The 72,089-nt window shown below is 42.5% G+C and overlaps 1 protein-coding gene and 1 pseudogene across 2 annotated transcripts; both read right to left on the bottom strand.

Annotated features, from left to right (window-relative positions):
- Positions 1-41,921: 41,921 nt before the first annotated feature.
- LOC136549600 (DEAD-box ATP-dependent RNA helicase 5-like) lies at positions 41,922-51,657 on the bottom strand. 2 transcript variants are annotated; one of them, XR_010781960.1, is made up of 12 exons: positions 51,101-51,657; positions 50,869-50,993; positions 50,204-50,311; positions 49,845-49,925; positions 47,742-47,820; positions 47,166-47,251; positions 46,956-47,080; positions 45,606-45,674; positions 45,430-45,523; positions 44,550-44,616; positions 44,382-44,474; positions 41,922-42,440 (listed from the first exon to the last, which is right to left on the bottom strand). XR_010781960.1 is itself a non-coding variant. In XM_066540935.1 (12 exons), exons 1-12 carry the CDS (start codon positions 51,516-51,518, stop codon positions 42,348-42,350), a joined length of 1,536 nt encoding a protein of 511 aa, XP_066397032.1. In that variant the 5' UTR covers positions 51,519-51,653; the 3' UTR covers positions 41,922-42,347. The 2 variants fall into 2 exon arrangements, 1 of the variants encoding a protein (XP_066397032.1); XM_066540935.1 differs by having other exon boundaries at positions 44,550-44,714; positions 51,101-51,653.
- A 1,940-nt stretch (positions 51,658-53,597) lies between these two features.
- On the bottom strand, positions 53,598-59,227 carry LOC136549599 (putative E3 ubiquitin-protein ligase RF4; annotated as a pseudogene).
- Between the last annotated feature and the right edge of the window lie 12,862 nt (positions 59,228-72,089).

Genomic DNA, 72,089 nt, shown 5'->3' with positions numbered 1-72,089 from the left:
GACATAGCTATAGTATGGCTAACCAAGCTATTCAACAATATTTTTCGATCGAACAAGATGGTTGACGAGTGGAGAAGTATATTGGTACCAATCTACAAGAATAAAGGGGATATTCAAAGTTGTACTAATTACCGGAGAATTAAGTTGATGAGCCATACTATGAAGCTATAGGAGAGAGTTATCAAGCATGGCTTGAGAGCAATAATGTGGGTGTCTATGAACCAATTTGGTTTCATGCCCGGAAGGTCAACCATGGAAGCCATTTTCTTAATAAGACAAGTTATGGAGCGGTATAGGGAGAAGAAGGACCTACACATGGTTTTTATTGACTTGGAGAAGGCTTATGATAAAATACCAAGGAATATTATGTGGTGGGCTTTGGACAAACATAAAGTCCCAACGAAGTACATTGGGCTCATTAAGGACATGTACAACAATGTTGTGACTAGTGTTCAAACAAGTGATGGAGACACGGATGACTTCCCGATTAGGATAGGACTACATCAAGGGTCAGCTTTGAGCCCTTATCTATTTGCCTTAATGATGGATGAAGTTAGAAGGGACATACAATGGGACATCTCTTGGTGTATGCTTTTTGCAGACGATGTAGTGCTAGCTGATGAAAGACGGACATGAGTGAATCGGAAACTAGAGTTATGATGGGAGACTTTAGAGTCTAAAGGTTTTAGACTCAGTAGAACTAAAACTGCGTACATGAGATGTGACTTCGGCACTACTACTTGGGAGGAGGAAGATATTAGTTTGGAAGGTCAAGTAATGCCTAGTGAAAGGACCTAGGATGCCGCCTAGAGGGGGGGTGAATAGGCGTTTCTAAAAATTAACACCTTTAAATGCGGAAACAATTAGAAAAGGGAATTTCCAAAATGGAAACTCCAAATTAAGAGTAATACCATCCCTCACAAGTTAGCCACAGAGTAAACAATGTATAAATAATATATCTGGAAGCTACAACCCTGCAACATAAAGTTAGAACAGAGAATAAATATTTTCAACATAGGTAGGAAATACCGGACGTGTCCGGTATACACGATTTCTGCAGAGCAGCCCCAAACTTGCTCCTTTCGATTTCTATCTTCAAGCCAAACTGTAGGTACCTACTAGAGATGACAATATACATAGAGAATCTGCACAAGAGCTAGAGCAACACAAATATCAAATGAAATGCGAATTGAGACACGATATTTGTTTTACCGAAGTTCGGACTCGTTCGAGTCCTACTCTCCATTGAGGGGGCTGCGGGCGACCCAGCGAAGGTTAGCCCTAGAGGGTACCATAAAGGTCACTCTAGCCAGAGTCTTTTTCAACTCATTTTCCTCCTTCCACTAGTTGATTCCGAGGCAGCGGAATCGACCATTACAAACTTTCCGAGGCACACCACAATATCTTGGGTGCTCTTCGGCGACGCCTAACCATCTAGGACCGAAGAGTCTAAGAGTAACAAATGCAAATCATGAAATAGACAATATGCACAGGTGCTCAAGTGGTTGGATTGCTCTCTTTTTTATTTTCTCTCAACCCACTAATTGATTTGGCAATTTGGATCACACACTCACTAAGAGAGGGTTTGGGAGAGTTGGCAAGGCTCAAAAACGTGTATAGCAACCAGCAGAATCAGCAGCCTCCAAAGGTGGAGGCTTGGAGGTATTTATAGTCTCCTTGGAAAAACTAGCCATTTTATAGCTGTTGCCATACCTGCATACCGGACACGTCCGGTATGACTTACACTGCGCCAACGGTAACAGAGTTACAGTGACGTTGTGAGGCATCGAAACTCCCAATGAATGCCAAAACTTCTAACCATCGGAACTCCTGACTCACGTTGGAACTCCCAACCCTTAGCATAATTGAAAACTACGGTAACTGAGTTAAAGTATGTGAGGTGTCGAAACTCCTGACTCATGCCAGAACTTCTGACCGTCTGAACTCCCGACCCTTAAGGCATTTGAAAACTAGCCATTGGCCTCTGGCCGTCCATACCGAACACGTCCGGTATGAATACCAGACACGTCCTATTTGACCACCACAGTGAACTCTCCAAGTTAGTTAAGCGCGAGACATCGGAACTCCCGACCATTGCCGGAACTCCTAACGAACCAACCCGAGATCAATAATATTACCATTGCTGGGCAAATACCGGACATGTCCGGTATTGCTAGACCAGCAAAAATAGGTTAGCTCTTTTGCCTCTCAAACACTCAAAACTCACATGGGTTGGCTTGAACACTTATGAAACATTATATATCAACATGATGCATCCCTCTTAATAGTATGACATTCCTATTAACTCAAAGTTAAAAGTATAACGAATTTAAACCTTTTGAGTTGATCTCTTTCAACCGAAGTCGTGTATTCCACTCTTCATCAAGTGAGGGTGCCAACATGTTGATATTGATCTTTTCACTTGAGCATAGTCATATTGAGCACGTGACTTGATTCCATTCATCAAATTTGAATAATCCCAAATGTATCAAGTCACTTCCATCAAACACTCCAATAGTGATTTGATCCTCTACATTGATATGACCATCATAGCTTGATTAGTACCTCAACTAAATGCAAGTACTTCCTTCTTCACCCTAGCTAGGTTCTTCGGCTGCCAAGCCATCGCTTGCCCTTCACCCTTGCTTAGTACTTCGAAGCCTTTCCTTGCTATCTTCACCATCTCAAGCCATCAAGTCACATCTTGTGTTGAATCATCCATTCATTTGTATTGTTATCTTTTTCATTTCAATTTAGCAAGCTTGAAATATGAAACCATTCCATATGCAATCCCTCATGTCTCATTAATTAATTCTTATGAGCTTGCTTTCACATAGTACATGGAAATCCCATAATAAATAAGTCTTTGCATGAATTCCATTTGCATTGTTATCTTGTGCTTAAACTAGATTGTTTATACAACAACACATCATTTTGGCTTTTATTGAGTACCTGTGAGATAACCTATTACCTGTCCACACTTAGCAAATGGGTTAGACCTTTAATCATGTTGTCATTCAATCATCCAAAACCCACTAAAGGGCTAGATGCACTTTCAATCTCCCCCTTTTTGGTGATTGATGACAACTTGATTAAAACTTACAAAAGAATATAAACATTTAAGCTTTTGGGTTCAATGATTTATGAGAGGCTCCCCTTAATATGTGCTTATGATTAGAATTCACAAAATGACCTTAAATGTCAATTTCATATACTAAAACAAATAGCAGACTCCCCCTAAATCATTACATCCATGGGGTGCATATGTGTGTGACAAAGTAAAACCATGATGCATATGACAAGATATATCACACAAGAATAAATATAAAGGCATCACATCAAATATTTTCATTCTAGCATGCATAGTCCTTATGAAAATAAATACAACACATGTATGTCACACATAGCACTCATTACACATTTTCTCAAGTCCACAAGCCACTAATATAATATAAATAAAGATCATGTCTCAAGAGATACATAGATAAAGCATAAGTAAGTCTCATCTCAAACTCAAGATACATCAATGAAGCTCATAAACTAAAAAGAAGCTCAAGAAACTATAGCCTGTAGTACATATCTTCAGGTACAAAGATAAGCAAATGAAACTATCCTGAAGCTTTAATCAGTCTCTCTCCCCCTTTGTCATATATCACCACAAAGATCCAACAATGACATACTAAGGACAAAGGGGCTACAAGCTATCTCTGAAAGCTGAGATCACTCATCATCATCTTCATCTCTACCAACATCCTCATCATCTGAGCATGGAGCACCGGCTGGACAAGAACCACCTGCACCAGATGGGTCATAGCCATTGGACCCATAGTAGCCAAAACTACCCATGAGGTCAGTCCACCAGTCTAAAGCATACTCGTCTGCAGCACTAGAACGTGGCTGAGAGTGAGTAGGCACCTAAGCCTATAGTGGTAAAGTGTTAGGGTGCTCTAGGTGCCTACTGCTGCTGCTGCTCCTGTCACTGAAGGAACTCAGCAAACTCTATGTCATACCTGCCCTACTGCTACTCCTCAGTCTCAGGACTCACTAGCTGCCTCATCTGATAGTGGAGATCTAGGAGGATCAAGCTCAAGTCTAGCAGCAATCTACTTTAGAGTTCGAGTGTCCTTCCTCCTAGCCTCCCTCTCCTTCTGCTGACAAGTTTGTATGTCCTTGCGAATCCCAAAGATAGCACTGAACATCTTGTGAATAAGGAGAAAGAGGACTGCGGTGACGTGAAGAACATGAAGGAGCATGTGGTAGAGGGGTACCTCTGATGTAGACTAGGCCTGATCTTCTGAAAGGTATGATAGCATCAATTGGTGGAGACTCAACGTTCATGATCTAGGCTTTGAACCAAGACTGATTTGGACCCCCACAACTATTACACCACTGCTCCGTTGGTTATCAACCACGCGAATGCGATTGACCTCGCCGAGAAGGCTTTCCTACAAGCGAATCAAGAATACAAGCAAGAACAGGATGAACGCAATCTAAAATTGCAAATAAATATGTGGCTTATGATAACGAGGAGTTCAAGTCTTTATTCGAAAGGACTAATCGCCACAGGCGAACAAGATCAAGAACTGGGGCCCTAGTTCACAGCAAGCGGCCTTGGCAGCGATAGTTGCAGCAAAATGACATCTGTTTCACGAGGAAATCAAGAACTAAACAAAACCCAAACCCTAAGGAGAGCGATGGCTACTATTTATAGAGTCTTGGGCGTCACCCCCCTGGACGCATCCCCTAATGGGCCCAAACACGATACACGGTCCAACGGACCAAAAGACAGTGTCACAGCACCCTGACAGATTCTGAATGCTGACTTGTTTTGATGATTCCTGTTGATTCTGAAGGTCTTTTAATGTGAAACCACTTGGATTAGCTTCCTTATCAAATTAGCTTTCCAACCATATGTGGATCGTCAAAAACGAAGTCCGGATGCATCCTAGGTGACCAGTTTAAGGCAGACTGGTCCTAAAGACCAAGGCAAACTCGAACTTGAGTTGCTTTGGGCCTCCACCTCGGGGACTCGAACCGAATTATCCTCGGACCTCCTTCTTGACTTGGACACCCTTGATGGCCTCCTACCCCTTCATACCATGTGCCAAACATGGTCATATGCATAGGTGTCATGTCCTCATCATCCTTCCCTTTCTTGACTGAAAAGCCGTCCTCGGCGTTGATTTTGTTTGAAGTCGATCCTACACAACATGAGGACAAATGAGGTTTCCAAAATAATGGAAATGGACAATGTTGTGAGAAAGAATATGACCACATATACAGGTTTGTAGCATGTCTTGTCCTACATACATGTAGTCTAGCTCGATTGAAATACACACGATCTTTGCCAATACTATCCTGCAAAAGATTAGTACTAACAAGAAATATATGCTCCCTTTCTTTGGAATTCCACTTGTGTTCGAAAAGCAAAACTAGAGGAATATGGCATAACAACAGTGTTGATTTTACTGTCCTCTAGTTGATCATTAATTTGCACAATAAAAGGAGAATTCGGATTTGTACAAATGTAAACTCATTGTATCAAATATTGCCCTTGGTTGTTATATTTACCAAAAACATGATATGTATGTCTAGAGAACCATGGCAAATCAGCATATGCATAAAGTTTCTCCTCTAAAGAACTAAGATTACACAGAACATCAAATTCAATGTAACCCAAAGTATTTAAAGAAGACAACAATTTTCGCTCATCAACTTCACTAGCATTATGAATAACAAGTCTATTTCAGCACAAGTTCTCATTTTCAGCACACATATGGCGTGATCATTCTTCAATGATTGCATGGGTATAACATAAATATCATCATGCAAGTCATCTTAGTCACAAGAAACATCAAGCAAATCATCTTGTGACAAAGGTAAATCAAACGAATGCTCCACTAAAATTTGCTCTATCATAGCATGATTGGTGGAAAAATTCAGCACATCAAGAGAACTCTCATCTGCTGTGAGTTTAGCATCATGGGCATTATCTTTGCTCTCATGTACAATAGGGGTAATAGTTGATGGTTCTGAATTTTCACATGAGGCTGTGAGCTTCTCATTTTTTGTCACATCATCCTCGCTCTTTTCTACATTGTCCTGCAAAAGGTTAGGCATAGCAGGAGGAATAACAACAGACTCTTCTTCTAAATGGTGCACCTCATCATATGAAGTCAAAATAGGAGGTGGATTAACAAAGGTTTCTCGCATAAGAAGTTTCATATCATTCTAAGTTTGAGGCTTATCAGAAGGATCTAAAGACTCCCACCAAGATAAAGCAAAATGTCGCAAAACACTAACTACATTTTTTACCTTCCTCCTTGGACACATAAAGCGAGTAGCAAATATGTTATAGATGATAATTTCCCACTCCATGTACTCATCAGCACCTATACCATCATAAGTCGGTGGATATGAACAACCTATCATTGTTAGAATCAAATAAGAAAACACACAAGTATGTATTTTCCTATGAACTACTATAGGATGTGGTCAAGGAGTAAAGTCACACACTCTCAAGCGTCTTACCACGGTCTTACAAGTGTTCTTACCAAAGCAACAGGCGGTGCAATCGGTCGGTGACTGTGATACCATTGTAGCTTGAGTGTAACAGTTGCAAGGTGAACCTGTACTTGGTTAGAAGAAAGTGGAGCTTGGATAGGCACAATATAGTAGCAAGTAATAGCAAAATTCACAATTGAATAGCAAAGCTGAATAAGTATCCAAGTACTTGTCTTAGTTGCTAGCCTACTCACGTTCCAAGTACCAGATGTATCAAGTGATGTGAACAGAAAGAATATGATTAGGAACAAGATAGAAATCAGCACACGCAAACACAATTCAAATGGCGCTCTCTATGTGCTCCTCTAGATATTGTTCCTCTTTTGCCCCTCTCTTTTTTCTATTTTTTAGGCTGTCGTTGTTTTTTTTTGACAAATTTTGACTTTTTCTTTTTATTTTTTTGATATTTTTTTGTCACTTATGAGCACAAAATAAGTAACCACAGAAAATATGAGCTTAAACAAGTGAAAGACATGGCCTGTGGAATTTTTAGAAGACATGCTTGAAATTGACAAAAACCTTATGACCACGAAAAGAGGATCTTGTGACCACTTTTTGACTAAAATAAAAATCTCCAACCTTGACAACATGGGGATGGATGGATCCAAATTTTTTTTTGATCGATTTTGATATATGGAACGTCAAAATCCGAGTTCGTATGCGAAAACTAGACCAGTTTTAAGAATAGACTCCGAATTAGAGGACAAAACGGGAACAATACGCGCAAAATTGGTCATGGCAGCAAGGATTTGATGGAAATAGTGAAGACAAGTGTAACAAATAAAATGGCATGGACTAGGGTTTGATGAATACAAAGGAAACTCAACAAGACTTGGAGATGTTCATGGATTATGATGAAAAACAAAGGGGAAAACACAAACTGGACTAAAAATGATCTAAAACTAGCAACCAGAACTTGACCTAGGGCACAAACTCAACAACGCGAAACAGAGACGAAATTGCATGGCACAATGAGGCTATAGGACAGGGAATATGTAACTATGTATATTTTTTGGCTTTTTGTGGACTATAGGTAATGCAAAAACAGTAACAATCTAAAGGGGAAAACAAAGTTATACCTAACCGGCAACAAGGTCTCTGATACCACTTGATGTAGACTAGGCCCGATCTTTCGAAAGATATGATAGCGTCGATTAGTGGAGACTCGACATCCATGATCTAGGCTTCGAACCAAGACTAATTTGGACCCTCGCAACCGTTACACCACTGCTCCGTTGGTTATCAACCACGCGAACGCGATTGACCTCTCCGAGAAGGCTTTCCTGCAAGCGAATCGAGAACACAAGCAAGAACGGGATGAACGCAATCTGAAATTGCAAACAAATATGAGGCTTATGATAATGAGAAGGAGTTCAAGTTTTTATTCGAAAGGACTAATCGCCATAGGCGAACAAGATCAAGAACTGGGGCCCTGGTTCACAGCAAGTGGCCTTGGCGGCGACAGTTACAGCAAAACGACGTCTATTTCACAAGAAAATCAAGAACTAAACAAAACCCAAACCCTAAGGAGAGTGATGGCTACAATTTATAGAGTCTTGGGCATCACCCCCCTAGATGCGCCCCCTAATGGGGTCAAACACGATACACGGTCCAACGGACCAAAAGACGGTGTCACAGCACCTTGACAGATTCTGGATTCTGACTTGTTTCGATGATTTATGTTGATTCTGAAGGTCTTTTGATGTGAAACCACTGGGATTGGCTTCCTTATGAAATTAGCTTTCCAACCATATGTGGATCGTCGAAAATGGAGTCCGGATGCGTCCTGGGTGACCAGTTTAAGGCAGACTGGTCTTAGAGGCCAAGGTAGACTCAAACTTGAGTTGCTTTGGGCCTCCAACTCGGGGACTCGAACCGAATTAGCCTCGGACCTCCTTCTTGACTTGGACACCCTTGCTAGCCACCTACCCCTCCATACCATGTGCCAAACATGTTCATATGCATGGGTGTCATGTCCTCATCAACCTCCTCCTGCTGCTACATGACCTGCAGGTGCATCTGCCTCTGGTGCTGTTGTTGCTCCTCCTGGAGGTACCCCAATCTCAGGTAAGTCTGCAACAATCTTTAGGGCCTTATGTACCTTGTCATACTTCAAAAGTGTACCTTGTCATACTCAAAGGTGTGCCTTGTAACCTGCTCAATCATGTGCATGATGTAGGGAGCAAAACCACAACCCTTGAGGGGCCTCTCACCAATGCTCCTGATCTCACACCTATGAAGTCAAAGACACTAAAGGGTCATGCATCAGGTGCCATCCTATGGAGCAGGTTCCTAGAATAATCTGCAATGTTTCCCTTATCTCCACCCTTGCAATCAATGGTCTTTCTAAACATCCTGTCCAAGTATCTATAAGTAGGGTGAAGACCTAGAACCTTCCCCATTGCTCCTCTCTCACCCCTGGTGGGTACATGTAGGCAAGCTGCTCTAGAGGCAACACCTGCTCTGTGTGGATCCTATCTTTCTGAAGATCATCATCTGAGAAGCCAAGTAGAGCTGCAAAAGCATCATAATCAACACTATACCACTGACCCTCAAGCATCCAGTGCATATGCCTCTCATCCTCCTCAACATACAGGGTGGCATAGAACTGAGCTACCACCTCTGTGTTCCAGTCATGATGGAACTCCATAATCTCATAAACCTCTGTGTGCTCACAAATGACAATAGCATGATCAATGGAGGCCTTCTACAAATCTCTAGCGTACTATCAGTCAATCCACTAAGACCTAGCAATCACTGGGTTCTTGGTGAGGATCACACTAGTGTAGAAGTCCATATGAATGGCTGTCTAAAATCGATGATCAAACTAAATCCTAGACAAGCCCCTTGGATCAATTCTCCTCTCACTCTGGCTGTTCTGGTCATGCCTTTCCCTTGATAGTCAACTTTGGAAACATACGAGGGTACACTAGGTGGATGTGTCTCAAGTAAACCATAGTGCATACCCTGACCTAGCTGGTGCTGAGCTAGAGGTACTTCCTGCTCCTCCTCAATCTCTTACTCATCATCTGAGCTACCACCATCTGAACCTCTATCAGTGCACTTCCTCTTTCTGGTACTGGGCTCCACTCTATATTCCTCTGTATCTGTGTTAGAGGAAGAACTATTATCTCCCTCTTTGTACTATGGACCACCCCTAGTAGCCCTAGAGAGTCCCCTGCTGCTACCCTGCTCCTGCTGACTGTATCTGGGATGCATTTCCTATCTTGCCTTCTTGTATTTCTCTAGTGCTAGATCATGCCTATGCTTGGACCTAGGCTCCAATCTTCCACTCAAGGTTGTTGTCCTATATCCAAAGATTTGTAAGGAATTTTAGATACATGCCCAAAACTTAATCTCAAATTGCAATTAGACGTAGAATCTTTTATCCATGGTTTTACAATCACCTTGACATGCCATTGTCATTAGGTTTGCAAAACGTGGATACAAAAGAAGCTAAGCCTAATAAACAAATCTCAAATTGGATTAAACAATCACCTTGACAATTCTCTACTGGGTCATATCAGATGTGTTCGATAGGCATATCGGACAGGTTCGGTGTGCACGCCCAGCAACCCTAACCAGGGTCCCTAGATTCAAACCTTCACGGATCAATTCCAAACTTTGGGCATTGCTTCTAGACAGGTAATGTAGCATCTCTACCGAAGGGATTCCAAAATTATGCCATAACTGCTTAGATCGGAAGAGGTCTAGGATTAGGGTACCTTGAGAGAGTGAATGAAGATGCGATTGGAAATCCAAGTCTCAGAGCCTTCAATCTTGATGAAATCTCCTCCGATCCAATCTCCCTCTCTTCTTTTTCTTAGTGGAATCACTCGATCACCAATGCGGTGGAACAGCGGTAGCGGCATCGGTTTAAAGGAGAGAAAAGAGAGATAGAGGACCAGGGCCAAAGGGGTACTAGCTATTTTATAACCCCGCTCGCATACTAGGACACGTCCGGTATTTGCAGGCTGGCTGTTTTTGTTCCAAATTTCATTCACTTAATTCGAATCCCCTTCTCTATCATTTCTTGATCCAAAACATGTATGTCCTTGATCCAAATAAGGTGTAATTACTTTTCTTATCCAAATGCCATGAGTATCACTTCTCTTTTCCAAATATTTGGCATATATAGATTATGATTACTTGAGAGAGATATTGTGAGACATAGTAGATTGTGGACTTAAGAAAGCCATGTCATGTGTAATTAGTCAATCAAACAATCAAGATGAGTTATAATTATCACATGACAAGGCTAGGTCACAAAGACCAAGATTCAAATAGTTTTTCAAATTCACACCACCTACACATGCTAGTTATGGGTTTTGAAAAACATCTCTCCTATGTCACACAAATGCACATTCTAACATATAAAGGGCCTTAGATGCACTTACAATGCATGTATGTAAAAACATACATTTGCCTTGAGCCCACAAGAATACCACTAAGAAGATACATAGCCATGATAATCTTTATGTTGACCTTAATTGCCATATAATCATGCTAGATTTGAAATCAATTTTTCATCCAAAGGACTACAAAGAATGCTAGATAAATTTGTTAGTCCACAAGGTGCAAAATAGAAATCGAGCTCCCCCAAAATAAGTGCTTTAAGTAATTTAAATGACTTTCAACTAGCACTTTATTCTATTAAGAATTTGGGAGTCAATTTTCTATTTTGAACCGCAACCATATAATTTGCCATATTTAAATTTGAGTTCAAGAGATGCTCACAATTCACTTAGATTTGGTAAATCACAAGCTTCTGAGTAAATTGAGGATATATGAAAATATATGGATCAAAGACTTAGTTGCAATCCTATTAGTGTTCTGGTTCCTGTAATACTGGACATGTCCGGTAGGTATGTCGGACATGTCCGGAATACATAGAATAGAAACATTTTCTCTCTGTCCCTGGCCATACCAGACACATTCGGTAGTAATACCGGACACGTCCGATAGGTGCAGGACAGAAACAAATAATCTGTTGCTTGTGATTCTTTGTTTTAGCTATAGTATTTATTTTATGCCCTGCATCTCAACAAATAAATTGCTCTACTAGAGAGCCATTAAAAGCATCATATGGTAAAATAAAATACTTTTCAATTGAATCTAATTAGCCACTTTCAATATTTCACAAATATACGTATTTATGAACTATTGAACACAAAACGAACAAAGTGGCTATCCTATAAGGTTTAGGTACTTGTTACCAATGGTGAAGATGAAGTAAATGATATATTCACTAAATTATCTTCGAGGTCAACCATATAAGAGATTATGATAAGAATTAGTTGATTGATTGAGTGAATATTTTCAATTTATTTTCTGAAATACCCCGAAGCCTTCATCTCATCACCAAGTACCTACATCATTAATCTAAGCACACTTTGGTACCCAACTCTTGTTGGGTCCTTTTGGGTTAGTCAACAAGTGCTTAGGCACCCAAATGGCTTTAGCACTAGTTTATGGTGAACACATCACCTTGCTAGTGCTAACTCCATTTGTGGTCTTCCTAAGCATATCATTATAAACAAATGTGTTCGGCTTAGGAGCGTTACCATTTGGGCATTCATAGCTTAGATGCCCCTTTCTTCTACAAGCATAGCGTATACGGCCTTTGTTTGCTCTATGCTTGTTTTGCTTGTATGGACATCTATCAACCTTGTGGCCCATCTCAATGCATCCATAGCATCTTCTTGTTGCAACTTGGGCTTCCTTTCTTGCCTCTTTGTACATTGGGCATTTGTTGGTAGGATGCCCCAATTTCTTGCTCAGTGAGACAAGCGCTTTGTCCATCACTTTTCTTTTGGTTGGCCAACTTGTTTGAGGCCTTTTGTTTGGCCGCTTCACACTTGTCGGACCAACTCTTGTGTGGACACATAGCCCACTCATGTCCTATACAATCCACAACCATAGCACATCCTTTTTTTCATGTTTCTTGCTCTTGGTTGTGTTGGCCTTGCTGGAAATGTGATTCTTTTGTTGGGCTTTGGAGGAAGCAAGGTTTGAATCCTTCTCAAGCTTCTTCACCATGTTATCACTGGTTATCTTGAGAATGTTGTGCTTTCTCCTTACCCTTCAACCGAATCACATCTTTCTTTAATCTTTTCACCTCTTCTTTGAGCTCTATGTTTTCTATGAAATTTAGCTCAATCGAAGATTGGCTTGCTTGAGGAGCACATTCATTAGTACAAGAAATATTTAATTGAGATGGTGTACTAGTGAGTGAATGTGTGAGAGGCTGAGAAAATTTTACCGATGTGATCACAACCTCAAGAGCCACCTCAAGCATGATGCTTGATTCTACTACTTCATCATGAGAGCACTTTAGATGAACATAGTTTGCTTGTAGCAAATTATACTTGCTTGATAGTTCATCTAGCCTTGCCTTGAGCTCCAAGTTTTCTTTCTCTAGTTGTGAAACACTAGAAGAGGAGTTAGTAACTAAAGCATGCTCAATTGACAATTTTTCATACCTTTCACTTAGAGCCTTTAGTTCTTCTATCTTAGAGATGAGAAATAATTCTTGCTTTTGAAGTGATTGCTCTTGCTTCTCAATCTCTTCTTCAAGCTCATCATTCTTTTCAACTATCTTCATGATGATGAATTTGTCTTTGCGGTTGAGATGATCAAGGTTGTAGTTGTCTTCAACTTCAACATCATTCTCATCTTGATCATCTACTTATGCTTTCTTCTTTTCTTGATCTTTCTTGTTACTCTTCTTCTTGCTTATCTTGGCCATGAGACACAAGTGATGAGTATCATGAGATACTGAGGTTGACTCATCACTTGGTCGCCACCGGGCTTGAGTATCGTTGCAAATAGCTGCTTGCTGCTCTGCTGCCTCGGCCATATCGGACACGTCTGGTAGGCATGTTCGGTATGTGTAGGCAGACAGCAGATCATGCGCTGCTTGCACTTCTTGCTCTGGACTCAGCGCTCTTGAGGTCTTGTGAGGCTTCTTCGCTGAATGAAGACACAATGGACATACTTTCCATTGACTCAATCTCAAGTGCATCATCACATTTGGATTTTCCATATAAATCAAAAAGTCTAGTCCAAATGAGATGAGCACTCTCCGGAGGTGGTTGTCCATTGAAGATTGCCTCATCTTGAACCTCTGCACTCAATGTACTCAATATGACATTAATAGCTTGAGCATTGAGTTGCACGCATATCTCTTCCTCTTTTGATAGATTTTTGTAGTTGCTCCAATCAACTATAGGAAGAGGTATGCTTGCATCCACAATATGCTCAATAAGAGGACTAATATCCCTAAAAGCATTGAGTACATGAATTGACCCAAGGTAGAAAGTTTGAACCATCATTTTGTTGAAGCATCGGCTCCAACTCAATAGGCGTCGACATCCTTTTCTCATGGCGGTGAAGCTTTAGGTGAGAACCTATCTCTGATACCAATTGAAAGGACCTAGGATGCAGCCTAGAGGGGGTGAATAGGCGTTTATGAAAATTAACAGCTTTAAATACGGAAACAATTAGAAAATGGAGTTTCTAAAATGAAAACTCTAAATTAAGAGTAATACCACCCCTCACAAGTTAGCCACAGAGTAAACAAGGTATAAAGAATATATCTAGAAGCTATAACCCTGCAACACAAAGTTAGAACAGAGAATAAATATTTTCAGCACAGGTAGGAAATACCGAACGTGTTCGGTATACATGATTTCTGTAGAGCAGCCCCAAACTTGTTCCTTTTGATTTCTATCTTCAAGCCAAACTACAGGTACCTACTAGACATGACAATATATATAGAGAACCTGCACAAGAGTTGGAAGAACACAAATATCAAATGAAATGTGAATTGAGACACTGATATTTGTTTTACTGAAGTTCGGACTCGTTTGAGTCCTACTCTCCATTGAGGGGGCTATGGCCGACCCAGCGAAGGTCAGCCCTAGAGGGTACCATGAAGGTCACTCTAGCTGGAGTCTTTTCCAACTCCTTTTCCTCCTTCCACTAGTTGATTCTGAGGCAGTGGAATCGACCGTTACAAACTTTCTGAGGCACACCATAATCTCTCGGGTGCTCTCCAACGATGCCTAACCGTCTAGGACCTAAGAGTCCAAGAGTAACAAATGCAAATCATGAAATAGACAATATGCACAAGTGCTCAAGTGGTTGGATTGCTCTCTTTTTGAATTTCTCTCAACCCACTAATTGATTTGGCAATTTGGATCACACACTCACTAAGAGAGGGCTTGGGAGAGTTGGCAAGGCTCAAAAACATGTATAGCAACCAGCAGAATCAGTAGCCTCCAAAGGTGGAGGCTTGGGGTATTTATAGCCTCCTTGGAAAAACTAGTCGTTTTATAGCTGTTGTCATACCTTCATACTGGACACGTCCGATATGACTTACACTGCGCCAATGGTAACAGAGTTATAGTGACATTGTGAGGCGTTGGAACTCTCGATAAATGCCAGAACTTCTAACCATTCGAAACTCCCAACTCATGTCAGAACTCCTGACCCTTAGCACATTTGAAAACTACAGTAACTGAGTTAAAGTATATGAGGTGTCGAAACTCCCGACTCATGTCGGAACTCCTGACCCTCAAGGCATTTGAAAACTAGCCATTGGCCTTTGGCCATCCATACTGGACACGTCCGGTATGACCACCATAGTGAACTCTCTAAGTCAGTTAAGTGTGAGACGTCAAAACTCCAGACGAACCAACCCGAGATCAACAATATTACCATTGCTGGGCAAATACCGGACACGTCCAGTATTGCTAGACCAGCAAAAATAGGTTAGCTCTTTTATCTCTCAAACACTCAAAACTCACATGGGTAGGCTTGAGCACTTATGAAACATTATCTATCAACATGATGCATCCCTCTTAATAGTACGGTATTCCTATTAACTCAAAGTTAAAAGTATAACGAATTTAAACCTTTTGAGTTGATCTCTTTCAACCTGAAGCCGTGTATTCCACTCTTCATCAAGTGAGGGTGCCAACATGTTGATATTGATCTTTTCACTTGAGCATAGCCATCTTGAGCACGTGACTTGATTCCATTCATCAAATTTAATAATCCCAAATGTATCAAGTCACTTCCATCAAACACTCCAATAGTGATTTGATCCTCCACATTGACATGACCATCATAGCTTGATTAGTACCTCAACTAAATGCAAGTACTTCTTCACCCTAGCTAGGTTCTTCAGCCGCCAAGCCAGTCGCTTGCCCTTCACCCTTGCCTAGTACCTCAAAGCCTTTCCTTGCTATCTTCACCATCTCAAGCCATCAAGTCACATCTTGTGTTGAATCATCCATTCATTTGTATTGTTATCCTTTTCATTTCAATTTAGCAAGCTTCAAATATGAGACCATTCCATATGCAATCCCTTATGTCTCATTAATTAATTCTTATGAGCTTGCTTTCACATAGTACATGGAAATCCCACAATAGATAAGCCTTTGAATGAATTCCATTTGCATTATTGTCTTGTGCTTGAACTAGATTGTTTATACAACAACACATCATTTTGGCTTTCATTAAGTACCTGTGAGATAAGCATCTAGGCCCCTAGTTGTGTTTCGGTGATTAATAACAATACGAGATTACTATGACTAATGTGTGTCTTACAGAGGTAATTAAGTTAGGTCATGGTAATGGAAAATTGATTGGGCAATCATGGTTGTCATGCCCCTACTGATCCAAATCATTTTGGTTTTCAAAGGATGGATGACAAGGTTAAGGATGGACTAGTTCTAAGTGTCGTTTGGTGTTAAAGAGACACTTAGAGTAGTTTAGGACTTTGTTTTTCCTTTGGTCCGTACTATTAAGGGGGGTATGGACGGGTAGCTTGACCTAGGTGAGTCTAGTGGGTTAGGTGTGGTGCACTACTTGTCAAATCTAGCACTAGGTAGCTCCTAAATAGCCCTTAGATCAATTGGAGCAAACTTCATTCACATAAGATTTCGAGTTGGAAGTGAATGGATGGTCAAATATTGACCAGATGCTGGCGCAGAGCGCAGAGTCCGATTAGTTCATTTGATCAAGGTGAAGTCATCTGGATACGATCCGGACGCTGAGTGAAATGTGACCTGAACGCTGGGTGCCAGAGTCTGGTCAACTCCTAGTAAGGTCCTAGAGAGAGAGAATCATGATCGGATGCGTCTTGGTTAGTGCTGACCGGACGCTGGTCAGGTTCCAGCTACTGATCGGACGCTGAGCAGCAAAGTGATCAGACACTAGGTTCCAGAGTCTGGTCAACATCAGTAAGGTTCTAGAGGGTAGTTTTTGTGACTGGACGTGTCTGGTTAGTGCTAACTAGACGCTGGTTAGTGTCTGGTCACAACTTAACTGCTCGGTGGCAGGGAGAACTGACCAGAGTGTCTGGTCACCTTGACCGGAGCATCCGGTCACCGTGACCGGAGCATCCGGTCACCCCACAGTGGCACATAATGGTTCATTTTGAATAAGGATGTATAAATACTTCCTCTATCCACTTGAGGGATTACTTTTGCTCATTTGAACAGCTGAGAAACATCCTTAAGAGTGCCAAGAAGAGCAAGGTCCTAGTGAGGAGATTGAGATTTGAGAATCCAAGAGAGAGACCTCATTAGTGAAAGCAAGAGTAGCAAAGTGTGCATCCACCCTTCTCATTAGGCTTGTTGTGGTCAAGTGAGAGTTCATGCTTGTTACTCTTGGTGATCGCCATCACCTAGGTGGCTTGGTGGTGATTGGGAGTTTGGTGATCAGTCGGCGAAGCTTGTGGATGACCCAACTCCAGTTGTGAGTGGTTGTGGGTGATTCACCATGACGGAGCATCGACGAATCAACCCATAAAAGCTTAATTCTTTTGAGATGCTTCCTAAGGAGAGTGCTAATGAAATATACTCATGCTTGAATGTTCTTATAGAGGAAGTCAATGGGCTTGGACTTACTCAAATGCAACCATCCGATGTTGTTAGAAAAATCTTGAGTGTCCTCCCCATTGATAAATATGGGCATATTGTAACCATGCTTCATCAAGGTGATCTTTCCACCGCTACACCGACTCAAATCTTAGGAAAGATCAATGCTCATGAGATGTACATACACATCACCCCACAAGATGGCTCATCCTCTACCAAGAAGAAAGACAAAGACTTAGCATTCAAGGCTAGCCAAGAGAAGGGCAAAGCAAGAATTGAGTATGAGAGCTCAAGTGATGATGAAGTTGATGATGCAAGTCTTGCTCTCATGGTGAGAAAAACTGCCAAGATGCTAAAGAAGCTTAACAAGAATGGCGTCAAGTTTGATGGCAAGAAAAAGAAGTTCTTCACTAGCACAAGAAGGAACCCAATCTCCAAGATGGATTGCAAAAATTGTGGAGAACTTGGTCCATCTAGCTCATCAATGCACCAAGCCCAAGAAAGACAAGTACAAGAAAAAGTACAAGGGCAAGAAAGATGACTCAAGTGATGAAGATAATGATGAGAAGAAGAAAAACAAGCCATACAAGAAGAAAGATGGCAAGAAGAAGGACTTCCACAAGAAGAAGAAAAATAGGAAGGCATACATTGTCAGTGATTGGCTCACGGACATTGATTCATCTAGTTGCTCATCCGATGATGATAGTGACAACAAGAAGGTGGCCGCCATTGTAATTGACTCTTCATCATCTTCACCGACACCACCGCCATCATCCTCTACACACCTATGCCTTATGGCTAAGGGTGAACGAAAGGTATTAAATGATGATAGTAGTGGTGATGATCATGCCAACAATGATGATAGTGATAGTGATAGTGATGATGATGAATATGAATCACCTTCATATGATGATCTTGTTAAATTGCTAAATCAATATACTAGGATCATTAGAAAGTCTAGAGCTAAGAATGAAAAGCTAGAAGCTAAGAATGATTCTCTTTTAGCTAAATGTGATATAGCGGAAAATGCTAGTGTTGAGCTTAGAGAAGCAAATGATGCTATGTCGTCCAAACTCAAGGAGCTCAAATCTTCTAAGAAAGAGCTTAAAGATAAACATGATAAACTTGAGGGGATGCATAAAGAGCTCATCACTAGCTATAAATGCTAAAAGAAGAATATACAACTCTCAAGATCAATCATGATAATCTTATTATTGCTCAAGAATTTTTATCCAATGAGCCATATGATGCTACTAACGATGTTGTTAAGATTGATATAGCTACATCATGTGATGATTCAATTGTTGAGAGCATTGAGCAAGGATCTAGTAGCAAAGGCAAGCAAGTGGTTGAAACCGACAACTATGATGAGTATGTCAAGCTCAAGCATGATAATGAAAAGCTCAAGAAAGATCTTGAAGAGCTCAAAACCACTAACTACTATAGTGTTAGAAACTCTTGATCATGATGATTCTTGAAAATGAGAACCTCATAGAAGAGAACAAGAGACTCAAGGAAGAGAAAAATGATGATGCACTCAAAGAAGAGGACAAGAAGCTCAAGTTAGAGAAAGAGCATCTCAAGATTGGATTGAGCATGTTCACAAGAGGCAAGCATCTTCAAAGTGAGTTACTAATGAACACGGTCATGAAGATGGATAGAAGTGGCATTGGGTACTTGGCAAACCAAGAGAAGAAGGCTCAAGCTCAATGACAACAACACAAGTCAAAGCCAAAGCCAAAGAGGTGTTTTGAGTGTGGACAAGAAGGTCACTTTGCCCATGAGTGTCAAACTCCACCACCACAACCCTTGCCCAAGCATGCTAGACCCTCTGCTTTCAATGCTCATTACATGCTTAGAAAGGACTCTAGTGGAAAGATGAAAGTTATGTTCTTAGGACCTCCCAACAAGAATAGGCCTAAGAAAATTTGGGTAGCAAAGTCACTTGTTGAGAAAGTGAAGGGCCCTCCACAAGTTTGGGTTCCTAAACAAGCTTGATCTCTTGTGTGTAGGTGAACTACAAGACCGGTGAAAGTCATTAGGTAATTGATAGTGGTTGCACACAACATATGACCGGTGATCCTCATATGTTCATCTCACTAGATGAAGAAGTAGATGGACAAGAAAGAATCACATTTGGAGATAATTCAAAGGGCAAAGTTAAGGGATTGGGCAAAGTGGTAATATTAAATGATCATTCTATCTCAAATGTGCTATATGTTGCTTCCTTGAGCTTCAACTTGCTATCCGTTGGACAATTGTGTGATCTTGGCTTCCAATGCTTGTTTACCGAGAAGAAAGTTGTTGTATCTAAGAAGGATGATGATCAAGTGATATTTAAAGGATTTAGATACAACAACCTATATCTAGTGGATTTCACCCCCAAAGCTCTATGGGTGGAAGCTATCAACACCACATGTTATGCATCCAACCGCCTATTCCTTCAAAAGTTTCTTGGCAAGATACTTTATGAGTTGCTCAATGGGAAAAAGTTGGACATGTCATTCTTTAGGGTGTTTGGTTGCAAATGCTACATCTACAAGAAGCGGCAACACCTAGGGAAGTTTCAAATACGTTGTGATATTGGTTTTCTTATTGGTTACTCATCAAAGTCCAAAGCATATAGAGTATTTAATCATGCCACCGGCTTGGTTGAAGAAACATATGATGTGGAATTTGATGAATCTAACGGCTCTCAAGGAGCACATGAGAATCTTGATGATGTAGGTGATGAACCATTGAGGGAGGCCATGAAGAATATTCTAGTTGGAGACATCAAGCCTCAAGATGATGAAGATGATGTACAAGTGATCAATCCACCTTCTTCATCAAATGTGCCACAAGATGGTGATAAAGATGGGAGAGTTGAAAATGAAGACACTCATGTCTCCCATGATCAAATGGTGGCACAAGCATAAGATGTTGATGCTCCACAACCTTCCCCTCAAGTGGTTGACAGAAGAAATCCACCTCTACTACAACCTCATCCACAAGATCTCATCATAGGGAGTCCATCAAAGGGTGTAATGACTCGATCTCAAAAACTTGCTTTATTTATTAAACATCACTCTTTTGTCTCTTGTTTTGAGCCTACTAAGGTAGAATAAGCTCTTCAAGATCTGGATTGGATAAATGCCATGCATGAAGAGTTGAACAACTTCACCTGAAATGAAGTTTAGACTCTTGAAGAGCGACCACAAGGTGCAAGAGTCATTGGAACAAAGTGGGTGTTTCGCAACAAGCAAGATGATCAAGGCATTGTTGTAAGGAACAAGATAAGACTAGTTACAAAGGGGTTCTCTCAAGTTGAAGGATTGGATTTTGGAGAGACCTTTGTACCGGTTGCAAGACTAGAAGCCATTCGTATCCTCCTTGCATATGCATCACATCATAAAATAAAACTATATCAAATAGATGTGAAAAGTGCATTTTTAAATGGCTTTATAAATGAACTAGTCTATGTTGATCAACCTCCTAGGTTTGAAGACTCTAGATATCCTAATCATGTTTATAGGTTGTCCAAGGCGCTATATGGGCTTAAGCAAGCCCCAAGAGCTTGGCATGAGCATCTTTGGGATTTCCTCATTGAGAAGGGCTTCACCATTGGGAAGGTCGACACCACACTATTTACCAAGAAGCTTGATGGATATATCTTCATTTGTCAAGTGTATGTTGATGATATCATATTTGGATCATCAAATGAAGATTTTTGCAAAGAATTTGGTGAATTGATGTCGAAGGAGTTTGAGATGTCAACGATTGGAGAGCTTACATTCTTTCTTGGTTTTCAAGTCAAGCAAATGAGAGAAGGGATTTTCATCTCTCAAGAAAAGTATACCAAGGATCTTCTCAAGAGGTTCAATATGGATGAATGTAAGCCAATCAAGACACCAATGTCATCTAATGGACATCTCAACCTAGATGAGGGAGGTAAAATGGTTGCTCAAACTCTCTACCACTCTATGATTGGTAGCTTATTATATTTAACCGCATCTATGCCCGACATCATATTTAGTGTGTGTGTATGTGTGCTAGATTTCAAGCTAATCCTATGGAAGCTCATTTGATTGCCGTTAAAAGAATCCTTAGGTATCTTAAGCACACACCAAACATTGGCCTTTGGTATCCCAAAGTAGCTAGATTTGAATTAGTTGGCTATTCCGATTCGGATTATGCCGGTTGCAAAGTTGATAGAAAAAGCACATCTGGAGGGTGTCATTTGCTTGGTAGATCACTTGTGTCTTGGTCCTCCAAGAAGCAAAATAGTGTGGCTTTGTCCACCGCTGAAGCGGAATAATTGTCATGGGTGCTTATTGTGCACAAATACTTTACATGAAACAAACTTTGCTAGACTATGGTGTAGTTCTAGAAAAAGTACCTCTTTTGTGTAACAATGAGAGTGTAGTAAAACTTGCTAATAATCCAGTTCAACACTCTCGTACCAAGCACATAGATATCCACTATCACTTTCTTAGAGATCATGTTGCTAAGAATGATATTTCACTAGAAGGTGTAAGGACCGAGGATCAATTGGCGGATATCTTCACTAAACCGCTAGATGAGGCGATTTTTTGTCGATTGAGGAATGAGCTAAATGTGCTTGATTTTAACAACTTCACTAGAAAATGAGCTTGTGTTCTCCCTTGCATTGCATGGTAAAATACAACATGTTTAACTTTTGGTAATGCATTTAGGGCTTGTCTAACATGGTTAACATAACCACCGAAAAGCGTGTGAAGAAGCTTAACCTTGGATCAAACTTGACAAACAACTAGAATTACTTTCAAGTATTGCATTGCATATGCATCAATGTTGTTTTGTCGTTTCTCTTCAATCATTTTTATTGCCTATTTTCTTAAAAAGAATTATAGCCTAAGGCAAAATATTTTGAAAATTTGAGGGTTTGAGAGAGGTCACTCACATCAGTCCCAATTGGTGTTTATTTAGGTCTTATTGAAGTTGGGACTTGATTGGGAATAGGCAGCAGTGAAGGAACTTTGAAGATCTATTGAAAAAGAGTGACCAAACGCTACACCAGACTCTGATGTCCAGCATCCGGTCAGTTCATAGGAGGTGAACCAGTTGCTATGAAGAAGTGACTGGACACTGAAACAATTCTTACCATGTGTCCAACTAGATGGCGTTCCTGTGTCCAGTCAAGCGAAGACAATGAAGACAGGATCGATCGGACTCTGGCTGCGTCCGGTTAATGGTGATCGGACACGTTCGGTCATGACTCGAGGGGATTTGGACCTCTCTAGAGTCGACCGGACTTTATGTGGCAGCGTCTGGTTAGTAGAAATCATGCGAGATTCTAACTCTTCTCTGTTTCCTTTTCTATCATGTTGGGGCCACCATAAAATCCTATCGTACCATGACCTAGTCCCCATCCCGTACCGACCCACACCGACATTGCCGCGTAGAAGCCCTAGCCACTGTCTGCAGTGCCCTCCTAGCCGCACTACGCCTCCCTACGCCCGCACCGCTGCATAGTCGTGCCTCCCCGCGCCCATCGTGCCACCGTGCCCTGCTCGCACTGTGCCCAGCTGCCTCCCACATAGCCGCCCTAGCGCCGCCACACCACAATAGCTCGCATGCTCAGCGCCCTAGCTCCACCAGTAGCAGAGCCACCACCTGAGTCTCACCTGTGCCCTAGCTACAATCCACCATGCCCCTTCACCGCATTGCTCAAGCCGCCACACCATCTTGCATCGAACCCTAACCCTAGCCTCACATTATTGGCCCTGGTGGTTCCCTGTTTCATTCCTCTGCTCTTTCGGTTCACCAGTTTTTTAGGTAGCAAGCCCTCGTTTCCAATTTCATATCTATTGCTTGCTTCTTAGGGTTTCGTATCTCTAGATGTATATTGAAATTATTCATATATCCGATCTATTCTAACATGCAACGAGTCGGTGTTGTTGAGGTCACTTTGGCAGTTGTCAGTCAACTCGGGGCCAAGCTCACTGAGTACTGGATCGAGGCCAAGCCTCGAGAGTGTCAGTGACAGTTGTTTCTTGTCTGAGGCAGCAGATCAGTTCCAGATGGCACTGTGTCAAGAACACCGAAGGTGGCTTGTCGATGTTTTACCACCGATAGCCTACCACGGGGGTACCCAGGACAGTTGTTCGGGCTTCGGTGAATAGCGGAATTCAGCGGTTATGCAAAGAGACTCATGATTTATACTAGTTCAGGCCCTCGACTTGGTCGAGTAATAACCTTACGTCTAGTTTTGGCATTAGCCTATTTGCGTTGTATTGCTCTGAGTATCGGGTATCCATTCTCCTCCTACAATGGGAACCCTCGCCAGCCCTTTATAGTCCAGGCACTGAGAGGTGTTGTTTGTGTCCTATTCGGATACAAGGTCAGAGTCCTAAGCTATGCTTCGGATGCCTTTCCTTGTATAGTTTGAGTTGGAGTTTCGGTTTTGCATGTTGCTTTGCTTCGCGTTCTTCTTGGAGATTGGGTTGTAGGCCTTGTTACCAAGGCCTACCTCCCTATAGTATGGTCTATGGGGGGGCCATAGGGTTCCCCATCGACAAGCCCCTGAGCATTTCATGATTGAGCTTCAAGGGCCGAGTTGTTGTAGTCTTGATCCGGGTCCTTCTTGAAGTGAAATCTTGAGATGGTCTTCTTTGATTCTTCTTTTGGCTGATGTGCACTTTTGCTTGATGTCCTCCGGGTTTTTTTCCTTTGAGTGCAGCGAGTGCAATTTTGCAAAAATTGCACTCATTGAGTGTAGCCCCCGAGCCTCTTGTTTTTTTTGGTACAAAAAGCTAGAGGGTCAAAAAATTTGAAAATATGTTTTTCTATGGTAGGTACTTGCAGCCCCCGAGCCTTCTCTGGGTTGTTTTCTGTTGAAAAGAAGCTGAAAGAAGGGTCTTGATTTGTACTCCTTTGATCTTTGTCTTTTGCTGGTCACGGATGGGTCTTGTATAGCCATGAGTGAGCGTCTTCTTTTACTTTTTGTCAGGAATTTTGCTTTTGGGTACTATTCACCTTTGTTGCTTTGCTCTTTTGTTCTTTTCCTCTTTCTTTCTTGTGATCTTTAGCCTTGTTTACCTCTGATTTGCTATAAATACCTTCTTTGTTGGTTGTGGTTCTTCCTTGAGTAGGAAATTTCTTCTTCAATTCTTTCTTCATTCGTAGATATGCTGGTGTGTGAGGTTGAGCAGCCCCTGGGCTTATGCTTGCTTGGTAATGAACTTGCTGCTCTATCTGTTCTTCTACGTCCGGGCTGCCACTGCTGCCGCCACTGGGTTCCTTGTTACAATATTTAAGAATCTTGTCTCTATCTTATGTCTGAGTTTATCCGGTCCTGTTTGGCCGTCTGTAACCTTTGTATTTGTCTTCGATCAATGAGATGTATAATTTTTCTCTGTTCGAGTTCTTTTTCGACTATAATCCTTTGACATAATTTTTTATGTGATCCTTCATACGTCTCCGAGTTGTTTGTTCGGTTACTTATTGTTGTTGTCATTCTGGTTGTTGGAGAATTCAATGCATGTCTTCATGGGTTGTATTGTTGCTTGTGGAATATTCTCTTGGATATGCTTGTCCTTGAGTGTCGTTCTTTCACGCTAGAGTCTTCTTTCATTGAATTCTATCTTTTCATTGTGTCCTTTGTTAGATTTCTTCTAGTTGGTGCTCCTAGTCCATGTGCACCTGCTTCTTTTGCCTATAAATGCCCTTCTGGAGTGCTGTTTTGATTCATCGAGCCTTTTGTTGCCTGTTCTGAAGTCTCTATAGTTATGAATATGATAGTGTGTGAAGTAGAGCAGCCCCCGGGCGTATTTTGTAGTTCTTGTACATTTTGTTGTAGCTAGAGGAAGTCTTGTGATAGGGATTAGAGGTAGACTAATCCCTGCAGCTGGCATTGTACTTGGAAGTACGTGGTGGTAGTTGGAGGAAGTCTTGATGTGGGCTTCGTTCCTTCATCCGACAGTTCTGGGTTGATCCTCGCCGTCTGTCTTGAGACTGTCCGGTGCAGATCAACACCTGATCCTGCATCACGTCGGGCTTGGGTAGACAGATGCCTGCCGACTTCCCCTGGTCTATGTTGTCCCACCGTGCTGCTGATTTCTGCCTTGGATGCACTACGCCCGTTCTTTGAAGAAAACAGTGTAGCCGAGCGCGGTTTGTTCTACCGAGTAGCAAATTGGAGCACGTAGTCATTCTAGAGCCTAGTTGTGTCCGGGCTCCTTTTTGCTACCTTGCTTGTTGTAGTGCCGAGTTCATTGGGTCTTGTAAGATGTGTAATCTTTTATTTTTGAAGCAATTTGTAATGGAAAGAATCTTGTCTTCAGAGTTGTCATTCATTTTTCTGCTGTAATCCTGGTTATTCATGAGGCTTCCGAGTTCTTTCTTTAATAACTAGGTTCTTTTGTTCCTTGCGAGGTGGCCCTTCGTTTCTTCATGGTTGACGGGTTGTTCTTATAGTAATCTAAAAACTCTGTCGTGTTGCTGGATGGATAAGTCTAAAATCTGCCCGTTGGATCGTACCATTGTGTAGATTTGTGCCTTCCATCATTTTAGCTATGTCAGTAAATGGATCGCCGCATGGTTGACGGTAGAAGCTGAATCGCCATATTGGTTTTGATGAAGGAATTAACTCCACCCTTAGCCTTTTATGAAGAAAGTTTTAACTCCATCCTTATCTCGAGGAGGCTGTTGAACTGCCTGGGATGGTGATTTGGTCTCTATTTAACTGGCCACTCCGCAATTGTTTTGCCATAGCCACAATGATGAAGAAGAAGTTCATCCATAGGCAGAGTGTCCGTAAGGTGTCGCGTTCTTCGCTTGTTCGCTCTCCGAGGACAGCCATGGCAGAGTCATCGAGCAGAAGGTCTTAGTCGTTGCCTTCATTGCTAGCCCCTCCGGTGGTGGGGAAGGCTCCCCTTGTTGGGACATCAGCGCTGGTTGTCCCTCTATAGAAGGAGGATCCCTTAGCTGCTCCTATGGTCACTCTTGTCCCCCTCTCTGTAGCTGACGCTACTTCGACAAGGGCGGATTTGATCGTCCTTAGTAGTGACAGTGAAGATGAGGTTGATTGGGAGGCGCTCACCGCCGAAGACAAAGTTGACTGGGGCACCCTTGCTGTCGAAGATGATGATGATGTCGAATCTATGGGTAGCGGGTCTCCAGCGAGGAACTGATGATGGCTGGATGCATTGTCATTAGCCCTCACTTTGATGTTGGCGTAAAGGATATCGAAGGGCAGATTGTCTGGTCATAGATTTATCTTGGTGATTTGATGTATGTAGTAGTCGTGTTCTTCTATGATCATCATAAACTTTGTTTCCCCAATTTCTCTTTTCCTTTTCTTTTGATGTGGCTTCTTTTGTTTCTCTGTGTGGATGTCTCTACTTTACTTATTCGTCAGACGAATTATGTGAGTGATCAGGATTTCTTCTGAGCAGTTGCTTCGTGGTACGTATCCATAGCTTTGAGTAGATGAGTTGTTTCCATTTGTCATGAAATGACTCTTTGGTAGGTGGAGTGCTTTGTCTGGCTTTTGTTTGCGCCATGTAAACAACTCGGTATGTGTAGAACATCGTCTTGAGAGACTGTCTTCGAGTGCTTTGTCTGGCTCTTGTGCAAACAACTCGGTATAAATTGTTGTTTTGTCAGACTTCATGTTCTTGCTAGTACTGAAAAGACTAGGATCGGTGATCTTGAGATTGATAAGCCTCTGAGTACTTCATGGTGGAGTTCTAGCAATTTCTTCTTGTTCCTTCAGGTCTTTGCCAAGCAGGGATTACCGGTGCTTTTTTCCTAGTTTTATGATTTTGTGAAGGGTGGCTTTTATCCGGTGCATCAACAATGTGGTTTCGTATGTCCGGGTTGTTGCCCCTAATGCTCCTTTTGAGCGGATTACTGAAGCTTCTGTAATGGCTAAATTTTCAAGACACTGGGAGGAGGCCAAAGTATAGCTTAGTGGTCTATCAGACCAAATTCTTGATCAAATGAATGTACTTCCTCCTTCTCTTCTATCTTCTTGAACATATGTGAAAAGTCAACCTTCTTTTGATGTCCTTGTAATATACTTTGTCTCTAAATTTTTAAGATGTGAGCAGGCTTCGTCCTGTCCTCCTTTTCTTCTTAGATGTCTTTGAATAATATGGACAAGTTTTGCCCTATCTTTCCTTATGGCTTTTTTCTACTTTGCCATAGCTTGTTTTGCTCTTTGGGTCAACGACCGAGTTGTTTGGAGTGTTTGTGCCGCTCTTTGGTCGAAGTAGTCGATTATACCACTCTTGGGGTAGACGATCAAGTTGTTGGAGTGTTTGTGCCCCTCCTTGGGCAACGTAGTCGATCGTGCCGCTCTTGGGGTAGGCGACCAAGTTGTTGGAGTGGTTGTGTCCCTTTCTGGGTGAAGTAGTTGATCGTACCACTCTTGGGGTAGGCGACCGAGCTGTTGGAGTGCTTGTGCTGCTTCTTGGGTGAAGTAGTTGATCGTACCACTCTTGGGGTAGGCAACCAAGTTGTTGGAGTGCTTGTGCCACTTCTTGGGCAAAGTAGTCGATCGTACCACTCTTAGGGTAGGCGATCAAGTTGTTGGAGTGTTTGTGCTCCTCCTTGGGCAACGTAGTCGATCATGCCGCTCTTGGGGTAGGCGACCGAGTTGTTGGAGTGCTTGTGTTCCTCTCTGGGTGAAGTAGTCAATCGTACTACTCTTGGGGTAGGCGACCGAGTTGTTGGAGTGCTTGTGCCACTTCTTGGGCGAAGTAGTCGATTGTACCACTCTCCGCTTCTTGGGCAAAGTAGTCGATCATACCACTCTTGGGGTAGGCGATCGAGTTGTTGGAGTACTTGTGCCGCTTCTTGGGCGAAGTAGTCAATTGTACCACTCTTGGGGTAAGCGACCGGACCCGTATAGCACAACTGTTTCCGGGTTGGCTATTTGTAGGGTAAGTAAGCAATCGTACCAGCTCTTGGGGTAAGCGATTGCGCCCGTATAGCAACAACTGTTTTCGGGTTGAGCTGTTTGCAGGGCTGCCCCTTTTTCCCCAACCTGATTATAGGTTGGTTCTGTCCGTTGGACAGGGCTATCAGTCGTACCATCTCTTTATGGTAAAGTGACAAATGCTAGCTTGGGTCTCCTTACCCAAGAAGCAATTTGGCCGTTGGCCGTCAGTCAGACCATCTCCATATGGTTGAGTGACAAGATTGCCCATGTAGCGCAACTGCTTTCTGGGTTGGCTATTAACTAGGGAAGCCCCTTTTTCCCCAACCTGACTACGGGTTGGTTCTGTCCGTTGGACAGGGCTCATATTTGAAGCTGTTCTTCTTGAATAATCTCTGTTTTATTTCTCTTGAAACTTGAGTACAATCTGCTGTACTTAATTGTAGAATCTTTTGAGCTAGGCTGATATGCCAAGTGTTCTTTACAGGTATTTCATCTGGAGTCATCAACTCGTATGTGCCGGGTCCTATTGCTGTCTTCACGATGAAGGGTCCTTCCCATGGACTGAGTAGTTTGTGTCATCCATCTTTCTTCTGGATTAGTCATAGTACTGAGTCCCCTGGCTTTAGTGATTGGGGTTGAGTACTTTTGTCATAATGTCTTCGTAACCCTTGCTGATATCTTGCATTTTGTATGATTGCACTGTCTCTTATTTCTTCTATTGAATCAATTTCTAACCACCTTGTTTCTTCTGCTTCACCTTCTTCATATTGTTCTATTCTTGGAGATAGCCATATTAAGTCGGCTGGTAGTACTGCCTCTGATCCGTAGACCAGAAAGAATGGTGAGTATCCAGTTGCTCTGCTGATCTAGGTTCTTAGACCCCATACTACTTTTGGTAATTCGTCGATCCATTTTCCACCATAATCTTTCAAATCTTCATATAATCTTGGTTTTAAACCTTGTAATATGAGTCCATTTGCTCTTTCAACTTGTCCATTGGCCTGTGGGTGTGCTACTGATGAAAAGTCGATTTCTATCCCACAATCTCTTGCCCAGTATTGGAATTCTCTTGCTGTAAATGGTGAACCAAGATCTGTGATTATTCTGTTGGGCAAGCCGAACCTATGCATGATGTCTTGTATGAATTCCACTGCCTTTTCTGCACTGTATTTGACCAAAGGTTTGTATTCAATCCACTTTGTAAATTTGTCGATTGCCACAAATAAGTATTTGAAGCCTCCTTTTGCTTTTTTTAGTGGTCCGACTTGATCCAGCCCCCAGCATGAGAACGGCCAAGCCAGCGGTATGCATATTAAGTTGTGAGCTGGCACATGTGATTGCCTAGCAAACATTTGGTAATTCTTGCATGTTCTGACGAGCTCTTCTGCATCTTTGAGTGCTGTTGGCCAATAGAAACCGGTTCTGAATGCTTTGCCGACTAGTGTCCTAGAAGCTACATGATTTCCACAGCATCCTAAGTGGATTTCATCCAAGATTTCCTTTCCTTTATCTGTCGGAACACATTTAAGTAGTACTCCTGATGATGCTGCTCTTTTGTATAGTTTATCCCCCACCAGAACATAGTTTTTGCTTCTTCGTACAACCCGAGTTGCTTCTGCTGTCTTCGGGTAGTTTCTTCTCTTTGATAAAATCAATGTATGTTTGTCTCCAATCACTTTGTATGACCATGATTTGTCTTGACTGGTCTAGTTCTTCTGCTTGATCTATTTCCATTGGATCTGTTGTCTCCTTCTCTTTTTCTGTGTTTCCGAGTTGTTTGATGGATGGGGCTGTGAGTTCTTCCACAAATATACCGGGTGGTACTTTTGCTTTATCTGATCCTAATTTGGCTAGCACATCTGCTGCAACATTGGAATCTCTTAGTACATGATGGATTTCGAGCCCTTGGAAAATTTTCTCCAATTTTCTGACTTCTGCACAGTACGCATCCATATTATCTTTTGTACAATCTCAATCCTTGTTGACTTGATTGATTACTACAGTTGAATCACCGTAGACAAGTAGTCTTTTGATCCCAAGCGAGCTTGCAACTCTTAGACCGTGTATTAATGCTTCATATTCTACCTCATTGTTAGTTGCCTGCCAAAGTATTTGTAGCACATATTTTAACTGTCTCCCTTCTGGTGATATGAATAGTACTCATGCTCCAGCTCCTCCTAAGTTTAGGGAACCGTCAAAATACATTTTCCAATGATCAAGTATTGGTTTGGGTTCTTTTTGACTGATTTCTGTCCATTCAGCAATGAAGTCGGATAATGCTTGAGATTTGATTGTTGTTCTTGGTTTGAAGTCTAGGTTGAGAGCACCGAGTTCTACTACCCATTTTGATATCCGACCTGTTGCATCTTTGTTGTGTAGAATGTCTTGAAGTGGAAAATTGGTTACCACTGTAATCTTGTGTTCATGGAAATAATGTCTCAGCTTTCTTGATGATATCAACACTGCATAAAGTAGTTTTTGCACGTGTGGGTGTCTCACTTTTGATTCTGTTAGTACTTCGCTTATGTAATAGACTGGTCTTTGCATTTTGTATGCGTGTCTAGGTTCTTCTCTCTCAACCACAATTGCTGTGCTGACAACGTTCTTGGTTGCTGTAATGTATAGCATCATGTCCTCTTTGTCTTTTGGTGGTGTCATTACTGGTGATGATGCCAAGTATTCTTTTAACATTTGGAATGCTTCTTCTGCCTCTTCTGTCCATTTAAAATTTTCTGCCTTTTTCAATAATTTGAAGAAAGGTAGCCCTTTTTCTCCTAGTCGAGAGATGAATCTGTTGAGTGCTGCCATGCATCCTATAAGCTTCTGTATGTCTTTAACTTTCTTTGGAGGTTTCATATTCATGATGGCTTTAACCTGCTTTGTACTTGCTTCAATTCCTCGGTTACTGACTAGAAACTCGAGTAGTTGTCCTGATGGTACCCCAAAAACACACTTTGTGGGGTTTAGCTTCCACTGCCATGCTTTTAGATTCTTGAAAGTCTCCTTGAGGTCTTCTATCAATGATCTAGGTTCTTTTATCTTGATTACTACATCATCAATGTATGCTTCTGCATTTCTTCCAACTTGACTCCCCAAGCAAGTTTGAATTACTCTTTGATATGTTGCCCCTGCATTTTTTAGCCCAAAAGGCATTGATTTATAGCAATATGCCCCAAAGGGTGTAATGAACGAAGTCTTGCTTTGGTCTTCTTCTCTTAAGGATATTTGATGATAGCCTGAATAGCAATCTAGAAAGGATAACAGAGCTGATCCTGCTGTTGAGTCGATGATTTGATCAATCCTTGGTGGGACATATGGATCTTTTGAGCAATGTTTATTGAGGTCTGTGTAGTCAATGCACATGCACCATTATTTTGAATTCTTCTTCTCTACTAGGACTGGGTTGGCAAGCCAATCTGGGTTGATTATTTCTCTAATGAATCCTGCTGCCATGAGCTTGGTGATCTCTTTTTTGATTGCTGCTTTTCTGTCTAGAGCGAATCTTCGTAACTTCTACTTAACGGATTTGGACCCTTTGTTCACATCAATTATGTGCTCAGCCAACTCCCTTGGGAGCCCTGGCATGTCTGCTGGCTTCCAAGCGAAAATATCTTTGTTGTCCTGAAGAAAGTTGGTGAGCGCGAGTTCCTATTTGGGGTCGAGATTTGCACTGATGATTGCCGTCTTCTCTGGATCACTAGTCAGTAGGTCAATACTCTTGGTAGCGGCTTCTTTTGGTGGTGCGAAGTTGCTTGGCTTCTTAGCCAGTATCTTAATCTCATCTGGGTTCATTTCATTGGCCAGCATTGCAATCTCCTTTCCTTCCTTTATATCTTGTAATCTTTCGGATATTTGTACTGCTTGTACGTCGCAATCATGTGCTTTCTTTAGATCTCCTTTCAATGATAATACGCCCTTTGTTGTTGGCATCTTGAGCAGTAGGTATGGATAATGTGGTACTGCCATGTATTTTGTTAAAGCTAGTCTCCCAAGTATTGCGTGGTAACATGATTCACAGTCTGCAACTTCAAATTTGATGAATTCCATCCGATATTTATCTGGTGTGCCAAAGGTGACGGGTAGGGTTATCTGTCCAAGGGGCATAGCTGCTCTGTAGGGTACTATTCTGTAGAATGGTGTGCTTGTGGGTGTCATTAGACCTTCACAATCTAGATTCATCCTTTTGAGAGTATCTGCGAAAATTATGTTAGGCCCGGCTCCTCCATCGATGAGTACTTTAGTTACTGCTACTCCTATGATAGTTGGACCCAGTACCAGCGGGTAGCATCCTATGTTTGCTGTACTGGTCCATTGGTCTTCTCTTGTGAAGTGGATGGGGTACTCTGACCAATCTAGATATCTTGGGATGGCTGGTTCAGCTGCCATGATGGCTCGGTGAGCTAGTTTCTCTTGTCTTTTGCTTCGTGTGTTAGGAACACCTGAAAATATCACCGCTAATTGGCGTTGGGGTTCTTGATAATCTCCTTCAGCTCTCTTTTCCTCCTTCTTGGATTCTTCTTGCTTTGGCTCCGAGTTGTTTTGATTATTGTTTTCTCTCTTCATGAATTGCCGCTGAAAAGTGCTGCATTAACTAACTTGTGTCTGGCCCCTGGGTGTATGTGACACGGCATATTTTCTATATTTTTTGGCGCTCTTCCTCGGTAGTTGTTATTCTGATAGTTGCTATTACTGTTGTAACCGCTGTCGTTATGGTTGTTGCTATTGTTGTAGTTGCCATTGTGATTGCTACCATTGCTATCATTGCCATTGCCATTGTATCTTCTTTTGTTGTCTGTGGTTGCCACCATATTGTCCTGCCTTGGTCTTTTGTCTTGCTGTCTATAATCGGGTCTTCTATTCTCTGGGTTGTCCCTAGCAAATCTGTGCCAAGTTCTTTCTTTTGACAAAATTAGCTTCTCAACAACCCTCTTGAAGTCTTCATTTGTTCTTAGGTTCTCATTGAAATAGTCCTTGTATTGCCAGTTTGCCCAGATTCCTTCTGCAAAGGCCTCTATCACCTCCCTATCAGTAATGTCATGGACTTGAGCCCTGAATTCTCCAAATCTTCTATAGTATTCCCTTAGATTTTCTCCTCTCCTTTGCTTTACTCCTTTCAATTCGGCTGCAGTCATTGGATGGGTAATAATGTCTGCGAAGTTGTTGCAGAAAGCTTCTTGCAAGTCTTCCCAATACCTGATTGATCTTGGCCTCAATTTGTCAAACTATTGTAGCGGCATTGCTTCGAGGGCCATTGGGAAGAATAGAGCCTTGATGTCGTTGTCTCCTCCAGCTAATTCAATAGATTGGGAGTAAACCCTTAGCCATTGTCTTGGTTCGACTTTGCCATCATACTTGGAATGATTTGCTAGGTTTAAACTTGTGCGGTAGCTTTAAAGTTTGTAGTCTTCCTACGAAACAAGGGAATCTGTCGTATGGTTCCGTTCTTCCGTAATCTGGCGATCTTGCCCTTCTGTAATAAGACATGTCTTCTTTTAACTCAGACTCTCCGTAGTCATCTTCTTTGTCAAATCTTCTTGATATTTCTTGGTAGCGTTGGCTCAATTCTGGTTTGTCTCTTTCTTGTTGCTTTGAGTAGTGTTCCTTCCTTCCATTGATATCAGCACTTTCTACTGGTCCTATCCTTCGAAAATTCGATTTTTTGGGTGGCTGCTCCCTTTGTGGCTCCTGTGGAATTTCTTTGCCAGGTTGTTTTTCTAATCCCTCGACTCCTTTCTTCTGGTCTTCCTTTGTTTTCCTGTTATTCGTGAGGGTGTACAACTCCTTTGTTAATTCTTCAATTCTTTCCTTTTTTGTATTTTTTGTGGCTTCTTTTTCCGCCTTCTTTCTGTTGTATTCCGTTAGCTCCGCTTTGTATTTATTCCAGACTTGCTTCCTTTGTTTAGCCTGGTTCCTCCTTCTAGCTTTCAATTTGTTCTTCTTTAGCCTTGCTAGTCTTTGCTCATCATTTTCGTTGTTGTCGCTTTTCTCATCTGGTGAGATGTTGCCTTTTGATTCATCTAAAGATTTTATATCTGGTATCTGTGGTGGTTCCAAAGGTTGTTCTAACTGCTCCGCCATGTATACAGTATACCTCTTCCGAGCTCTTCTTGTATGGTATTCCATCCTTTGTTTGGTTGAGTTGTCTGTAGCTTCTGAACTGGATCCAAGTTCTTTTCCCTCTTGATAAGGTAGTTCTTCAATGCGCGTGCCAGTCTGGACTTTGCTTGAGGTGAAAGAACCTGGCCAATGCACCACACAATATTGTGGGGTCACTGTCATGATCATCCCTTCTTGTGCTCCCTCCAGGAGTATTCTTCCTGCTGAGTTCATCTTGTTTTGGGTAAAGTGTTGATAGACTGATGCCGCGTTGCGCAGTCCATAAGTTCCCAAATTCTTCTTTGAGTTGTACGGGTCGTATCCCTTCGCGATCGTTGTTGTGTCTTCGAGTCCAATTAGGCTTGGCTCTTGTGCCATGAAGATTGTCTTGGAATCAGGTTGTATCTCTTTTTTAGAGTTGGTTTTGTATCCGCTTTCTTCCTTATTCCGAGTTGTATCCGAAGTTGAGAGTTTCATCATCTTCTTGGCGAGTTTGGAATGATCCGAAGACAAAGGTTGTTCCCGCTGAAAAGGTCATCTTGAGGTTGAGGTCCGCCGAACTCTCGAGAAAAAATTCGTCGAAAGCCCCTACCTGGCGCGCCAGCTGTCGATGTTTTACCACCGATAGCCTGCCACGGGGGTACCCAGGACAGTTGTTCAGGCTTCGGCGAATAGCGAAATTCGGTGGTTATGCAAAGAGACTCGCGATTTATACTGGTTCAGGTCCCTTCGACTTGGTCGAGTAATAACCTTACGTCTAGTTTTGGTGTAGCCTGTTTGCGTTGTATTGCTCTGAGTATCGGGTATTCGTTCTCCTCCTACAATGGGAACCCTCGCTAGCCCTTTATAGTCCAGGCGCTGAGAGGCGTTGTTTGTGTCCTATTCGGATACAAGGTCAGAGTCCTAAGCTACGCTTCGGGCGCCTTTCCTTGTATAGTTTGAGTCGGAGTTTCGGTTTTGCACATTGCTTTGCTCTGCGTTCTTCTTGGTGATTGGGCTATAGGCCTTGTTATCAAGGCCTACCTCCCTGCAGTATGGTCTATGGGGGGCTCGTAGGGTTCCCCATCGACAGTGGTCCAAGTGATGAGGATCCGAGGCCTCCTGCCTCGCTTGCCTACTAATGTGAAAGGCAAGGAGACGAAGAAGCTTGCGACAAAGAAGAGGAAGTATGCCGATGCTGACATAGAGAGCAGTAGTAGTTGCAGCCACCGTAGAGTGTGTAGAGAGAGGAGGTGCTAGGAGTGGAGTCCAGCTTTCACCAGCACAGAGGGCAGCTATTGAGCAGGTTGAGCGCCGTCATGGTAGTCCAGCTGGGATGGTCATGCTTGAGAGATGGCATATTGCTTTGGAGGAGACTCAGCCTCAGGGGGAGCCATAGCAGCAGACAGAGCAGGCTCAGGAGGGAGAGCATGCAGAGGAGACAAAGTAGGCACCACAGCTTTATCGCTCTAGTCGCACCCATACTCAGGTGACACCAAGGCTAGAGACACAGCGGAGGGGTTCTTGTCCGCCTCCTAGACCATAGGGTTTGCCTCCAGTGACTCATCTAGATTTGAGGGCCGCCACAGCCAAGCAGGTGCAGCAGCTCAGATTTGTGCAGTTTGAGGAGTGGTTCCCGCCTAGGAGGGATGAGCGTGCTTCTGAGGGGTTCTATACAACACTGTAGGAAGATTTTTATAATACATATCTTAATAGTGGGGTGACATTCAGGTCTCACAGGGTCTGTTCCATTGAGGCTATCATAGCAGCAGTAGGACAGCAGATTCGCCCTTACCTATCTTATCTACCAGGGCTGATAGATTTACTTGGGTGGATAGGCAGATATGTACCATCATGGGTCCGTGAGTTCTATGCTACACTCTGGATTGACCCATAGCACAAATTCATTCACTTTGCATTCAGAGGTCATGACTACAGGCTGATGAGCTTTAGGGTCAGAGAGATTCTTAGGCTTCATGAGCAACCCATCTGGCTACATGAGGCATGCTATGGTTAGACAGAGCCTCCCAGACGCCCCCACGGCGGTCTTGTGATCTGGTCCACCACTTCTTCACAGAGCCTTTTGTCGAGGGGTCGAGCAGGACACCCTAGAGATCTTACTCCTACAGCGAGACTGCTAGATGCTATCATGAGGAGGACCCTACTTCTGAGGATAGGATATCGCGAGGGCTTGACTCGCATTCAGTTATGGCTACTAAACTCTCTAATGCAGCAGACTATGTTTGATATTTAGGGATCTTATTCTATCAGAGATGGAGGATACTCTTGTAGAGGGGTTCAGAGGTCACAGGTAGCTGTCATATGCTCACTAGATTATATTCTTGATTCACAGGGCAGTTACAGTGAGGCCACCTGAGATTGCTGGCAGAGTACAGTGGTGCTACTATAGAATTTCCTGTTTATAACATGATTCAGATGCTATGTCACAGCAGGCTGAGTGCACTTAGTCAGCCATGCCATCGTCTAGAGGTGTCAGAGACTGCTAGCCCTAGCAGGATGAGACTATCAGGGGCATTGTAGCTACAGAGGAGAAGCAGTTAGATGCTCAACAAGAGGGTATGGTAGAGAGCGACCCCAGCGATAGTTCAAATGATGACTACCAGGATATCCCTTAGATGCCTCCTCGACTGACATGACCATGAGGCCGGTAGCGCCTAGTTCAGCTCTACCTGCACCGCAGATAAACCCCACTCTACTTGCTATACTTGAGCGGATGAGGCAAGATCAGGCTCGCCAGGCCTAGGAGACCATAGCTATATTTGCATCAGTTTCAGGCCAGACAGGACGAGTTCCAGCGACTAGCAGCAGGCTATACAGCAGCAGCAGCAGGCCATGCAGCAGCAGTTACTTGGATTTATGCAGCATGTAGTTACTGCTATTGGGGCTCCACCGCCACAGCCTTCACCCTAGATCTGGTCAACTTGCTACCACTTCTATGACTCCAGCTTTATAGCCTAGTGGGCTTCAAAGTCAGGGACAGCCAGCGACAAAGTTTCCTTCACCTATAGAGCAGGTGTCCTAGTGGTTTGCCTCGCCAGCGCTAGCCCCGCAGTTCACACCTCTTCATACAGGCTTCACACCGGCTCAGACTCCATCGTTGCTTGTGCCAGATACCCCTAGTCTCTAGGAGTCATGGTGCAACATTCAGTGAGTTGACAGGGCAGCCTACTCAGCCAGATCTACATGTCCCTAATCCTTCCACAGTTGCTCCTATTACTGGGACTACAGAGATGCTCCCTTCTTCAGTTGCATCATCAGAGCTGCCTTGCTTTAGTGATATCTGTAGAGTCCCAGGCCGCACCAGTCCTTGATCCGACCAAGACCGCTTTAGCATCACTCCCAGCGATAGAGGGTCATACAGCTCAGAGCTCAAGATCAAATGATGATGACACACAGTTCCTAGATCGCTCATCGCACCTCAGCTGCCCGACTCGTCCACTGTAGCCCCACCGATAGACCCTTAGGTTTTGGTGTTTGACACCAAAGGGGGAGAGGGATCGAGTATGATTGACTTAGAGGGAGCGATATATCTAGGTGGAGCTTATCTACATTTGGCTTTTTATGTGTGATACATTTTTATGCATTTATGTTTACTATTATGCATTGAACTACATAAGTGTGATCGTAATTGTGATATTAATGTGATCGTGATATTTATGTGATATGCTCTAACTTGAATTATTTATATGTCATGTCACTTGTTTATGCTCATTTGTTTTGTTTCCGCGTTTTACTCCTAATGCAAATGAGCTTTATTTATTATACTCATGTTTATTTCATATCTATTGAGTACATCATATTGGCTTAGGTCATATAAGCTTGCCTAACTATTTTGTTTTTATTGTCAAGTGCTTATATGAACCAAGCATGTTGAAAACATTATCTCTTTTACATACTCGAGGTTGTATTGTCATCAATCACCAAAAAAGGGAGATTAAAAGCATCTAGGCCCCTAGTTGGGTTTCGGTGATTACTAACAATACGAGATTACTGTGACTAACGTGTGTCTTGTAGAGGCAATTAAGTTAGGTCAGGGTAATGGCAAATTGATTGGGCAATCATGGTTGTCATGCCCCTAAGATGGAAATCGTTTCAGTTTTCAAAGGATGGACGATAAGGTTAAGGATAGACTAGTTCTATGTGTCGTTTGATGTTGAAGAGACATTTAGAGTAGTTTAGGACTTTGTTTTTCCTTTGGCCGGACTATTAAGGGGGGTATGGACAGGTAGCTTGACCTAGGTGAGTCTAGTGGGTTAGGTGTGGTGCACACTTATTAAATCTAGCACTAGGTAGCTCCTAAATAGCCCTTGGATCAATTTGAGCAAACTTCATTCACATATGATTTCGAGTTGGAAGTGAATGGAGGGTCAAATGTTGACCGGACGCTGGTTCCGGTGTGACCAAACACTGGCGCAGAGTCCGGTTAGTTCATTTGATCAAGGTGAAGTCGTCTGGATGCGACCGGATGCTGAGTGAAATGTGACCGGACGCTGGGTGCCAGAGTCCGGTCAACTCCAGTAAGGTCTTAGAGAGGGAAAATCCTGATCGGATGCGTCCGGTCAGTGTTGACTAGACGCTGGTCAAGTTTCGGCTACTAACCGGACGCTGAGCAGCAAAGTGATCGGACGCTGGGTTCTAGAGTCCGGTCAACATCAGTAAGGTTCTAGAGGGCAGTTTTTGTGATCGGACTTCCTAGAGGGCAGTTTTTGTGACCGGACGCGTCCGGTCAGTGCTGACCGGACGCTGGTCAGTGTCCAGTCACAACTTAACTACTCGGTGGTAGGGAGAACTGGCCAGAGCGTCCGGTCACCTTGGCCGGAGCATCCAGTCACCCCGCTAGTGGCACATAACGGTTCGTTTTGAATGAGGGTGTATAAATACTTCCTCTATTCACTTGAGGGATTACTTTTGCTCATTCGAAGAGCTGAGAAACACCCTGAGAGTGCCAAGAAGAGTAAGGTCCTAGTGAGGTGATTGAGATTTGAGAATCCAAGAGAGGCCTCATTAGTGAAAGCAATAGTAGCAAAGTGTGCATCCACCCTTCTCATTAGGCTTATCATGGTCAAGTGAGAGTTCGTGCTTGTTACTCTTGGTGATCGCCATCACCTAGACGGCTTGGTGGTGATTGGGAGTTTAGGTGATCATCCGGCGGAGCTTGTGGATGACTCAACTCAAGTTGTTAGCGGTTGTGGGTGATTCACCACGACGGAGCATCGAAGAATCAACCCGTAGAGAGCACTTGATCCTTGCACGGATCAAGGGGGAGCGACACCCTTGCGCGGGTGCTCCAACAAGGACTAGTGGGGAGTGACGACTCTCCGATACCTCGGCAAAATATCACCGCGTTCCTCTTTCTCTCTTTACTTTAAGTATTTACTTTGAGCAATTCAATTCTTGTCTTTACATTCGTAGAATTGTCATTCTAGAGTAGGATTGAAACATAGGTTGCTAAACTTTTGTGCGGTAGAATAATAGAAACACTTTCTAGGCACAAGGGGTGAAGTGGGCTAACCGTAGGGTTTAATTATTACAAAGAATTTTAGAATTAGCCCAATTCACCATCTCTCTTGGGCATCTTGATTCTTTTAATCACGTTGTCATTAATCATCTAAAATCCACTAAAGAGCTAGATGCACTTTCACCTAGGAATGATATATTTCGATATTTAGGATCAATACTACAGAGAGACGGGGATATTGATGAAGATGTTAGCCATCGAATCAAAGCAGGGTGGATGAAGTGGCGCCAAGCATCTAGTATCCTATGTGATAAAAGGGTACCATAGAAGCTAAAAGGCAAGCTTTATAGGACGACGATTAGACCTGCTATGTTGTATGGTGCAGAATGTTGGCCTACGAAAAGACGACATATTCAACAGATAAATGTCGCAGAAATGCATATGTTGCATTGGATTTGCGGTCATATAACAAGGGATCGAGTTCGGAATGATAATATATGTGATAGATTAGGGGTAGCACCAATTGAAGAAAAGCTTGTCCAACACCGGTTGAGATGGTTGGACATGTCCAACGAAGACCTCTAGAGGCACCGGTGCGTAGTGAAATCCTAAGCCAGGATAGTAACGTGAAGACAGATAGTGGAAGACCAAAGTTGACTTGGATAGAGGCAATAAAAGAAGACTTGAAAGGATAGAATATATCCAAAGACTTAGTCTTAGCTAGAAGTACTTGGAAAACAGCTATTCACGTGCCTGAACCTTGATTGCTTCGGCTGGGTTTTAACTCTAGCCTATCCTAACTTGTTTGGGATTTAAAGGCTTTGTTATTGTTGTTGTAAAATTCATCCACATTATCAGCCTGTTCGGCGGACTGTAACTGCCTGTATCTGGCTTAGCTTATCAGCCAGCCAATAGTGTTTTTCTCTCACACCAAACCAGCCAGCAGTACTTTAGCCATGGGCTTATAAGCCAATCCAGTCGAAACGAACAGACTGTATATAGATAAACACTAGAGTAAATTCCCTCGTTGGCCCCGTTCGGCTTATCTTATATCCGGCTTGTTCGGCTTCTTTTTTTTTAGCCAGAACATTATTTTTCTCTCACAACATTTCAGCCAATTTCGACCAAGTTTCAGCAGAACGGTGTTTTTCAGTCAATTTCGGCAAGCCATTGCGCCGACCCCGCGCTGGTGTACAAAGCCGGGAAAGAGGACGACCTCCGCTTCCTCTGCAACTAGGGCTACAACGCGTCCACGATCAGGCTCATCGCCTCCACGCTCCCAGGCGGGTTCAGCTGCGCAGCCAAAACGCCAGCAAGGACCACAACTACCCGTCCATCACCGCACCGTGTCGGGGCTCCTTCGGCGTCAAAGCGAGCCGGACGGTGACTCGCGCTGTCACCAACGTCGGGGCGCAGGAGGTCACGCCCAGTAAGCTCGAGTTCACCAGGAGCGTCAGGAAGCTGGCCTTCCAGGTGTAACATGGTCAGATGGAGAGGCACTGCCTGCGTGATATCGACGCACATGCAGTCACTCACGTACTGCTTAAAGAGTGGTCAAGAAATGCTGTGATCTCAAATACATCAAACATTCTGAAACCGGGTCTATCAAAACGCCTTGGTGACAAATGATAATTATGGTTAAACATGTGAATAAACAGGGCCGTCCCACTATAATGTCCAAACTTTAGGCCGCAGACTGCAGTAACCATGCAACACAGAAGCAACATGCAGAGTAAGCATCAAGACAGCTGAAAGTATGCAGCGTAACTGCTGCGCAATTAACAATCACAGCGTACACTATATGTGATGCATGAATGCATCTCACCACAAGAGAGACTAAAGAACACAGCACAAGTTTATTATACCTATTGCCACCAAAAACTATGCGGAGCTGAACTCCACGTAGAGCCTGGGGCTAACTTACCAACAGCACCGGTCGGTTCACAATGTGGAAATACAAAGTTGATTCAAACACAAGGAGCCAAATCAAAACCCAACACAAAACATAGAACCCAAACATCCAATCCAGCAGAGACTGGAAAACCATCTCTTTTTTTTTCTTTACTATAACAAGGAAAACCATATTGTTTTTTCCTATAACCAGCCCATCATTACCATAACCAAGCTGCTTGTACTAAGGACACATTGAATTTAACTACTCTCCATGAGAATGCAGCTCATAATAAGCAGAATGCTGCTAATTATGGTACACACAGCCAAGCTAATGCTAATGCCGACGGTCCAGAAAAACATACCGAATGCTGCTCATAATAAATAATAAACTAACCTAAAACATGAGAGCTATATTTTAGGATTGCCCATCCGTAGCAGCAATCAGCATCCAAATGACTGATCTGATTATAACCATAGCATCATCAACCGAGAAATCAAGCTTCCATAAGCAGGGATGAAAAATCAGTAAGCTGTCATTATATCAGTCCTCATCAGAATCACCAAATGTGATCTTCGTGGGTTTAGGAGCATCTGCTGTGATTTCCTTGAAATGAGATCCATATATCTTAGATTCCTGCAAAAAAAAATGGCAGCCGATAAATTAAAGGCCATTTATCATAAATCACCCATATGCAAACTACTTTAATGTTTATTCTGTTCGATTGTAGTAAATCGAGACTTTACTAGCATTTACGGTTCTGAAAAGCATTCTCTCTGTCTAAACTATAGGGCTTTTTAGGATAACAGCTTTTATAATTTTAAATCAACAGATGATACTAGAGTTCTAGAAATAAACGTTTACTTAGATTAAGATGCATCTGGATACAAGAAAACATATAGTTCTGAAAACTATTAGTATCACTGAAACTACAGCCCTTTCAGAGTATCTGGAAAGTCCACCCACCCTAGTACTCCTTTTCATCTCGTGCAGTGTTCTTTTCATTTGTACTGTGTCAGTAGCAAGGAGGCTCAATTTTTTTTTTTTTTTAAAAAAAGAGTCAAGTAGTAGGCTCTCAAACATTCACAGAACCAAAATTTTGCAATCTGCATTCCCACTCTCTCTTCTCTTTCTACTAGTGTGCTTCCATGTCCACAAGATGGAAACAAAGGAAAATATGTTTCCAACATACAAAATCTTTGTTTTTGCATGCACCCCATCCCCATGGTTGTGGTTGCCTAAGTTGTACTGTGACCGAACTCTGCAAGGTAGCATCATCAGTCCCTGCTGTCCACACAGACTAGATCTTGGCTCCCCGTAGCAGGACCCCAACTTCCATTTTATATGCATCTAGCTCTATCTAGAGACATGAATTTTGAACAAAGAGATCTTACAGAACAACCAGAGTATATGTTTAAACACCTTTGCTGTCTATGGACATTTAATATTAGTACCACATGAATTATAGTTATAGTTACAAAAAAGTGGTCTCTAAATACCATGATACTAAGAAACTCACCCGGCCACATCATTTTGGACAGAAAGAGTTATGTATGTTGCATGATATCACATACATGAATCTTTTCATTAATATACATAGTGAATTTTGATGCTGAAAACTTAAAATGTCCATGAACCAACCAAGACCTTCATATTTTTTATATGGGGTACACAAGTGTTATGATTTCTAGTTTTCTGTCATTACAAATATCCTTATCCAGTAATTGACATTTTCATAGGGAAGCAAATAGACCGTCTGATATTTCAAAAATGGCAGGGCATGTTCTATCAAAATTGAGATGTGCTAAAAGTCCTATGAGAACCAGGCGTTTAAGTTAGAAACAAAATTCGAAAAAAAGGTCCAAGATTGAGCCATGTTCACTTGCTCAGTGACGCAAAAAAAAAAAAGAAGTGAAATTCAAATGCATTCGCAAGATGCAAAAAAAAAAAAAAAAAAAAAAAACTTGGTCAACTGTGCAGGCTGCAGAATCACAATTTACTAATCCCTGAGATTCTCTACTTTGTCCATGGTCATAGTAGAATTAAGTTTCACAACGTTCGGCAAATGAGAAAAAACAATAGTGTAGCCATTGCAAATATTCCACTCCCAAAACCTAATGCATTGAAAGAACAAAAGTGGTTGTATCATGTTATTTAGTAGGGCTATGGACAGTCATTTCACAAGTATGTATTTGTATTTTACTATTTTTTATGTCAGTCAGGAAGCCAGGTTAGTTCTTGAATTTAGAGAGAATAATTTATATCCCTTCTCCCTAATAGTTTTTGTCTTTGTTTTAAAGAGCATCTTAAGCATATTTTAGCAAATGCGACCACCAATTTCCACACATTTGCAGTACATTTGCAACAACAGAAAGGCTTTAAAACTAGACAGGACAATTTCATCAAAGTGATTTCTTGAGAATGTTTTCTCTGACTACGTGCATTTTCAAATGTATTTCTTTCTGTACTCTTACTGATGTTGCTACTTGCTAGACATCCATACCTACACAATCAGATACGGACTAGACATATGAACAGAAGATAATTTCAGACAAAAAAAAACAGCTAAATACAAACCTTTTTCTTGACATGTGTGCCAAATTTCATAAGGGCTGGAGGAACAACCTGATCAGCCTCCCGCAAAACATTCACAAGTTCACCAGCAAGTGCCTGTAAATTAACATAACATCAACAACTGAAGGCATCAAGTGCAAAAAGGGTATAATGACTTAATGACTCAAGTACCTTGTTCACTTGAGTGAAAAAGGTATGTGCAACACCTTTCCTGCCAGCACGACCAGTCCTTCCTATCCTGTGGACGTAATCCTCAGTGGTCAAAGGATAACTATAGTTAATGACAACTTCAACATCAGGAATATCAAGTCCACGTGAAGCGACATCTGTAGCAATCTGCATGTATTACAAAAGAAAAAGAGTGCAAAATGAAACAAACAATAGCATTGTCGTCTAAACTAGAAACACAAATAAGAGAGCTTGGCAGAATGATGTTAAATGCAAGATAAATGGTCCTAAGATGAAAACTTGAAAAGTCATAGACGCAAAAACCAAAAACAAAAAATCAGAAACCCTCAAATATTCCACGTGATTTCAGAGTGCGATAGATATTTTGAAGAATCTGCATTCTTGCAAAAATGTTTTCATTGACCTAAGATTCACCACGTCACAAAAGAAAAGTACAATGGTTTTACCGCATGTTTCTTCAATGTTTTGAATCACTAAATAAAACACCTAGATTTCATTAAATTGGATCGTTAAATAGTAAAACTGAGATTACAAGGTAGCATAACTAGCTGCTCTAAACTTTCAACCACAGAATCACAGCACAATATTCAGTCATGAATCCCATTGGTACATCATATTACTCTACTAAGCATGCATTTCCTCCACTAGCAAGATTTGCCTTGCCAAATCTTGCCTAGCAAAGCTAGTGTGTCTGTGGGCAAGGTTGGGAAAAGAAACAAAAAATGCCTCAGATGTCATCAGGTTTAGCTCATAAAGTAAACAGCAAACCAAATCTAAAAAGCAAAGTCCATACATATCTACAATTGGACTATCAGACCTGAATAAATTATAGTATTATACAGAAGTGATAGAAAAAACACACCATTAAAGGGCATTTCCCTTCTTTAAATAAAGATAAAGCTTTTGTTCTATCATGCTGAGCCTTGTCTCCATGGACTGAAACAGCCTTCCATCCCCTTCAGAACATATACAGATTAAAAATTTGGAGAAAAATATTGTTCAGAGATTAAATTGAAGAAATGAAAACAAATATGCTACCTTCTCTGAAGCATTGTTTCCACTCGTGCAGCTTCTTTCTTGTACAGCACAAAAACCAAAACCCTGTTGCTGTTGCATTGAACACAAGTACAACTTCCTAAGATGAGTAATAATAACTATATGGCTCCAAGGATAAAATAAGATCGCCATTAGAACTTCTTTAAGCTAATGCAAAGATGGGTAGAGTAATATGGAAAACAAAATATCCTATCTAAGATATGCTATAATTTAACCTGCAAATAATGAAAAGAAAAGGCATTGAATAACATTGCTCTGATATGTTAGGCATGATACATGGAAAGGATGAGATGGCTTGAAAAGATCATATCAGGATTCAGGACAGTGACAGGGATTGTACTATGTCAGTGTCAGCAGAACAGAACCATGTACACTACATGTACGTGTAACATATTCCAGTGGCTATAATCAAATCGCCAAGTGTGTTTCTCCAAATAGCCTTTAGTTCTGAGCGGTACAAAGCAATGTTTGGCATTGGTAGGTAGTTAATGGGAATAGGAAACATTGCCACACGCATCAACCAGTAGTGTTTCCAAGATCTAGGATGCAAATCTAGAGGAAGCAGCAATGATGGCCATCATATTTTGGATGCTAATGTAGATGAAGCAAGGCAGACGGGCAAAGATTGAGGTACCACAACTGTTTGTCGATATGGATATCAAATAAAAACATTTGTGTTCTGTAGCAACAACGTGAGAAAACTTGTATTATAGGCACAGAAAATCACTGGTATCAATGCTTGTCACATGTAACTATGTAAGTATGTAACTTCATGTTTAATGTTCAGTTCCACAAAACCACAACTTGCCCCAATCCTGACATGTTGATTCCAACGCAAGCCACTCTCAAGTGAGCCATTGGCATGGTTCAAGTAGGACCAGCATATCAGATCAAGTAGGCTTCTGGAGAACTTAAGGTACATAAAACCTGCAATTGTGCCGAGACACTTGTGCCACATCCAAAGGCCAAAGCTACCTGGACGTTTTCTGCAACTACAAATTGCAATAATATTTTCATAATTTACACTTGTGAATTAGTTCTAATCCTACTGAGGCACTTTCATAAAAAAAATTATTTAGTTTTGTTCTATTCGAACAAATCTTGGAACCTAGCCTACTTATATTGATGAGTTTCAAGCAGACCGCCAATTTCACCATTTATAACCAAATTTCATACAATAAAAAAAACATATAATCAAGTTTCATATATATTTGCTTGAGCATTAGTCTATTACCTACCCAAATGCTTAGCTTCCAGTGTGCCAACGGGAATCAGTGCCTTAAGGAAATGAATCTTAAATACAGCAGAAAGTGAAATCTAACTGATATCTACCTTTGTGCTTGATGGTATTTGTCAAGCAAGGCAAGTAATCTTGAATCTCGTGTTCTATCATCCAATACTTCAATAATTTGCATCACGTCATGGTTAGCAGCAAGATCTTCTGATCCAATAACAACCTGCAGTGAGACATTGAAAAGATTGTCAGCCCAGGTACTTGTTTGAAAGCAAAAAAAAAAAAAAAACAGACAAAAACAGCACAACCTTTATTGGATTTGGATCCATAAACTCCTGGGCTAATTTGTGGACAGCAAGAGGCCAAGTTGCACTGAACATAACCATCTGACGTACTGCATGAGAAATAACACAAATAAGAAATAACATAAACTCCTGGGCTAATATGCGTCATCCTATAGAGAACTGAAGGGTTGAGGTCAAGGATGCAGCAGAGAAATGCAGAAAAAGGACATATTCATATGATAACACAAATAAGTTAAAATAGAAGGTGCTGCTCAAATAACTATGACACCATCCAAGTTGCGCAGATCGCATTACATAGCATCAACAGTAAGATTTATACTTTGTAGTAAGCACATAGTGAACAAAAAAAAATAGCGACACCAAGGGCCTTGACAGCTTTAAAATCCACTAAAACCTCACAATCACAGTACAAAGAATCCTAATCTGAATGTTGATTTTCACTCTATTCTGGTAAAAAAAATAATAAAAATATATATATATATATATATATATATATATATATTGTTGCTTCTGCCTAAACAGGTGTGAACACACTGACACGGGCATTGGTAGAGGGAAGAGAAAGCAATGGATACAAACCAGATGATGTTTGGCTCAAAATTGCCCTGACTTCAGGTTCAAAACCCATATCCAGCATCCTATCTGCTTCATCTAGAACCTATGCAAAAAAAAAAAAAAACAGTAAGAATATCTATCACACCATAATAAGTCCATCAACAACAGGGAACACAATAATTAATTATTAAAGCATAACCATGAAAGTGTAAGCACAGCAGTAGTCCCAAGAAACATTTGAGGTGATTGATGCCAGAGAATATGCTAATCCATTTTACTACTATCTTATTATCTTGACAGCAGGTTCTTAGACCTAAATCCCTGAACAGAACAGAAAGAGAGGGATAAGGTAAGGAAGATTGGGATGAATGACTGTGGGAAATGCTACATTCAACTAATTTGTTACTATTATTAGTATTAATTCTACCAGGTAATTTCCTTTGATTTAAAACAAAGCACCAAATGACACTATGAGTGTGTAACAGGCTACACAGACAAAACAAAAGGAGGTATAATTTAAGGAAGATTGGATTCCATGTCTGTGGGAAGTGCCATGTTCAACTAATTGTTACTGCTAATCAAAGTCTATCAGGTAATTTCCTTGAGATTTAAAATGAAGCATCAAATGATCTCAAGAGTGTGTACCAAGCTTCACAGTTAGCTGATAGGAATTAGGATGCCATACCTAGGTAGAAGGCAAATCGAAGTGCCATGTACCATTCTCAGTGGACGGTTCCCTATATCAATTTTTTTAGTCATCTTGCGAACCATATAAATAATTTCAATGGGGCGACAACCTCCAATTGAAAATTGTATGGTACTGTTAACAACAATATTCCACACAAAATATATTTGATACAACAAGCAACCAGAACATGCACATTCATAAGCAATCTAAAGCCAAATGGTACACTTGTTTTTCTGGATATGCACATCTTGTGCTTCTAATCTTTCAGGAAAGCTACCGGCGCTTTGCAATAACACAAATGAACAGTAAGTAATCTTTGGTGAGTACTATTTGTGTGCGGAGATGATATATGCATGTTTGGTGTGAACTTTCAAAAATTACTTAAAATCAAGTTTCAACAAAAACAAATAGCACATGAACATCAGCCAGAGCCAAGTACAAGCTCTAGGTAAGCAACTACTACATGAGGGTATTTCAAACCGGCAGTACAATCTCCCATCATTATATTAAGAAAAAAACATACACACCCTGTAGAATATAAAGGGGGCAACGAGAAGGATGGGATAAGAGCAAGAAGAAAATACAAAACAAGACGGGAAATGAGTATTACATAAGGGTGTTTCAAGGGGCATGCAATCAACTTTTTAAATTCACCTATATTATTATAAGTTATATGTTTAGATTAGACATGAAAACAAAATATGTAGATGTCTCAGAAAGTACTCTCAAAATGGTCATTACTTCCCACAATCTCTGTGTCCAAGATGTCACTCCAAACGTCCTTTTCATCGATTTAGTATTAATGCCTACTCCCTCCGTCCCAAAATAAGTGACAATTTTGACTTTTACACTTCTTGTTTGACCGTTCGTCTTATTCAATTTTTTGTGTAAATAATAAAATAAATAAGTCAGTATTAAAGTATCTCTAATGATAGAATAAGTCATAACAAAATAAATAATATTTATACAAACTTTTTGAATAAGACGAATGGTCAAACAAGAAGTCTCGAAGTAAAAAACATCACTTATTTTGGGATGGAGGGAGTAGTTTTTTTCTCAATAACACAGAAGAGCTGCATGACATTCATTAAGATAAAAACTATAAGCTGAACAGGCAAAATGCCCACTCCCAGACACACCCAACACACACACTAAACTATGGAACTACTTTTCACTACAAAACAAGTGGTGTACCTTTCATATAGACAATCTACACAGTTTTAGCATATCATGCCAAACATGAAAAGGTCTGACTTACTCGAATTTAGAATATCAAATACAAAAGAACCAAGGGATGGTGAATTAGTAATCAAAGTTGCAACTTGGTGACCCTGTTGCTGTCCAGAGCACTGCATTGTGACTGGAGAAAATATATATACCATGCACACCACACTTCATAGACAACAAGAATAGCAAAAAGGAAGGCACAACTGGCTTACCACAAACGAAACCTCATTAAGACAGCAAACACCCATTTCAATAAGGTCTTTCATACGACCGGGAGTTCCTATGACTATATCCTGCAAGCACAAAACCCCAAAAAAGAATGAATAGAGGGTTAGGCAACACATGTTTTTACTTACACAAGTTAACTGTCAAATACTGACATGCCAAGGAATAGTTGTATGAACTATATAGTAAAGAAGCATTTCGAGTTTCCATTAAGTGAAATCCATGAAAAAGAATGTGCTACCGTAATGATTTGGTATGCAACGATATCAGAAGCTCAGAATTTAATCAGTATTCAATACAATTATATGAACCATGGCTGAGAAAAAAAAAATCGGTGTTATCTTACCACTCCAGATTTAAGGGCAGATATTTGGGGTTCCTTTTTAGTTCCACCATAAAGACAGACTGATTTTATCCCACATGGTGCACCAGCCTCACTAAGTACATCTGCAATCTGGCACAATACAGAAATGTGTAAATCATTCTTGTATGTTCACATTCAACCATATTGTTTTTGTTCATGATCAAGCTTACAGATTACTATGAATAGTTTTCCCATGTCACACACCAAACAGGATATTACATGCACATTTTTGTAGAAAAATGTGAAAGAATTATTATGCCCCTCTTTCCCATGAAAAAAATGGCTATCAATGCCAGAATCTTCTTGGAAAAATCAGGCTACAAACTTCAAACGGCAATAGAAGCTTGAAAACCAACTGGGCATGATGGTAAGTAATGATTATTACAGAAAAGATTGTCAGATAAGAAAAGCTTCAAAGAGTCATCATTCAATAAGTTAGCAGCACGAGCAGTGATACAACTTATTTGGTGCCACATAGAAGCATACATGTAATGTAAGTCACTCATGTTATCTTTAGTGTACATGTTCTGCTTGGAAATTGAAGCTAAAGCAACTTATTCAACACCACAGCAATCAACAAGCATTTACCAAAATTTGCATGACATGCTCGAGTATTGTAATTAAAAAAGCAACATTCACTAGCTTACCTGCTGAGCGAGCTCCCTCGTTGGTGATAGCACGAGGCACCGCGGCACGGCCTTCTTCCCTGCTTTCCCCCCTACCTTCTTCCTGATGTGCATCAGCGCCGGCACGCCAAAGGCAATTGTCTTCCCTGGCAGTACCCAAATGACGTGATAACAAAGTTTATCACAAATTTGAGCACGGGTCTGCAAAGGAATGACCAAACGGAAAGCAGAAATCAAATAATCTTTGCTGTACCGGATCCGGTGGCGGCGATGCCGATAAAGTCGCGGCCGTCGAGGAGAAACGGCCAGGAGTGTGCCTGGATGGGTGACGGCCGCGCGAACGCGCTGCAGCATTCGAGCACCTGGGACGGCAGCTCGGCCGCGGAGAACGACCGCAGCGGCGCGTACTTGGGGTCCTCGGAGCCCTTCCCGGTCACCGCCACGGCCTTCTCAGCGCCGTTCTCCACCTCCCCTCCTCCTCCTGCGCCGGGTCCATTCTCGACCCGCTTCTTCTTCTTGCTGCTCTTCACGGCCTCCTCTGTCGCCGTCACCGCCGCCGCCTCGTCCTCGGCCTCGGCTGCCAGCTTCCGCTTCTTGTCCTTCTTGCTCTTCTTCTCCTTCTTGCTGCTTCTGGGTGCTTCCGCTTGCTCGGCGTCGAGATTGCGGCCCATGGCGGCGGGGAAGGTGGTGGAGGTGGGGAGGACGGAGGAGGGCCGGGGAACGGGCGCGAGGCGAGGACGGCAGGAAGTGGAACGGGGAGGTGGATTTCTAGGGTTTTAGAGGGGAACCGAAGCGGCGGCTCGGTGAATCTCAGCCGTCTATTTCTCGATCCTGTGATCACTTTGCATTATGACAGGGTAATAATCATCATCAACCTAGACAAAAACATACAGGTGGCGTTTGGGAAGGGGGAAATCAGGGGTGGGTATGGGACAGGAGGGGAGAAAACTTATGTGGGTGTGTACTGGCAGTGGTAAGAATAAAGGATTTTATCTTGCTTTGGAGTGCTTCCTTGTTAAGAGGTGGTTTTGACAATGAGAAAAAACAAAGGTCACTAAGGAAATTCCCGCGGCTTGCTTAGTGCGTCGATAATAGGCCAACTAGCTAACTGATGTCTGCCAAAAGTTATCTACTTCGGAAGGAGTCATGTCCAAACAGGGATAAGTTATTTTAGACATTCAATAAGTTATTAAAAGGTGCCATGACACTATTGATTCAGTTTAAGTGCAATGATTAGTGCTAATCTAGTTAGCAATAGTTTTATCTTCATCTTAACATTCTCATTCCTCTATTTTTGTTCATATGTTCCAAACAAGCCTATGTTTTTCATTTCTATATTTTTGAATCCGGTAGTTTTTCGCTTTTCAATTCCTGCGATTTTGTCCATTCCTCCGTTTTCTAGTCCTGCGTTGCAAACAGGCCTGAAGAGTGGGTTATGCCAGGTAATGAAGGCGGCGAAGCGGTGGTGCTGATGGCTGAGAAGCGCGACGCGCGTCAAGGCCGAGCGGAGAAGGTCGCGCCGCGCCGAGCGAAGGAGGTCTGAGGTCCGTCCGCGCCGCGCCGGGCGGAGAAGGCCGCTGAGCTCCGTCCGCGCCGAGCGGAGAAGGACGTTGAGCTCCACCCGCGCCGCGCCGAGCGGAGAAGGCTCGGAGCTCCGTTCTCGGAGGACACCGAAGCCACCGCACGGGCCGCCGGGCGCCGGCGCTGCAGGTCAGTCGCCCCGCATGAAGCCACCAGAGCAAGGCTTCTTTCTCGTTAGCAAGCAGGACGGAGGAGGCACTCTTTGCTGGCTGCTCCGATGAGCGGGACGAAGAACAGATGCGGCTGCATCGAACCGTTTGGGGACGGAAGAGCCCGGGCGGAGGGGAAGAAGGATAAGGACGTTGTTTTTTTGCTTTATTTATTATATAAGCCATGAGTCCCACGGCAAAACCCAAACCTAAATAAGCCAAACATGCGCCCTGTTCGTTTGGACGGGTTTGGCTGATAAGTCATGACTAAAAGTACTGTTGGCTGATCTGGTGTGAGAGAAAAATATTATTCATTAACTGAAAAAAGTACGGTCCATGTTACCTTGCTATCCTTTCCTACCATTCTCTTTCCCAATGCAATCCATCATAGCCATGCCACACGTAACTCAGTTCTAGGATTATATTGAACGAGGAGTGATGTTAACAGAGATCGTCAATAGAGATGATGCTTGGGATAAATAGATCATCTCGAATTGATCATACATGGAGGATGTACTTAGATTTCAAACTAAGGACTACTTTTTTGCGATGACCTAACCTTGACTTTGGATGAGTTTGCTCCTAGTAGTCGCCAAGTAAGACGTTTGTTTGACAATCCTAGGAGATTGACGTAAAACAAGAAGTGACATGCCTAGACATACGTGTATTCAAACACAAACTGCAAAATCCCGCACAACCTAAACTTGGACATTTTGTGGTTTTTAGATAATTAAATAAATAAATTCAAAAGACCACAAAAACATATCAGTTTTTAACAAAAACTGGAATTAGATATCAGTTTGGCCCGACAAAACGGTAACACCATGACACATGGACCCAACACCCCGGAAGGCATGACAATGTGCTTGATGAGGTAGGTATTTTCTGCTAAAGGATGGCACCAGAAGCCATCAAATACTGGATTTGCAACCAATTAATTTGCTATCACAAACAATCTTCTTCAACCAATTTTCTTGGTTACTTTCTATTGTACAACCAATTTGATGTCGCAAGCAAGCAAGAAAACTTTTAGCGGTGCATATGTTGAACACAAGATGTACTTCACTCAGTCATCTACTCTGAACTAAACATTTGTAACTTAGCCAGCTATCTGAATTGATGGGCAGGACACAGCTAAAACATTAGTTAGTTTTAACTCTCAACTTCAGAATTCGGACCTACTGCTTTTTTTAAACAGAATAGTACCTCAACTTCATGCATGGTAACAACTAATTCACATATATTTGTGATCATCATCAATCGATAGGCCGCCATCTTAAGAGTACCACGTCGTTTAAAATTCTTCTTGCACTCTTTGATCAAATGTTTTAGACCGAGGACCACATGAGCACAGCAATCCCTGGAAAGTTTCATCGAACCGCGCCAGCTTCTCGCTGCACCTCACCAGTAAAGAATGCAAATGTCAACTCGCGAGAAGATATGTGAAGATAACCTCACCCACGTCAGAGTATCAAAAGACTTATGATGTGAGAACAGAAACAGCAAACCACCACACATAGCACACACATATATATTGGGTTTTCCGCACCTGATAACTCCCCTATTTCCAATGTGCTTCCTCAGACATTCCACGTCATACTTAAGTATAGCATAGAAGTTTTTTTTTTTCCAACCAAGCTAACATTTATATGGTAATGGTTGACAAGGTAGCATTCTAACCCTACTTAAAACTAAGCATTGAAGAACGAGCATCGTTTCCAACTGCATTTTCCCCAAAAGCAACCGAGGTCAAGACTCGAGAGATGAGAAACGCGCCTACACTGCTCTTTGGCTCTAATTCAGTTTTGGACAATGGTTGTTCTAAACGAAGGCAAAAGGTTTCCTATGATTCTTCCAGGATTTACATTCACCTTAACTGTCGGCAAAGCGAGCACAGATCCTACGCTTTATGGGAGATCTGCAGGATGGGCATTCGGTCATGCCCCCATCTCGATGGCGCTGGTTGCAGCCTGCACAAACAACCTGATGCCCGCATGGGAGGAAAACCACCGAAACCTCCTCTTCCAAGCACATGGCACATTCTTGCTCCCGCTGTACAGAATCGATCACAAAACCTGGACGGCCCATGAAGTTTGTGATGCTCAGAGGCTTGCCTCTGCTAGACATTTCACCTATCTGCTGTGTCAGATTCTTGATACTGGTCTGCAGCCATTCCTGGTCGTTGCGTGCTTTCAGCAACAGATGGCTAGACTTTGCTCTTCCTGATGTCTCAATCCTCTCAAGCTCAGTTCTTTCAAAGTTAACCTGCTTCATAAGTGCATCTATCATCTTCTCTCCTTCCTGGCACCTTTTCTGCAGTGTTTACGGCCAAAGGATCACAAAGCAGTCTTTGGGCAGGTACATAAACAAATTAAGGGAAATGAATAAAAAGCTTGGCAACAGCATTAACTCATGGTAGACTATGTACAAGCAAAGTAATGTCAAATATTGAGATTTTTCATCTAAGCGTCAACAAAAGGTTAGTGCTGGTAATCATCCAATCGTTGTCCACATAACATGCGCTAGGCAGTTGAAATCAGAAAGTGTGACCAGCATGATGACACAAGAAGTATAATGCCGAGAGCAGAGCTAAGTGAGGCCCAGAGGGTCCAGATAATCAATGAACGAACATTATGTATTTATGTAGTTGTTGATAAACGTGACATCTCAAGCACCATGGTAGCAAAGACCATAGTATGTGTGTCATTATTTTTGTATCCTAAAGCAAAACAGATAGGTCCTGGCAATCCTGAGGTCCCAAATGAGGAAATGCACATTTCTATAGAATTTGGTAAGACAAGTTCCCAAAGTTAGTTAGGAAAACATAATTGTAGTTTCGTGTCAATATTCATTTTACAGACAGAAAACTGATATCACCAAACAAAAAACATACATATATATTATATTGTGGATATAAATGGGCAAACATTTCATATGCAGAAAATCATTCAACACAACATATTTTGAAAAAATAGACAACCAATCTATCAAACTAAATAGGATTTTGTGATCGAAAATTCAGTTGGATTGTTAATAAAATTATCCCATCAGTTCATAGATCTTGGTCATTTTAGAAAGCATGCAGTAAAAAAAATCTAACACTTTGACCATTAAGCACTAATTACAAATAAACTGCTTGGATTTACATTTTCACAACATACAAAATTAGAAAATTTGACTGGTATTCTCAGGTACAAAGTAGCTGTGAAAATTGTATGTACAGTCATATAAACAAATAAGGGGACTATAAGAAAGCCAACAAAATAGCGTGTACATGACAATAGAAAATTTGAAGACACAAGGTTGGTCAAATTGGAATACCGTTAATACGTCTTCATGTCTTCTAGCTTGCTCAAGACTTTGCAGAAGCTTGGATAGTTTACTCCTTTCAGCAGCAATCTCCTCCTGCAAAAGGATCTTCTCTGTCTCCATGGACTTCAGTCTGTTCACGGCCTCAGTTTTGTTGCTTAAAATGCTAGCCAAACTTGCATCAGATTGCTCTCCCTGTAGTTGGACAGCTTTCTTCTCATGCCTACAAAGCGAAATCTTATCTGTAAGCTCCTGGACAAGGGAATTAACACGATCAAGCTCACAAGAAGTACTGTCTATTGCCCTTTGTGTCTCCTCAAGCCTCTTTCTTGTAAACACATTAGGCTCTTCAAAGTCTGCCTTATCCTTTTTAAGAGAGAAAAGTACAGTCCTTTCATTTACCAGCCTATTTGTTGACTGCATCACCCTCTCATTAGCCCAATCTGTCCAAACTTGCACCTCCAGCTTTAACTCACCCAAGCGCTGGACTAGTTTTAGAGCTAGCTCCTCTTTTCTATCTTTTGGAACCCAAGTGGTCTGCAAGCCTTCACGTGAGAAATGAAATTCAAAGCCCTCTGCAGGAGTATTTGGGAGAGAGAAGTGTACAACATCAGGTTCCATTTCGCTGCCTAGGCTCTGCCTTGCCCATTGCACTAGATGATGAGTTGGAGGAACAGCTAGGAGGATAAGAACGTGATCCAATTGAAACCACTGCTGGAGAATATCCTTTTTTGACCGAGAAAGATCCAGAACGAGGTTTAGTTGGAACTAACATGGATGTTTGTGAGTCCTTTTCACTGGCTACCTCTGAAGTGCCTGCCAAAGTGCTATGCGCAGATGCAAGGAATGCCGTTAATGTTTTATTCTCTTTTAGCATTCTTAATGATGTTTTACTTATAATACCCTTGACTTGTGGGATGTTCTTGAAAACGACCAAATCCTTCCCTGAGTCTTTCTGAGATTTCATGGAATTTGTCTTACTACGCTTGCCTTTAGTTTCCTTTTTGTTAACAGCCCTAGGCACTGAAGGAGAATTTTCATCTTGAGCAGAAGGAGCATCTTGGGTTTTCCCTCCAAACTTTTGAAATGAAACTATATAATTTGTCAGAAAATTGCTCCACGTCATTTCTATTGCTTCAGATCGAGGTGGCTCAAATAGTGCAGGCGATTCTGTGGCACTGCAACTATATTCTTCTGATAACTCATTTACACTCTCACGACCTTCACATAAGTCACTCTGACAATGAGCATAGCCTTCTGATTGTCCATTCCCATAACCACTCATGGGAGCAAAAGCTGCACGAGCTATAGATATATCCATGTCACACAGCAGAATGCACCACAATGCATCTCCCAAGGTGAAAAATGGACAGTATTTCTTAAGCAAACTTGATGCATTGCAAAGAAAATACAAACCCAACATGTGCAGAACCGTGTCAACATTCTCACTGTAGGAATGATCAACCAAATGGTTGCCACTCTGTAGCAATGTGCGTGCATGCTCAGCGATCTTAGTGATAGGTCCATCAAACTGATAACAGAGTGCAGAGTCCACGACAGCATTTACAACAGCATCCTCAGTGTACCCTTGACAGGATAAGATATCAACTGCAGTCTTGAAGAACACGTGCAAGCTATTCAGTACAACATCTCTTAGGTCATTGCAGCCTACATATCTGAAGCCATCCAGCCCAACAACAACCTCCTTGCTCCAATCCAAATCAATATCCTTAGGGGTCACATGCTCAGAAATGAATGCTTGTACACTTAACCATGACTGCTCCAGTTTCACACGAATAAAAGATAAATCACCATTGACAGGACTCGCTTGCATTTCAGCTGCAGTAAAATCTGGACCTAATTTTATGTCACTACTTTTGTCATCTCTTTCTCCAACATGTGAACAGTATGGGTTGCTGCCATTGCCAGCAGCACCCATTGCCAGGGTATGCTTATCTGGCAAAAACCACTGAATAAGGAGAATACAACCAAGAATACAAGTGAAGCAAGGGAGTAACTACCTGAAGGACTGAATTTTTAGAACAATTAGAAGTTGAAAGCAAGAGAGTAACACTACCTGAAGGGATGAAATGTGAGAACAATTAAGGGTAATGACACTTAGCTATGGCAATTAACGTGCACACATGTGGAGCTACAAAGTCATATGTTTTATTAGTTGATATAACAATAATGTCCATTTCCTTAAATATTTCAGGTGTAAGATAAAACTTAAAAACAATGACATTAAGACGTGGTTGTACCAAGCAAAGGGGGAACTCTGTTGCATGAAACTGTCTAGCGCATTGACAAGCGCACAGTTCCCAGATGCCAGATGAAAAAGGTAGGAAATTGAGCTCTTAAGGACTTCATCAGCCCAAAGGAAACAGTATCTGTTTATGCAGTGAGTACAGAATACCCATACTGAACCAAACTAAAAACTAGGGCTGCTATCTACAAAAAAACATTTCTTATTCTGACAAGAGCAGAGCAGTCATGCATAAGACCCATGTGGACACCCACAGCAGGAGTGTGACAACATAACTAAGAAAATTCTATTGAACAATGGTCCTGATTAAAAATTCGTATAAGTAAAGGAGCCATAGGCACAGGCACACCAGTGAATGGTACAGTAGTTAACTACAAAAGGCAAACAAAAAAAACTTATAGAAACTAATATGCGAAATTCATCACTGTGCAAATTGAGATTACAGTGACAGATGCAGACAACTTGAAGGCAAAGGTAACATAACCTAACAGGAGTAACAACTGATTCCAGGTGAAACAAGCATGATCAGCATAACGCCCAAACCAGCAGCAACAAAGTAAGTGCGTATTAGGTATTCCTTCGCATCTACTCCGTAGGAGATTAGTCTAAATACACACATTTCTACATAACCTATAATGGTGGAACCCTTACGGAACCGAAAACTGGAGCCCAGTGGCGGACCTAACGCTTGGCATGGGCATCCAAAAAAAAAAATCTATCATCTCGCGGAGGAAAATCTAGGTTTGATTGCTCGGGGAAAAAGGTAAGGGAGCCATCCACCTCCCAGAACAAGCGATTCTTATCTTAGAAAGAAAAAAAAAATCACGCGCAACGAACGAAAAGGGGGGAAACAAGGGGGCCGTAAAGTCGGGTTCCGCCCGGAGAAAACAAAATCGAAATCCCCCTCCCGACGAAATGCAGGTTGGGGAAAAGGGGAGACAGGAGGAGGAGGATCGGCGCCGCGGCTCACCTGCGAGGCTCCAGCCGCGAGGGTTTGGGGTTTCCGCCGGCGCTGCTAGAGGAGAGGGAGGTGGGTTTTGCTGTTTCGGGGGAGACGACAGCCGAGGAGCGTTAATTGCTCTCCTCTCTCTCTTCTAAACCCTCCTCACTCTCTCGTGGAGTCGTGGTGGCGTGGAAGATGTGGGTGGGTCATGGGTGCCGCGGTGTGGCCAAGGGTGCGTGACGCTGAAGGGTGGCCCCTGCCTTCTGGAGTGCCGGCTACTCTTTTTCTTTTTCTTTTTCTTTACAAGCAGGAAACTATGAACGGAATCGAGACAATTTTTTTTCAGGGGAGTGTAGCGCCCGGACGTCCGTTCCGGAACGGCGGCTGCCGCGTGCGTAAGAAGTAACCGGACTTTCGAGCAGCTCGCTCCCATCCGTCACCCGCGCAGCATGCCCCCATTCGTCGCCTCGCACGCGCACTCCCACCCCATCCCCGAATAACATCAAACACTTCGAGCATCAAACACTTAAATACAACGGACATTTAAAATAGATGTAACATTTAAAACATACATTTATAATATATATGTAAAATATATACAACATCTAGATAAAAAACTTACAACTTGCAATATAAAAAACACTTGCTGCAACGTAAGATTAAAAATAGATAAAACATTTTTCAATAAAACTTTGCAACATACCTCTAAAACACTTGTAGCATGTGCAACATCTCGATCTACTTTTGTAACATTTATATGAAATATTTACAATATACCACTTAAACATCTAAAACACTTGAAACCTACATTTGCAACATAGGGGAGGGGAGAGGTCGGGCTGGTCGATTCCGACCGTCGGGGTAGGAGCCAACAGCAAGCTGCTGCGCGCGAGAACCACCAACACCGATGGCGCTCGTGGGTGCCTTGGCTCGGCTGGGGACGACCAGAGGCACCCTGGCCTGTGTGCCCAGCGACCATCGGCTAGGGGCAGCGGTGTCTCCTTGCAGCGATGAAGCATCATGTTGGGATGGGGAACAGGCTTGGGAGGCACTGTGCAACTGAGAGAGAAGGCGGCGTGGTCAATTTAGGTGAAGGAAGCAACGGTGATGCTCTGTGATTTTTACGAAGATATGGAGGAGGGAAAGATGAGATGGAAGAGAAGAAGATAAGTCTGAGTAGCCACTTAAGGGGAGGTATCAAAATTTTTCACCTGCGGTGAATAATACGTGGACACGGTGAGACCACTTAGCGTTCGGAGAGACTCTCGACGTCCAGACGCTCTAATCATAGCATTACCGATTTTTAGGGTATGGAAAGAAAGTGTTCATGAATGAAGGATTCAAAATGCGCTCCATATTCTGTGTCTAAATCACCCATAGGATTCTAAACGCCGAGCTTGCCTCTCTAATTTGTTCCTGCAGCCTGTGTCATATGCGCTTTGCACAAAAACATTACAGACTTCTCTGGTTGCCATGCAAGGAAATCCTCCGTTCTTCTTGTCGTGAGTCAGAATTTGGCGATAGCCTCAGCATTAGCTGGATTGAAGGTGGTATGGATTCAGTGGAGGTACCAATCTATTCCTTCGGAGTTAAACAGTGTTGGCTGTCTCTCCACATGGAGGATGCAATTGAGCCCAGCAAAAATAGCCCACCAGTCCAGTACTTATGCACCATTGACCCGGTTCCTAAATCAATGGTTGAGATTATTTCTTGGAATAAATAAAAAAGGAAAACCCTAGCCTCCATTCTTTGTAAGAGCTGCTTAAAGGGTCTATATGGCGGATTAGAGGGAAGGTGAATAGTTATTTTTAAAACTTAATTGCACCGGCTAACCGAAACAAGTGCGGAATTAAAACTATCGGTATAGCCAAGACTACACCCCTCTATCTATATTCTCTAGCACATTGCAATGATCCTAATTAAGCAACTAGGTGCCAAGCTAGCTAGAGCTCACCTATCCAATTCTAAGAGTAAGATCACACAAACCTATGTCACTAGTATTTTACACACCGGAGAGCTCCTACACAATTCTAGTAAGCAAAAGTACAAAGCCCCTAAGCTCACTAGCAATGCTCAATAACAAGGTAACCAATATCAAATTAGAGAGCGCAAATACTTAGCTGCACAAACTAAGCAATATGACTAACAAGGTTACACAAACTAAATTAGTCACATAAGGGAGCTACTTCTATGCTACACAAGCAAGCAGGTAATTAGTGAGCTACACAAGCTAACTAATTGCAAGTGCAACTACACAAGCACAATGTAGATAAAAGTAATTACAAGATTGTGTAAGGGGATTGCAAACCAACGGGAAGAATAATGTTGACACGGTGATTTTCTCCCGAGGTTCACATGCTTGCCAACACGCTATGTCTCTATTGACACAAGCTCCAAGGTTGTCGCCGGTCCTCTTGCTAGTGGTGACCCGCAAGTCACACTCTCCCATGTGGAGTGCTTACCACAAGCTCTAGCATATGACCCGGTCCAACCACTTGTCGCCCTTCGCATCTCACTCTACTAGAGTTGCTCTTCGCGGCTTCCGCGGGGCGAGCACAATGCCCCTCACAAAGCTCTTATCTGGAGCACCGCACAAGCTTCTTGCGGGCTTTGATGGAGACCACTACCAAGCCGTCTAGGAGGTGGCAATCTCCAAGAGTAACAAGCACCACCGGCTTGCAAGACGACCACCTAGTGCCACTCGATGCAACCTCATGATGCAATCGCACTAGAATCGTTCACTCACTCAATCGGATGAACACTATCAAGCTAGAGTGAGTTAGGCCCTGTTTGGTTGGGCTTTTGGCTTTGGCTTTTGGCCCCAAAAGCCAAAAGCCCAACCAAAGGAGCTGCTTTTGGAGGCTGCTTTTTTAGAAGCAGCTGCTTTTCCGTAGTACATTTTTGAAAGCTGGTTTGACCCTGCTTTTAGCTTTTGGCTTTCTGCTTTTCAAAATTGGTGGAATAAAAAGCTCTTCCATAGTTGTTTCAAGAGAGATAAAGATAGAAGGTATATTTTATACTTGTTTAACCAAACAGCTTTCAGCTTTTCTACAGCTCACAGCCCACAGCAGCTTTCCCACAGCTCACAGCCCACAGCAGCTTTTTCCCACAGCCACAGCTCAACCAAACAGGGCCTTAGAGGGCTCCCAAACACCACCACATAAGCCACCAAGGCTCTAGTGTGCTAAGCTCTTCTAAGATTTTGGCCAAAGGCCGACCACCACTTCTATTTATAGTCCCACAGGCAAAAATAACCATTACCCCTTCACTGGGTAAAAATCGTAGCGACCGGACGCGCCGGTCGAATCGACCGGACGTACCCTGCCAGCGTTCGATCAATGGATGGCTTCCACGTCATCCTTGGCTTCAAATGCTGAGCGTCCGATCTCAACGGTTAAGTTGCAACCGGATGCACCACGAGGGTGACCAGACGCTGCTACGCCTGAGTCCGGTCGTTTCCAGAGAGCTCTCGGAGCCTCTGTTTTGTGACCAGACGGAGACCAATGTTCGATCAGCACTGCGCCCATGCGCCAATTTCAGTGTCGCCTGCATCACCATATGTCATACGTGACTAGACGCGTCTGCTCCTGCACGACCAGATGCAGCACCTGAGTCTGGTCATTCTTTGACTGCCATGCGTCACTCCTTTTCCTCACGCCACCATGTCAGCGTACGTCAGCATTGACCGGACGCAGGCCCTAAGTGTCTGGTCACTCTTCGCGCCAGCGTTCGGTCACAAGACTGAGACCGCACGCTCATTACTACTATTGACCGAATGTGCCGGTCCTGTCGAGGCCAGCGTCCAATCACTCACAGTGACCCCTTCTCGTCTCTATTTCATCGCCGAGTTGATCCACATCAACTCCAACTTCATCTCCTTTGTAAATGTGCCAACACCACCAAGTGTACACCACCATGTGTATGTGTGTTAGTATTTTCACAATTATTTTCTAAAGGATTAGCCACTCAACTTTGAAAGTATCAAGATGCCCAAGAGAAGGGTTAATTGGGCTAATTCTAAATTCTTTGCAATAATTAAGTCTGATACTTAGCCCACTTCACCCCTTGTGCCTAGAATGTGATTCTATTGTTCTACCACACAAAAGTTTACAACCTAAGTTCCAATCCTACTCTAGCATGGTAATTCTAGGAATGTAAAGATATGAAATGAATTGCTCAAATATAAGTGCTTAAAGTAAAGAGAGGGAAAGGAACGCGATAATGTTTTGCCAAGGTATCGGAGAGTCACCACTCCCCACTAGTCCTCATTGGAGTACCCACGCAAGGGTGTAGCTTCCCTTGATCCGCGCAAGGATCAAGTGCTCTCTACGGGCTGATTCTTCGACACTTCATCATGGAGAATCATCCACAACCGCTTATAACTTGAGTTGGGTCATCCACAAGCTCCGCTGGATGATCACCAAACCCCCAATCACCACTAAGCCATCTAGGTGATGGCGATCACCAAGAGTAATAAGCACAAACTCTCACTTGACCACAACAAGCCTAATAAGAAGGGTGGATGCACACTTGCTACTCTCCTTGCACTAATGAGGCCTTAATCTTGGGTTCTCAAATCTCAATCACCTCACTAGGCTCTTGCTCTCCTTTGTACTCTCAAGGGTGTTTCTCAGCTGAACAAATGGGCAAGAGACCTCCCTTGGATGAGTAGAGTAAGTATTTATACCCCTCATACAAAACATAATGTTTGGAGGCTGAGTCATCACTCTACGAGGTGACCGGATGTTCCGGTCAGTTACCCCTGCCACTGTGTCAGAAAGAGCTGTTAAGTTTTGACTGGACTCTGACCTGCGTTCGATCAGCACTGACTGGACGTGTCCGATCATGAAAAACACTCTCTAGAACCTTACTGATGTTGACCGGACGCTGGCACCCAGAGTCCGGTTACTTCACTATTCAGTGTCCGGTCAGTTACCGGATCCTGACTAGCGTCCGGTCAGCACTAACCAGATGCGTTTGATCAGAAAACTCCCTCTTTGGAACCTCTCTAGAGTTGATCGGAATTTGGCACCCAGTGTTCGGTCACAACCAGACGAGTCTAGTTGGTCAAATGAACTGACCGGACTCACCCTTCAGTGTCCGGTCACAACCAGACCGACGTTTGGTCAGTCATTTCACCCTCCATTCACTTCCAACTCAAAATCATATGTGAATGAAGTTTGCTCCAATTGATCTTAGGGCTACTCTGGAGCTACCTAGTGCTAGATTTAACAAGTGTGCACCACACCTAACCCACTAGACTCACCTAGGTCAAGCTACTAGTCCATACCCCCTTAATAGTATGGCCAAAGGAAAAAAAAGTCCTAAACTACTCTAAGTGTCTCTTCAACACTAAACGACACTTAGAACTAGTCCATCCTTAACTTTATCGTCCATCCTTTAAAAACTAAAATGATTTCCATTGTAGGGGCATGACAACCATGATTACCCAATCAATCATCATTACCATAACCTAACTTAAATTGCCTCTACAAAACACATGTTAGTCATAGTATTCTCGTATTGTCATTAATCACCGAAACCCAAATAGGGGCCTAGATGCTTTCAATCTTCCCCTTTTTGGTGTTTGATGACAATACAACCTCGAGTATGTAAAAGAGATGAGGTTTTCAACATGCTTGGTTCATATAAGCTTTTGACAATAAGAGCAAAGGAGTTAGACATGCTTATATGACCCAAGCCAACATGGTGTACTCAATAGATATGAATTAAACAAGAGTACAAGAAGTAAAGCTCATTTGAATCGGAGTTAAAACGCGGAAGCAAAGCAAATGAGCATAACCAAGTGACATGATATATATATATATATATAAATTAATTAATGTAGAGAGCACACATGTCACACATGTCACATAAGTATCACAATCATATGTAAATAAGATAATGCACGAAGATAAACGTGAATGCATAATGTATCACACATAAAGAGCCAAAAGAAATAGATGTAATGCTCCCCCTAGATCTAACATACTCAATCCCTCTCCCCCTTTGGCGTCAAGCACTAAAACCTAAGGGTCAAAAGGGTGGGGCAGGAGCAGTTGAGTCGGGCGCTGAGGTGCGGTGAGCAATCTAGAACTGAGTAGCATTATCCTCAGACCCTAAACTCTAAGCAGTCTGACCCTATGTCACTGGAAGTGAAGGTGAAGCGGTCTGGGTCTGCTCAGGAACTGGTGTGGCCTTTGACTCTAGAAGTATCACTATAGGAGATGACTTTGATGATGCAATAGATGATAGGAGCATCTCAGTAGTCCCAGTAATTGGAGCATCTGTGGTAGGTACAGGGACTCGCAACTCTGGTGGTGTAGGCTGCCCTGTAAGCTCACTGAATGTCGCACCAAGACTCCTAGATACTAGGGTGTCAGTCACTAGCACTGAGGAGCTCTGAGGCAGAGTGAAACTCGTAACAATAGGTGTGAAGTGAGGGCCCTAGGCTATCACTGGTGAAGCAAAGCACTAGGACACTTGCTTGGTGAATCAAACTGAGTAGCTGGCTGCCCCTAACTCTGAAGCCCACTGGGCTGTACTGCTAGAGTCACTGAAGTGGTGGCAGGCTGGCCGATTTGAGGTGTAGACTATGGAGGAGCAACCCCAATAGCAGCAACGACATGCTGCATAAAGCCAAATAACTATTGCTGGATCATGAGCTGCTACTGCTGCTACTGTATGGCTTGCTGCTGTCTCTAGAACTCGTCCTGTCTAGCCTAAACCTGTGCTAGTGCAGCTGTAGTCTCCTAGGCCTAGTGTGCCTGATCCTACCTCATCCACTCAAGTACTGCTAGAAGAGCTAGATCTGTCTGCGATGGTTGTGGAGCAGAGTTAGAGCCACTGGCCTCTCTATCATGTGGTCGAGGAGGCATCTAAGGAATAGGCTGATAGTCATCATTAGAGCTATCACTAGGGTCGCTCTTGACCACACCCTCCTACTAAGCATCTAGTTGCTCCTCCTCTATCGTTGTAATGCCCCTAATGATCTCATCCTACTGGGCTGGTGTCTCTAGGACCTCTGGGTAATGGCTCGGCTGGCTAGGTGTCCTTGCACTACTATGGCGCAGCATCTGAGTCATGTTATATGGCAGAAATTCAGTAGTGGCACCTGTATACTCTGCTATCGTCTCTAGGGACTTCTGTGTAACTACCTTTTGAATCAAGAAGGTGATCCAGTGAGCATAAGGCAACTATCGATGACCTCTGAACCCCTCTGTAAGTGTGTCCTCCATCTCTGATAGTATGATATCCTAAATGTCAAATATGGTCTGTTGCACCAGAGAGTTCACTAACCACAACTGAATGCGAGTCAATCCCTCATGATAACCCATCCTCAGGAGCAGAGTCCTCCTCATGATAGCATCAAGAAGCCAAGCTATAGGAGTAAGGTCTCATGGTGTCCTGCTCGACCCCTCACCAAATGGCTCTGTGAAGCATGGTCAAACATGATCTATGGGTGGCATAAGCCCACCATGAGGGCGTCTGGGAGGCTCTGTCTGACCATAGCAAACCACATGAAGGCGAATGGGTGACTCTGAAATCTTGAGAATCTCTCTGACCCTTGAGCCCTGCAACCTATAGTCATGACCTCTGAATGCAAAGTGTATGAATCTGTGCCCTGGGTCAATCCAAAGTGAAGAGTAGAACTCACAGACCCATGATGGAACATAGTGGCCAGTCCATCCAAGGAGATCTGTCAACCCTTAGATATGAGAGGTGGGGATGAATCTGCTCGCCTGCTGCTGCAACAAGTAACTTAATGGAGCAAACTCTCTGAGATATGAAGGCAACTCCACTGTTAAGATATGCGTGATAGAAATCCTCCTATAGTACTGTATAGAAGTGCTCTGAAGACGCTCATCCCGCCTCGGTGGAAACCAGTCCTCAAACTACATGTAGCGAAGCTACTGCACCTGTTTGGCTGTGGTTGCCCTCAGGTCAAGGTGATTAACTAGAGGTGGATCCTATGGTCTAGGAGGTGGATGAGAATGTCTCAGGCCTCGGTGACACCTAAGTACATGTGTGACCAGAGTGACATAGCTATGGCTGTGCTGCCTGCTCTATCTCCTAAACCTGCTATGCCTGCTGAGTATCCTCTAACTACCCTGCTAGCTGTGTCTGCCACTTAATGGTCTCCCCCTGAGGCTAACTCTCCTCTATACTAACACACCATCCTCTAAGCATGATAGTCCTAGCTGGACTACCATGAAGACTCTCAACCCTCTCGACGACGACCCTTTGAGTTGGTGATAGCTGATCTGCAATATGGACACCACTCCTAGCTCCACCTCTCTCTGCTCGCTCAGTAGTGACTGCCACTACTATTGCTCTCTCGGCCTCCACATCAATGAGCTTCCACTTCTTTGTTGTGGTCTTTTTCACCTTCCCCTTCTCTTGAGCAGTCAGGCGAGGTGGAGGCCTTGGATCCTCATCATCGGGACCACCTTCAGCATTCTTGACTCATGCCATTGCTAGAGCTGAAGAGAACTACTGCCATAGACATGAATCAATTACCAATTGACACTCGCGAGGCTTGGCCTCGATCCGTACTCATGGGCTTAGCCCCAAGTTCACTAACAACTGCAAAGACAACCACAAGAGCACCGACTCGCTGCATGATAGAATAGATAGGATATAAATAATCATAATATTCATCTAGAGGTACGAAACACTAAGAAGTAAGTAGTAGATACGAAAATTGAAAGCGATGGCTTGCTACCTGACGAACCGGTGACTGAAGAGCAAAGGAACGGATCATGGGGCACCACCAAAATATGCCTAGGTTTAGGGTTTGTGATGCGGTGGCTGAGAAGACATGGTGGTAGTGTAATGCAGGCGTGCAAGGCAGTGGCTAGGTCAAATCGACATGACTAGGGCACGACGAGGCAATGGATAGCGCTAGACGAGCCATGGAGATGCAGGCACAACAAAGGAGCCTTAGGCAGCAGCACTGGTGTGCTATTGTGGTGAGGAAGGCATAGGCGGTGGTGCTGGTGTGCTACAAGCGCATCAGAGCAGTGCAGCGTGATCGAGCGTGGCGACACTGCTGTGGTGCGGGCGTGGTGGTGCGACTATAGGGCACGGCGGCAGTGGCGCGATCAGGGCATAGGATCACAACGGTAGGGGTGGAGTGGCTATGGTGGCGCTAGGAAGCATAGAGTGGGCGTGGCTAGGAGAAGTCGGCACGGGCGAGATCGGTACGGTTGGCGTGGGTGTGGAAGAAGAGCTATTTATGGTGGCCCCCATGTGATGGAAAAGGAAAGGAGTATTAGATCCATTCGATTTCTACTGACTGGACGCTCTGGTGGCAAGGATCGAATGCTGTCACCTAGAGTCCGGTCGACAACAGAGAGGTCCAAAACCCCTCAAGTTGTGACTGGACGCGTCCGATTACCCCTGACCGGACGCAGCCAGAGTCCAGTCGATACTGAGTTCATCTTCTTCGCTTGACTGGATGCAGGGACATCATCTAACTGGACATAGAATAAGTACTGATTCAGTGTCTGGTAACTCCTCTATGCTTATGTTCACCTCCTATGAATGGATCGAATGTTGGAATCCAAAGTCCGGTGCAGCGTTCGGTCGCCATTTTCAGCGAATCTTCAATGTTCCTTCGCATTGCCTGTTCCCAATCAAGTCCCAACTTCAATAAGACTCAAATAAACACCAATTGAGACTGATGTAAGTAACCTCTCTCAAACCCTGAAAGTTTTCAAAATATTTTGCCTTAGGCTATAATTCTTTTAAGAAAGTAGGCAATAAAAGAGTGATCAAAAGAAAACGACAAAACAACACACATGCATATGCAATGCAATACTTGAAAGTAATTATAGTTGCTTGTCAAGTTTGATCCAAGGTTAAGCTTCTTCACACACTTTTTAGCGGTTATCTTAACCATGTTAGACAAGCCCTAAATGCATTACCAAAAATTAAACATGTTGTATATTACAATGCAATGCAAGGGACAATACAAGCTCATTTTCTAGTGAAGTTACTAAAATCAAGCACATTGAGCTCATTCCTCAACTGACAAAACGTCGCCTCAGCTAGCGGTTTAGTGAAGATATCCGCCAATTGATCCTTGGTCCTTACACCTTCTAGTGATATATCATTTTTAGCAACATGATCTCTAAGAAAGTAATGGCAGATATCTATATGCTTAGTGCGAGAGTGTTGAACCGGATTATTAGCAAGCTTTACCACGCTCTCATTGTCACACAAAAGAGGTACCTTTTCAAGACCTACACCATAGTCTAGCAAAGTTTGCTTCATGTAAAGTATTTGTGCACAATAAGCACCCGCGGCAATGTATTCCGCTTCAACAGTGGATAAAGCCACACTATTTTGCTTGTTGGAGGACCAAGACACTAGTGATCTACCAAGCAAATGGCACCCTCTGGATGTGCTTTTTCTATTAATTTTACAACAGGCATAATCCGAATCAGAATAGCCAACTAGTTGGAATCTAGCTCCTTTGGGATACCAAAGATCAATGCTTGGTGTGTGTTTAAGGTACCTAAGGATTCTTTTAATGGCAACCAAATGAGCTTCCTTAGGATTAGCCTTGAAATCTAGCACACTTACACACACTAAACATGATGTCGGGCCTAGATGTGGTCAAATATAACAAGCTACCAATCATAGAGCGGTAAGAGTATGATCAACCTTTTTACCTCTCTCATCTAGGTCGAGATGTCCATTGGATGGCATTGATGTCTTGATTGGCTTACATTCATCCATTTTGAACCTCTTCAGAAGATCATTGGTATATTTCTTTTGAGAGATAAAAATCCCTTCTCTCATTTGCTTGACTTGAAAAACAAGAAAGAATGTAGCTCTCCAATCATTGACATCTCAAACTCCTTCGACATCAATTCACCAAACTCTTTGCAATAATCTTCATTTGATGATCCAAATATGATATCATCAACATATACTTGACAAATGAAGATTTCTCCATCAAGCTTCTTGGTGAATAGTGTGGTGTCGACCTTCCCAATGGTGAAGCCCTTCTCAATGAGGAAATCCCGAAGACGCTCATACCACACTCTTGGGGCTTGCTTAAGCCCATGTAGCGCCTTGGACAACCTATAAACATGATTAGGATATCTAGGGTCTTCAAACCTAGGAGGTTGATCAACATAGACTAGTTCATTTATGAAGTCATTTAAAAATGCACTTTTAACATCTATTTGATATAATTTCATTTTATGATGCGATGCATATGCAAGGAGGATACGAATGGCTTCAAGTCTTACAACCGGTGCAAAGGTCTCTCCAAAATCTAACCCTTCAACTTGAGAGAACCCCTTTGCAACTAGTCTTGCCTTGTTCATCACTACAATGCCTTGATCATCTTACTTGTTGTGAAACACCCACTTTGTTCCAATGACTCTTGCACCTTGTGGTCGCTCTTCAAGAGTCCAAACTTCATTGCGAGTGAAGTTGTTCAACTCTTCATGCATGGCATTTATCCAATCCGAATCTTGAAGAGCTTCTACATTCTTAGGTTCAACACAAGAGACAAAAGAGTGATGTTCAATAAATGTAGCAAGTTTTTGAGAGCGAGTCATTACACCCTTTGAAGCACTCCCTATGATGAGATCTTGTGGATGAGCTTGAAGTAGAGGTGAATTTCTTCTATCAACCACTTGAGGGGGAGGTTGTGGAGGATCAACATCTTGAGCTTGTGCCACCATTTGATCATGAGAGACATGCATATCTTCATTTTCTACTCTCCTATCTTTATCACCATCTTGTGGCACATTTGATGAAGAAGGTGGATCAATCACTTGTACATCATCTTCATCATCTTTAGGCTTGATGTCTCCAACCGAGATGTTCTTCATAGCCTCCCTCAATGGTTCATCACCTACATTATCAAGATTCTCATGTGCTCCTTGGGAGCTATTAGATTCATCAAATTCCACATCATATGTTTCTTTAACCAAGCCGGTGGCATGATTAAATACTCGATATGCTTTGGACTTTGATGAGTAACCAACAAGAAAGCCAATATCACAATATCTTTGAAACTTCCCTAGGTGTTGCCGCTTCTTGTAGATGTAGCATTTGCAACCAAACACCCAAAAGAATGAGATGTCTGACTTCTTCTCATTGAGCAACTCATAAGGTGTCTTGCCAAGAAATTTTTGAAGGAATAGGCAGTTGGATGCATAACATACGGTGTTGATAGCTTCTGCCCATAGAGCTTCAGGTGTATTGTACTCATCAAGCATTGTTCTTGCAAGTGTGATAAGTGTCTGGTTCTTTCTCTCTACTACACTATTTTATTAAGGAGTATATGTTGTAGAGACCTCATGCTTGATTCCAACTTCATCACAATAAGCTTCAATGTTTGTATTGTCAAACTATTTTTCATTATCACTTCTTATCTTCTTGAGCTTCACTTCAAACTCATTTTGTGCTCTCTTGGCAAACTTCTTGAAACATGATGCAACTTCGGTCTTATCATAAAGGAAGAACACCCATGTCTATCTAGAGTAATCATCAACAATCACAAGACAATAGAGATTTCCTCCCAAATTCTTGTAGGTTGTTGGTCCAAATAAGTCCATGTGAAGAAGTTCTAGCACTCTTGTTGTTGACATGTAAGCTTTTGTTGGATGAGTGTTTGCAACTTGCTTGCCGGCTTGACATGCACTACAAAGCTTGTCCTTCTCAAATTTCACATCCTTCAACCCTCTCATGAATTCATTCTTCATAAGCTTCTTGAGTGAGCTCATCCCAACATGAGCAAGTCTTCTATGCCATAGCCACCCAAGTGATGTTTTGGTGAATAGGCATATCTTCAAGTTAGCATCTTCGGAGGTGAAATCCACTAGATATAGGTTGTTGTATCTAAATCCCTTGAATATAACTTGATCATCATCTTTCTTCGATACAACCACTTCCTTCTCGGTAAACAAGCATTGAAAGCCAAGATCACATAATTGACCAACAGATAGTAAGTTGAAGCTCAAAGAAG

The sequence above is a fragment of the Miscanthus floridulus genome, chromosome 4, assembly GCF_019320115.1.
Source record: "Miscanthus floridulus cultivar M001 chromosome 4, ASM1932011v1, whole genome shotgun sequence".
Classification (NCBI taxonomy): Eukaryota; Viridiplantae; Streptophyta; class Magnoliopsida; order Poales; family Poaceae; genus Miscanthus; species Miscanthus floridulus.
The sequence above is the reverse complement of the archived record's forward strand: the minus strand, read 5'-3'. Positions and strand labels throughout refer to the sequence as shown.

Coding starts and splice junctions, on each gene's coding strand:
- LOC136549600 (XM_066540935.1), bottom strand. CDS start 51,518: ATGGGCCGCAATCTCGACGCCGAGCAAGCGGAAGCACCCAGAAGCAGC. Junction 50,312..50,868: donor CGAGGGAGCTCGCTCAGCAG/GTAAGCTAGTGA, acceptor GTATTGTGCCAG/ATTGCAGATGTACTTAGTGA. Junction 47,252..47,741: donor TTTGAGCCAAACATCATCTG/GTTTGTATCCAT, acceptor TTTCTCATGCAG/TACGTCAGATGGTTATGTTC.